Raw genomic sequence first — 72,089 nt, 5'->3', positions numbered from 1 at the left:
TCAGTCATATATCTGAACAAAATCAGAGATTTGTTTGCAATGAAGTGGGAGGAACAAATATAGGACAGCCCATCAGTAGTGTCTACAGCTGGAACTCCTTACTCTTCCACAATAGAAATCATGTTTATCAGCTATTTTGTGTGACTATTCTTGGGGTAGTCATACGTGAATAGAAGTTTCCTGACAAAGATACAGAGTACGTATGTATGTATGATGCCCAGGTACTCAACAGGCTTTTTCTTCTATCAAGGACCATATTTTCAAATAAGGCAACTATAATCTGAGATGGTGAGATGATTTATGGAATGCTTCAAGAACACCTAATTATTTTCACTTTATCAATAACCCCAGCATTAGCATGTATTTTATTTAACTATGCATCCATTTATATGAAAGCCAATGGTAGAGACTTTGAAAGATATTCAGTACACTTGCAATAGGTGAACTGTATAATATGTGAATTATACCTTAATAAAGTTGCATGCATGCATACACACACACACATACACTAAAAAGAAAAAAATAAAGGTAATTTGGCTTTTGCACTGGTGGTCTCTATCTTGAGATGATTTCTCTTGAAAGCGGCCATAATGTTGTGAGAAAGCCCAGGACCGATGGAGAGGCTCTGTATAGATATTCCAACAAAAGCCTCAGCTAGACCCTCGGCTGATAGCCAGCATCAACGGCCAGAAGATAGAGTGAGCCTTCAGATGATTCCACCCCAGTTTAGGCTTCAGACATTATGGAGCAGAAATAATTCATCCCTGTTGTACTCTATCTGAATTTCTTACCCTCAGAGACCAGGCACCATAATAAGTGATGATTGTTGCATCGAGCCACAGAGTTTTGGAGTAATTTGTTTCATCAATAGATAACTAATACTGACACTAGTGAAATCCACAACACAAATGAAGATAAAATAATGACTATGGCAAGTTGTAAAATGAAGATATCGGAAGAAGTGACGGTATATAATTAGGGGAAGAATTTATTTCTCACAATAAATCCATAAAAATTCAGGGACTCGGGAATGGTTTATGGCTATGATATGCTGAGTGAGTGGGCACTAACTAGAGTTAATAAATAAAATAACTTTTTTAGAGATTATGGAAAGGTAGCAATGAATATGGACTTTGATAAATCTCCCAGGCGGGTAGCCCCACTCTGCCGCATTAGCTCTGTGACCTGGGAAAAGCAACCTCTCTGAGACTGTTTGTTTTCCTATATGAAAAATCAATGTTTTGGAGGATTAAATGAGATGATATGTTGTTAAATACTTAGCATAGGGCCTGGCTCAATACCTACTGGTTATTGTGGTTACTATCATGAAATACTTGGGGTGATACCAATAACATGGCCCCAAATTACCCCTCCCTCGAAATGTGCCACTTAACCCACTGATATGAGATGAAGATAAGAAGTCTTATGAAATCTGTCTTGTGAACATATCTGTGAGGTTCAAGCATTTCTAATTAATTCTCCAAATCACTTGTAGAAACTAATCACAGAATCAAGGAATTTTAGTGGCGCTAAGCAGCTAACGATGGGGTTATTTCAGTGGCTGCTAAACAGCTAGCAGATGGGGTTTCCATTTATTTATTTCAAGTAAGTCATGAAATTTGATGGTAGTATTTCAGAGGATGTCTTCATTGCTAGAGAGGTAGGATGGCCATGTCATTCTTTGCATGGCTGTTTAACAGATGATGGATTTTTCCACATGCTGTTTTCTATTTTAAAAAATAAATGAAGCAAGGTTTGAAGCAAAAATGATCTAAAATACAGAGATGAAAAAAAAAAAAAAGAGTTGACTCTTTTTCTTCCATTAAAGTTATTGCATGTCCGTGGTCTGAGTAGCTCATCTGGAGTCAGCAGGTTAATAAGCAGCTTCAAGCAATCATGGCTTACTACTGATAGCCAGCGAGGACACTGTGAATCAGATTCATCTGACATGTACATCTTCAGTTGTATTTCACTAAATGACCTGAGATGTGCACAAAAAGGCAGGTTGACCTCTACTAAGAAATAAGCATGCATTTGGAGCTTTGCATTCTCGCTTTATCATTCCACTCCTTCAAGGACATCAGCAAAGAACTGCCATCAGAGGACACTTATGAAATAAAGAACACCTTAAATCTCGGAAACAGTGTAGTTTCATCTGTATCTTACCTGTCTTTGTGTCCCTAGCACTTTACATGATTCCTAGATCATAAGAGAGACTCGATAAATGTATGTTGAATTGAATTGAACTACTGGATCAGAAAGTAGATGCCAAAGCGTCAGAAGAATCCCCTACAGAGCCTTGAGCATAAAAAAAGTGATATTTTTCCCTTAAGCCCAATAAAGGCTATGCTACACTGGTGGCTATACTTTTCTCACTCTCTCCAGGCCTTTTCCCTGGTCAGGACTATACAGTAGAACATGCTAGATCAGCGCAAAATCTCTGGAGCACAATGGCAAGCCTCAGTTCTGCCACTTTTCTAGCAATGTTACCTTGGACAAGATCACTTATGCTCTCTCTGTCTTAGTACTTCATTTGCAAAGTGAAGTGCCTACCTGTCAGGATTACTGTGAGCATATGTAAGTAAAGAGAGTGAAGCTAGCACACAATAAGCAGTCCATAAATGTTAGTGGTAATGATAGACATCCAACCTGGTATCATCTGGGGCATGCAACTAGGGCCAGGTCCTAATTCCTACCCTTTGCTAAAGGGGTGAGGGAGCCACACAGACACTGCAGCAGAGAATGCTCCTGCACTCACTCACTCTGCGAAGGTTGCCTGGAGAGGGTCTTCTTTCCATCAAAGCTCTAGATGCTGTGATGGATGGAGAATCACCTTAGAAAGCCCAGCTGTGAACAAAAACACAGTCTTGGTCCTTTCTCTCTCTCTCTCTCTCTCTTTCTCTCTCCCCCTCTCTTTCTAAGATTTTAAGATTTTCTTTGACAGAGAGATAGAGAGAGCCAGAGTACGAGCAGGGAGAATGGGAGAGGGATAAGCAAACTCCCTGACTAGCAGGGAGCCTGACGTGGGGCTCCATCCCAGGATCCCAGGATCATGACCTGAGCTGAAAGCAGATGCTTAACCTGCTTAACTGACTATGCCACCCAGGTGCCCCCAGTCTTATTTTATTTCATTGGCAGTTATTTTCCTGCCAGTTTGGTTTCAATTAATGTCAAATATGTCCTAAAACTTGAACAAGTCCTTGATTTTTCTCAGCAAACTAGGCAGTTTCCTCAAATCATCACTAGCCACCTTGTTCTGCACATTTTAAAAATATATACTACAAAGGCTTGAAATGCTGCCACCTAGAGACAGTTATTTCCTAAAGCTAATCAAGGAAGTGATCTTGAAAGACCAGTGAAGTAGAACTTGACTGTGCATTCACAATGCCATTTTAAAATTCTATACTTTTATAGTTGTAGATACATGGCTAACTGAACATAATAAACATAACAAAATAAACTACAATAAAATAATTCTATAATGTAAACTGGTTACTTACCTAAGTTATATAAGATACATAGGATCAAGAAAAAGGGGAAAGTAATTCAAAATCGAAATAAACAGCATCTGCTATAACTAATATTTTTAAACCAGTTGTCTCTCACAGGCATGTACTACTTTTATTTTTTAATGACTGGAATAATCATTGAGAACAGAACAGGACTATCTAGGAGATCGAACCTCTTGCCTTCTGGCCTACCACCCATGCGTGGGGGTGGGAGTCCCACCTGCTGTGCTCTGATAAACCACACTCTTCAGGAGAACAGAGACCAGATGGTGTATACCTTGGCCATTTCCTAGAGCGTCATCTACAGGCTTTCTGTATCTCTCTACAGTTTCTCTGTGCACACAACTTTGGGTAAACCATTTTTAGGGTTTGGGGATTGAAATTACACAGTAGAGGACAGGACATAAGCAGCTAGTTAACTTTTTTGGTTATAATTAGAAATTGCATGAGGATCAGAAGAAAATGAAGGAACATATTTCCACCCCACAAGAAAAAAATGTTTTGTTAATACTATCCATTATGCATAGAGGGAAAAAAATCCAACCATAAATATACTGAAGTTTTCCATGACCAATGATCAATGTCTCCTTTCCAGCCTTCAAATCTCTCTTGCTGACATGACATTTTCATAAACTGTCACTGTCTTTGATTCTTGGTAGGCAAACTTCATTTTTTTCTCCTGTTTTCTTCATTAACCCCTCCCTACACTGGTCCACTTTGCATTCACCTACAAATTTTAGGAGTAGAATCATTCCATTATCACCTGCAACTGTCCAGCCTACAATGAAAATGGAATGAAGCAAAGTCATGGTGATATCAGATATATTTTTAGGTCATTTGATAGAAAGGTGTCACACTTAGGAAAAAATAATAAAGATTTTAACTTCTAAACAGTGTCCTAGCTACAGTCCAGCAGATACTTAGAAATCTAAAGTGAATAAAAGCTGGTGTTCCTTTCCTTGGACACTGGCCCAAGTGGCAATCCGATTTCCCAAATACACTTGGGAAGAGGCATGATCATGGCAACCCCCTCCCCTCTATTTAGTGACTGAACTCTCATATAGTATATAATGCATTCAGAGATGAGATATAAACTTGGGTCTCCATACTCACTACAGGATAGGATTTTTTGAAGTTTTTATCTTAATTCCAGTTAGCTAACATACAGTGTTATAGTAGTTTCACGCATACAATATAATGATTCGATAATTCCATATATCACCCAGTGCTCATCACAACTGCTTTCTTTAATCCCCATCACCTATTTAACCTAGCCCCTACCCACCTCCCCTCTGATAACCATCAGTTTACAGGATAGGATTTGATTGCCTGTGTCTAAATGCAATCACAATAAAATAATAGATTTCAATTAGGAGCAGGCATCATAATAATACTGTATCACATTTGCTCTGGAAGGCTAGACCAATGACAAGAAAAAATGTAAGTAGCAAGAAGTTCTAATTTTTTTCTCCCTCTCTTACCATGATTTTGCTCTGCTACAGTCAAACTCAGGACTATTCCACTGTTTTGAAGAGAATACAAAGCAGGTTCTATTTTCTCTGCCAACTCCATGCTAAATTGAATATTTGAAGCTGTTTTATAAAATCTGTTATAAGTAATGTTTTTGAATGCCTTTTGTTAATATACTACTTCAAATAAGTAGGCAAAATTTATGAGAAAAAGATTCATAAGCCGCATGAAATTGCAAAAAGAGAAAAAGTAAGGAAGTGCAGTATTCTTGAGATCAGAAACCCAGACATACACAAATACTTGCAAATGCAAGTGAAAATAGCCAGAATAGAGCCATGCCAAACTAAGACATCTCTAAACCATTGTGAGATGCAGATAAAAGTCAACATGTGAATAATCACATATTCATCACTCTTATTTATATGTGGCGTTCTTCTATTTCACACAAACTAAAAATTTATTCATGTGAAATCTCTGAACAGGAGGATGGAGGACAAAATAATCTTTTTCCATCTCTGAATGGCTGCCCTCTCCACACTTCTTAAAGATTATTGGAGAATAATTTCCTGAAATTTCTCCATGGTGGAAATGGCCTGGCCAAGGTTTTGTCCAGATTTTAATGAGCAGGATATTTTTGTGAGAAAATTTTCCCTGATTTCTTGTAATGGTTGGTCTAAAGCTAGGTTTTATGTAAGACCAGGAAAACAATTCAAAAGCTACATCTTAATAATTACTAAACTTTCTTCTACATATAAAATTACTTTGAAGCATATAATGTTTCATTCATTTAAAAGTCAGTAATTCTGACTATCTCTAATGTACTCAAATTGCATTAGGCTTATAGAATTCTGGATGAACTTAAATGAGCTCTGCATTCACCAAATCTTAATAACACATATGATTCAAACCCATATATAAAAGCCAAAAATGAAAATAAATCAGAGTTAAATCATTTCCTAACATCTTCACCCATAATATTACTATATAAATCATAACCAGCCTATTACTAAATTTTTCCCTGAAATGATCTAACAGGTAGTGTCACTGCATCATCAAATTGCAGAGTCCTCTTCCATACTGTTGCCAGGGCCCTCTTGGACATAGCTTTCTTGATATGCCAGGGAGACATAAGCAAGGCAGAGAATAATTCATAGGGAATTTTACGGACTGACGCCCACTAGCATCATGGGTACAGATTACAATATCATGAGAAAAACTCAAAAGAATCCATTTTTCTCTAAAGTTTTTTTCACATTAAAATATCTACTCTAATTCCTTCCCAACTCAGCCCATGACCCAATCCACAACACTTCACAATAAATAAAGCTGTTATCAAGAAAAGTAGAAGAAAAGAGCTTTTGATATTTCTTTCGAAGAGTACCATCTGATGTGCTTATCTGGTGATGTACCATATTGCCAATTAGCACTCTAAAGTTTCCATATTCATTCAGGTGCTCTAGATATTTTGGTACCTGAGTTACATAAATCTTCCACAGCAAATAAGTTAAGATAAAAGTGTGCCTCCGCTTTATCACAAAGAAGGTTGAAATAAGCCTGAAACCAAAATGAAATACAAAATGAAAACCTCTATGGAGGCATTATTAATTCATTTTTATTAATAAAAAAAATGCATTTCTATAGAAAGCTTCCATGCCCCGTGAACAAAAGAGAGATAATAAAGTCACAGCAGTGACAGACTTTTAAATTCTGAGACTTTCTCCTGGGGACCCATGGTAGTTCATCTAAATTGAGTTCTAGGCTATTAGAAGATATAACTGTATGATTACTAAAAGATCATAACTAAGGTCACATAAATTTCCTTAAGCTAAAATTCACAGATACTCAACAAGTATAATGTTGTCATTAGAATGGTTCCACAATTAACAATATTAACATTTTCTTATCTGCTTTATAAAGGTGGACTATAGTAAATGTACTTATTCTTTTCTCACATGTTACTCTGCTTTACTCAAATCTTCCTCTGACTGTACTCAAGTCAAAACAAGAGGAATCTTCATGCCTCTAACCCAGGGAACTCTTCAAAACTAAGTTTATTTTCTTTTTTTTTTTCTTTTTTTTTTTTTTTAAAGATTTTATTTATTTATTTGACAGAGAGAGATCACAAGTAGACAGAGAGGCAGGCAGAGAGAGAGAGAGGGAAGCAGGCTCCCTGCTGAGCAGAGAGACTGACGCGGGACTCGATCCCAGGACCCTGAGATCATGACCTGAGCCGAACGCAGCGGCTTAACCCACTGAGCCACCCAGGCGCCCCTAAGTTTATTTTCATACCGTCTCCACCATATTATATTTCTCCTTGGCTACAGCCAACAGCTTCCTGGTGATAGTCAAAATAACCTGACCGGTATCCACTGCCTCCATAAGCTCTTCCCAGCCTGCCTTTCCTGTCTTAGACCCTGGTGCACAGCCACTCAAAACCTCTGCTGTAGTTGGGCTAGTTGGCCCTTTGTTTTCAAGCACATGTAGACCCACTAGCACACAGCACTGTTCTTCAATTTTCTTTGTTTGGAATGAACTCTCATCCTTTTCTCCATCAGTCTGAACCCTACCTTGACTTCAGGGTCAGGGACAGTCTTAGGTTCTCTCTGAAGCTGTCCTAACCAGCCCATCTCACAGTTGTCTATACTTCTTAGGGAGTTATATTACATTTATTATCTTTACCAGTCAATTAATATTTGTCATATTTCTTACATTTTTAATTAACTACTTGAATATTTATATCATTCTCTCCATACATATATTTAAATTTAGTAAGAAATAAAGACACTTTTTTATTATTGTTTTTGCCTTTAATTGTCATCCCTCAGTGTACTACACATAGCAGGTGTTCGACAAATGCTTAATTTGCTCAAATAAACTCAAAAAGCAACACACGGATTCATGCTACATCTAAAACATTCCTTTCCAGAGAAACCTGCTAAGCATTGCTCTAAGTTGCCAAGAGGAATCTTATCCCCTGGGTGTCATTAAAAATAGATACAGACTACATTGTGTTGGATGATATAAAGGAAAGTAATAACTCTGGAAAGAAATAACCAAGGGTGTATCAGCCACCATTCTCCTGTTTTATTATTCTTGAGGTATTTCAATGCCTCCGGACTGTAAACATCCAAAAGAAAAAGATAATTTAGTATCTGTGTGGGAGCTTTAATCTCCAGCGGATGCAGGGAATGAAGTAAACCATTAGGGATAGCGAGCTCTGTTCGTGGCTCTAACGTTAGGCCTGATAAATCTGTGAAAGCTCTAACATATAAAATAGAGCAATATCACTTCATATCAGATAGTTTTCACAATACACACTTTCTACATTAGCCAGAATCTACTACCAATGCATCCCTCCATCTTATCCTTCAATTTCGTCTCTCCTGTTACCGACTCTGCCTTTGGATTGGCTTGCCAGACCACGTACGTTTAATGCAGTTATGGATATATTGCTGCTTGGTTCCTATTTATCCTGTTTTTTGATTCTCAGTTCCTCCTTTCCTGACATTCTTTTTTTTTTTTTTTAAGATTTTATTTATTTATTTGACAGAGAGAGAGATCACAAGTAGGCAGAGAGGCAGGCAGAGAGAGGGGGAACCAGGCTCCCCACTGAGCACAGAGTCTGATGCGGTGCTCAATCCCAGGGATCATGACCTGAGCCAAAGGCAGAGGCTTTAACCCACTGAGCCACCCAGGCACCCCCTTTTCCTGACTTTCTTGGGGGATAAAAGGACTTACCAAATAGTTGTCAATATTTCATTTTAATTCATATATCAACTTTTTAGCTATATCTGTTTGTATTATTTTGGGTGGTTATCCTAGAGATTAACACCACCCTCTACTTAGACTTAATGATGTATTAATTCATGTAAAATTAACAATCTTGTGAGAGTAAAATTCCACTTAACTACTTCCTATTGTTTTGCTTTTGTTTTTACGTATTTTACTTGTGTTATAAATGTCATGAACCTCAGTCAGTTATCTTATGCAGAAAATAGAAGTAGAAAAAAAGAGTAATGTTTTATATTTACCTACATATTTGTCATTTCTTGCTTTTTCCTTCTTCCCAGTAAGTTCAGTTTTCATCAGGTGTTCTTTCTCTCTGGCATGAAGAGCAGCCTCGAATATTTCTTGAAAGTATAGGCCTAATGAGAACTAATTCTCTGAGCTTTCATTTATCTGAAAATATTTCTATTTTGCCCTCATTTTTTTAAATATTTTATTTACTTATGACAGAGAGATCACAAGTAGGCAGAGAGGCAGGCACAGAGAGAAAGAAGGGGAAGCAGGCTCTCCGCCAAGCAGAGAGCCAGATGCGGGGCTCAATCCCAGGACCCTGAGACCATGACCTGAGCTGAAGGCAGAGGCTTTAACCCACTGAGCCACCCAGGTGCCCCTGCCCTCATATTTTAAGAGTATTTTCATTGGATATAGAACCCGAGCTCAACAATTATTTTTTTCTTTCAGCATTTTGGGGATGCCATTCTGTTGTCTTCAGTCTTCCTGTGTTTCCTTTTGTTGTTGTTGTTTTAAAGATTTTATTTATTTGTCACAGAGAGAGAGCACAAGCAGGCAAAGTGGCAGGCAGAAGCAGAGACAGAAGCAGGCTCTCCACTGAGCAAGAAGCCCAACTCAGGACTCGATCCTAGGACCCTGGGATCATGACCTGAGCCGAAGGCAGCAGCTTAACTGACTGAGCCACCCAGGTGTCCCTCTTCCTGTGTTTCTAATGAGAAGGCACCTAATGTTCATATCACCAGTCCTGTGTGCGCAACGTGACGGAAATCCATGTTTGCTTTCCAACACTTTGACGATGATGCACCTAAAGTGTGACTCCTCTTTGTGTATTTATCTTTTTTGGCAAATGCTGAGCTTCCTGGATCTGTCAGAAAATGTTTTCCACTTAACTTGAAGCCATTGTTTTCTTCAAATATTTTTCTTCCCCAGTCTGTGTTTCATTTTTTTTTCTGAAATTCAGACTAGTCATATGTTATATTACTCAATATAATCCCATAGGACACTGCAGTTACATTATTTCTTTCTTCAATGTTGGTTTTCTTTCTCTTCTTCAAATGAAATCATCTTTATTGACCTGTCTTCTAGTTACTGACTCTCTTCTGCTTCCTCCAATCTGCTGTTAAGCCCATTCTGTGAATTTTTATCATTTCAGAAACTGTACATTTCAATTCTGAAATGGCTAGTTTTTTTATAGATTTTCATTCCTTAATACTACAGGAGATCATCAAAAAGACATAACCGCTAATTGACTCGTGAGTTGGACCCAGGCAATCAGAAGCTCCTCATTCCCTTCCGTGTCATTGAAATGTACATTCCAGCCATTCTAGGAGCCATTGCAAGGACACAGACTTGCTAGAGGAATGTGTTGTTGAAACAATCTGGACTGAATATGATTGAACCTCACTGAGGCTTCTATATAAACTTTAGATTCTGGTCATTGGTTATGGAGACCAATTCATCTTGCAGATGCCCAATGTGTTTATTAAAATTACCATCTACCAACCTGTAGTGGTCTGCCTCTTTATTTGGTCTCTGCTTGCCTTATGTGTATGGGGGCCAGTTTTGAATTTCACTCTGGGAACTCTGTAGGTTGTGAACCAACATTTACTGAGATTTCTCCTCTCTTGATATTTCTCTGAGATTTCTCATTTCCCTTGATATCTATTGTTCCCCTTAGGTCATTTAACATATTTACAAAATCAAGTTTAAAGTCTTTGTATGCTAATTTTCACATCTGATTCATTTGCTTTTTGTCTTAATTATGGGCCATATTCTTTTGGGGGTATTTTTGCACATCTGAAAATGTGTGTTGTATATTAGATACTGTGTTTCATTGTAGAAATGCTGGAATCTATTATTTTTCTCCGGAAAATGTTGGTTTTTTTCTGGAAGGAAGTTAAATTACCGGATGATTATTTAGAATCTGTGGAGGGTTAGTGTTATGCTTTGCAAGGGTGGGTGGGTAAAAAATCCCTGCGGTTTACCAAATTCCCTAATTTAAAAGGACTCAAACTCCAACCTCTGTCTTCTCTGCTTTGAGAAGCATCTAAAATTTCTATCCATTTGCCATCCTTTCAGCTCTTACTTTCTAATGGATTTCTTGGCATCTCCCCCATGCATACATGGTTCAGAAGTCAGCCAAGGACTTGAAAAGAGTTCATCTTCATATGTTTAGTCTCCCTTTCCATAAACTCCTCCTTTGCAGGAGGTTCTTCTAAATTTTCAGTCACTCTGGCATTCTCAAACTCCATCCTCTCATTTGTCAAACCAGCAGAATTCTGGCTTTCAGTTTAGGTATAGATATTCTATATCATGCAGGTGGCATGTGACTTGTGTTTTTAAAAAATTATATAAATGTGGATTTCACACAGTGTGTATGACTGTCCTCTTTTAAGGATTAAATTCTAAGTTCTGCCTGCTTCTGGCCATTTTTCAATACCTTCTAATCATATATACACAAATACATGTGTGTGTATTATAATTCCTATCTTGGAAGACTCAGTCCAGTTTTCTGCAGTTACTGGGATTGGAATTCCATCCTTGGCATTCATTTTCAAGTCATAACTCTGAATTACAGCAACAGCCTCTAGTTCCCAAGGGCCTTTAACTCTTCTTTGACTCACAATTTTGCTCTGTTAAAATATATTCTCCCTGCAGCAGCCAGAGTTATTTTATTAGAAACCCAGTATTAATCATGCCACTCTCCTTAACATCTTTGTATGGCTTCTCATTACACCCAGAATCAATCCAGAATTCTAAGTATCGTCTTTAATAACTTACACAGCTGCCCTCTGTCCACCATTTCTACTCCAACTTACCTGCTCTATTTGTCCATCGGGTTCTGGTAACACCCCAAATGTTTAAACTTACTAAACAATAACCCTGCTCAAGAATTGCAGATATCCTGGGGTGCCTGGGTGGCTCAGTGGGTTAAAGCCTCTGCCTTCGGCTCAGGTCATGATTTCAGGGTCCTGGGATCGAGCCCCACGTTGGCTCTCTGCTCAGCAGGGAGCCTGCTTCCTCCTCTCTCTCTGCCTGCCTCTCTGCCTACTTGTGATCTCTGTCTGTCAAATAAATAAATAAAATCTTAAAAAAAAAAAAAGAATTTTAGATATGCTGTGTCCACGGCTAAACCAGTCTTTTCTACTCCCTATATCGGTCACCTGACTTACCTTCAGGTTGTCATCTAAATATCACTTCCACAAAGATGGTAGGGCTGATTCCACAGATTGTATTAGTCAAGTACTACATTATAAATGGTGAAACCCTAATACCCTTCTACTTCTGGGCTTGGAGAAAACTGGCAATCCAGTTTCAATAATCCATAAGTCGAAAGCAGGCGACTGGGGGATTTCTTTCTTGGGGTGACCATCCCTAGAGGAAAGCCGGAACAGATTCCTTTGACTAGTGTTCTGCAGTAAAACTGCCTGGCTGGATTATGCTATAGAGAAACCCACGAGTCAATATTCCAGTCTGTGTACATGCAGAGAAGGCTTCCTCTCACCTACTTGTGTCTCACTCTGAAATGTGAGCAAACAGTTAGGGACCACCAGACTGTTGAGGGAAGGGCCCAGGATGAAAGACAGAGGACAGCAACACATCCTGCAAAAAGAAACTTTCAGGAAACAGAAATTTTAGATTAAAAAGCAAAACAAACAAACAAACAAACAAAAAACCTTTTTAAAAGTCTATCATTAATGCCCTCATAGAACTAAGCTTTGCTCCTGTAAAAGGACAAAACAGGAAATTTTAACTGAGGCACCAAGATATGATGAGCACTAGATATTAAAATTAGTTAAGAGACAACATCCAGTAAAACTTAAACATTTCAAAGTGATATGGTGGAAATTTAGACAACTCTAAATCTCATGCAGAGAGTATAAATGGGTTAGCGGTAGAAATGGAGAAAGGATTTAGGAGAAAGGTTTTTGTGGGGAGAGCTGCTGGGATGCTGTGAGCCAAGGTGGGGTGCACAGGGTCTTCAGAAGGAGCACTCAGAGAACTCGATGTGTGCCCCAGAATTAGGAGGGCCATGTGGACTGGTGACTGCCTCCTGCCCAGGAACTCTGGAGGGCAAGAGCAAACTGGCAGGTCGCTTTGGTGGTAGCAAGGAGAGGTGCTCCTTCCTGCTTTGGGGTTAGCATGCACAAAGATGCATTCCTGCATTCTGTGGGCAGATGTGGCCACATATTAGAGAGAACAAGCTGGGAGGTATCTTGGATCCTTTCCAAAACTGTCACCTACTTGGAAAAACAGGCCTCAGCAAAGAAGTTAGAGATGGACTGCTAGACTCCTGGGGGCTGATTGCTCTATTCAAGAGGGTGACTACTCAAATCTGGTATATTAGTCTAAGCCAAGAGAGAACCACACCGAGGAGTTTGGTTTCCAAAGAATTCTATAAATATATTCCACATCTACCAAAATAAAGTCATCATAGGACAGAAACAATAGTATAATGATTGCCCAAATGCATAGAGAAAACAGCCAAGGTGTTGATGGAATTAATGTTGACATGGTTCTTACCTTTCTTCCCTTTCATAAAAGTTTCTCCAAAGGATGATTCAAGTTCTCCGTGTTACTTTATCAGAAAGGATGGGAGACTAAACATTTACCTAGCACTAACGATATTCTAGGCACTTTCTGGGAACTTCATCTTAACTCATTTGATTTTTCCAACAACCCTATTATATAGGTAACATTATTACTGTCCTTTTACATATGGATCTGAAGCCTAGAAAAGGTTAAGGATTACTAAAATCATGTAGCCACTAAGTGGTATAGCCAGGGCATCAGTGCCTCAGTCTGGTTCCAGAGTCTGTGCTCTTAATCAGTATATTTTATGGTTAGCTCACTCGTTCCAGATGGAAAGATTATTTCCTGGCACACATCCTTGATTATAACACATACTAATAATATTCTGACATGTTTTCTCTTTCATTTAAAACCACGTTGTAAGGGAATAGGTGTCTATTGTTTACAGCTGTCTTGCTATTCATGATCTTTCTTCAGAAATAGAAGCAAAAAGAATCTACACTACTCCAAGTCTGTTGCTGTCATGGGATTAGTCTCTGGGGTCCAACTACTTCACACTGAAACAAGGCAATAAGTAGCTTGTTACTTTGATCAAAAATTTCTTAGTTGAGACAATATTTATGTTATTGCATCATAACTTAGAGTTAAGTTTGAAAGAGTCTATGTTTTAGACATGCAATTTACATTAAAAATAAGCCTGGCTTAAGAAGCTAATAAAAGAAAATCAATTTTCTCCCTGGAGATCACTATTTTTTGAATATAGTTTGTTTTCAGTCTAAGTAGTTGCCAATATTCTCAACTATATTCTCACAATTTAGGTAATTCAACACAAAGCTAACAGACCTCAGGAAAAAAGTGAAACATTTTCCATCCCAGTTGTTTCTAAAAGGCAAGACTGTTAACATCATAACTGAGATTTTTCAGGTCTCTCAGGATATGGCACACATCTGGGTAATGGGAAAGGTCTAGATTTCCTGATCACCGTAACTAATTTTCATTTATTCACTTATTCAACAAATATTTATTGTGCTGTTACTGTGTGGTGGGCATAGACACTAGCAATCCAAAACTGAATAAGATAAATATGGTCTCTGCCCTCATGGGGTCTGCAATTGAGTGGATTTCTCAGGATTATCTACATCTACCTATCCCATGTACCATTTGTAAATGGGGAAAAAAGTAGACAATCAGGTGACCTCTGGATGAGGACTTAAGGGGATTTCCTCTAAAAAAAAAAAAAAAGGCATTAGGGGCTTATGGTGCAAAGTTTAAACACTGAGATATTTATTTTACTTTCTCTTTGGACTCTTATTTTTTTTATAGCACTATTTTTTGTAAGCTGTCTCCTTTACATTCATAAATAAAAAAGCTTACTTCCTTTAACCACATTTTCAGTGAGCATGTTTCTGTTCATTTTCAGTTACTCCACATAGGGTGCCTCCTTTTCCCAAGGCAGAAACAGAAGCAGGGAGTAGATGGGCTGAAGCAGTGTGTTGTCAAGGGAGTAGCATGTAACAACTGGATGGTTTGGAAACTACCTTGAGCTTCCTAGGCTAAGTCAAAATAGACTCATGTCTATGAGATACTTGGTGAGAAGTTTCTTGGCCCTGATCTCATTTTAGTCAGGCCTAAAATAGACCTCATCCTAATTCTCATTGCCTTCCCCAACAGTACAATGTTAAAATAACAAAAGGAAAATATTGGCAACTTATGAAATCTTTAGTAGCAAAATGGAATGTAGCAACTAAGTTAAACAGGGTTCTATATTACCTAATGCTCTTCATAAACTCCCCCTGAGGGGTACTCAGCGGTTAGCAGCTTCCAGAGGAGACGCACTTGCCAAGGAACTGGGTGAGATGCCAAGGGCACTGGCATCAGACCAACTCTTGACTTCCTTCGACGATGGGCACTTCCCAGGCCTCGCTCTCTCACCAGACCAATGTTGGGGATGCCCTTTCTTCTCAGGCTCTGAATTTCACAATTCTTAAAATTATGTCTTACCTTGTTTACTTTTCCACCTTATTTTACCTTTTATTGTTTCAGATCCTCTTCATTTCTCCTCGTTTTTCTCTTGTTTCAGGATGTCCTGGACCAATGTATTTTTTTTTTCCATGTGGAACCTGCTGGGAGTAAAATCAACAAGGATCTCTCATCTATACTTAATTTTCCTCACAGCAGGTGCTGTGATACAGCAGCAATTCTAGACAGAAATGTGGTAAGGCTTTTGTTGCTGCTGCCTTGCTAGTTACCAGAAAAATCAATAAATGATTAGAGCACCTAACAGAGTGAATAATTCCAGGAGCATTAAAATGATGATGGAGGAAATCACTTAAAATTCATACATGTACTGGTTCTTTGGCTGTCAAGAGTCCAAATTAACATGCATAGTAACCAACCAGTTTCTTAATATACTGTTTAAAAGAGTTTTAAGGTTGATTTTTTTGTTCCATGCTTTGCAAAGAGGAAAACAATTTAGAATTTGTGGCCATCAATATAATTGGATAAAAATAAAGAAATTCAGTAAGAGTTCATTTGTCCAGTATTTGTTCAGGTAAATAAATTTTTTGGATAGCTAATGTTTACTCTTTGTAACATTAAAAACTTTAAAATTTATAATCACTTCAACTTCAAAAAAAGCTTTCAAAATTCCTATGCACAATTCCTTCCTTCTTGAAATCTGAATATTAAATAGAATTTCCTATTTTTCTTGATGCAAGAATCGCAGTTACTCATTTGCCCCTGCTCTAAATATGCCTTTGGTTGTAACTGGTTTTTACAGCTTCCATCTTCCCACGCCTGGCAGAAAATGCCACAACCTCACAAAACGAATACAGCTCAAATTTTCAAGTCCACATTTAGGCACTCAACACTGATCATCAGTCCTTCTCTTGTTAATCTTCCTGGCCTCCCTACAAAATCTTAAACTGTTACTCATGACCTCGAGCTTTCAATTCCACTACTCATTCTCACCTCCTTCGGTCTTCCTATTACATTGAGGAAACTGAACCCCTCATCAGTCACAATCTTGTTCCTGTTTAATTCATATTTCAACCTCAGCTTCCCTTCCTCAAGGGATGAATGGGCCCTCTTCCTTCAAACTCTGTTCTCTATTCTTCTGGTGTGTTCGGGATTTCTGTCAACTATTTGCCCTGATTCTTTCCATCTAAATTTGGTTTTGATATTGTCTTAGAAGCATACTTAAGTCTGTTCCATCTTAATGAAGAATGAAACAAAGCAAAACAAAAACTCCCACGAATACTGTACCAAATTTCAAATTCTATTGTTGTTCATACCAATTCTCACTCATAATGGCTTGTTTCTTAGATGTTTTATAATTCTGAATTTTGAGCTCTGGTAGTCTAAAGCTATGGAAATAATGATAGGATTGGAGTTAAATGTGGACTTTTCTGGAGAGCAATTGTATTTGTTTCTGCCAGATACCCATGACCACATTATTCTAATTCCTAGGATTGGGATTATATAAATCTGAATAACAATTCCACAAGAGGTCAGTGTTGTGTTTAGGAATTCTTAAGAAATTCTTTCTTTTTGCTCTAGCCAGAACCAGACCCAAGGATGAACAAGCGACCTTGTCATGTATCTTTGCTGATGGGAATATTTTCTTTTCTAGCTTAACTTTTTACTGAGAAAATATTCCTTTGAGGGAACCGACTATTGGAATCATTTTGCGTAGATACAAGGTTATTGAGTCATGAGAATACAAGCCTCTTTGCATCAGAAAATTCCTTCATGCAGCCACAAATCATGTTGGCTTACCACATCAGATTCCTGCTTTTTCTTTATTTATGGACAATGAGGAATTCCCTTATAAATTTTAAAAAGTTTTTGCATTATGTCCAGCACATTTTGTAGTAGGAGATCGAGCCCTCCATAGTGCTAGGAGCAAAAATTCTCAGGTTTCTCGAACAGTAAGATTGAAGTCCTGTCTATCAAGATAATGTCAGACTGAATCATTGTGATTATAGGGAGCTCCAAAATACAAAGTTTTCTAGATCTACAAAACAAAACGTTTATAATTTATCTCGTTAGAAAAAAGAATCAGTCCAAATTTCCTCACTTTATATTAACCAAACAGATAAAAACAAAAATTGACCTTGCAACCAACTATGGGAATTATATTTAACACGATTTCTATTTCAAAGAGATGAGGGAAATTTAACCTTAAAAATTTAGGCAAACTGCCTAAGGTCACACAACTATTAAGAAATAAATCTAGGGGTGTCTGGGTGGCTCAGTCAGTTAGGCATCTGACTCTTGGTTTTGGAACAGTTTGTGATCTCTTGGGTTGTGAGAAGGAGCCCCAGGCCAGGCTCCACACTCAGCAGGGAATCTGCTTGAGATTATCTCCCTCTGCTCCTCCCCCACTCATATGCGTGTTCTCTCTCCCTTTCTCTCTAAAATAAATAATTAAATATTTTTTTAAAAAAAGAAAGAAATCTAGGATGCAAACACAGAGCTCTCTTTTTTAAAAGCCCACAATAAACAACAGATTATATCCTCCAAAACTTCTAACAGTGTAGTTATTGAGCAGCCACTATAAAATAACTATATTCGAATAAAAATAAAAGATAAAAGTCATTTATGCATCACAAGCCTCATAAACAACATTCTGTAGCCTGCCTGTGTATGTGTAGGTCTGAGTGGTCACAAGCAACAGGGCAAATCACAGGAACCTCCATCCATGTAATACTGAGACAGAGGCTAGACACCCAGTTGAAGTTGCAAAGGAAAGAATTGAAAGATAAGAGAGAAGCCAGAAAACTCTTTAATGTGCTAGAATTGTACACTATGGTAACTAACCATCAGAGTAAGAGTGAAATAAAAGATATTTGCATTCATTCATTCACACATTTTTTTTTCCCAAGGATTATTATTGGGCACTTACATTTATCTAGACCTAGTGACATGGTATTAATGAAAATAAAGTTTTTGCTCTCATAGTTCTGAGTTCAGAAGTCTGAAATGAAGAGCATGGGATAAGAATAAGGATGTCAGCAGGTCTGGTTCCTTCTGGGGTCTCCAGGGGGAATTCTACGCCTTGCCCTTCAGGCTTTCAGAGGCTGCTGGCATGTCTTCACTCCACTCTGCCCTCTCTCACTGCTCTTGCAATCCTTTTATAAGGACGCCTGCGATTACATCAGGCCCACCCAGATAATCAAGGATAATCTTCCCATCTCAATAGCATTAACTTAATTACAACTGCCAAGTTCCTTTGTCATGTAAGGTAATACCGGTTCTGAGGACTAAGACGTGCACATTCTTAAGGGGGACATTATCCATCCTACTATAATACACATGCATTTCTATTGGATTTTACCTTGGAGTACAACTATTAATGTATAAAATATTCATTATGTTCAGCATTAGTAGATAAGCCAATCAGTCTACTAATGAGTTTACTAATCAGTCTACTAATCAGTCTAAATTGTTGTATCTACTTATACTTCCACCAGCTGTGTTTCCAATACTTGGTACCATCGGTCTTAGTTTTAGCTATTCTAGTGGATGTATATTGTTTTATCATTACCTTAGTTTTCATTTCATGTCATTAGCAATCTCCTAATAACTAATGAGGTAGAGCAGATTAGCCCATTTCAAATGTTTAATTGTAATTTAAATACTCTCTTTTGTAAAGTACTTATTAAATCTTTTGCTCGTTTTCCTGTTGGGTTGTAGTATTTTTCTTACTGATTTGTAGAAGTCCTTTATATTTCTTGCATACAAATTCTGTGTCAGATGTATGTGTTGAAACTATTTTCTACCACCCTGTGTCTTCGATATCTATTGTTATCCTTGATGGAAGTTTTTGATTTTAATGTACTTCAATTTGTCATGGTTTTCCTTTTAGTTAGTATTTTGGGGGAATGTATAAGGAATTTTTTCCTACTCCAAAGATGAAAAAAATGTTTCTTTATGGTTTCTCTTACAAACCAACATTTTCAAAATATTTCCCTAGCTGCTTTGTGGGCAGTAGTCTTAAACTGTATCAATTATATCAATTAGGAGATTGTTAATATAGACTCTTAGTCTCAGAATTTGCCTGGATTTGCTTTTTAGATTTTGCTGAATTTCTTGTTACCATTTTCACATGATAGACATTAAAATGCAGGAAGTAGCAATACAAAAATGGTGTTCTTCCCAGATTTATCAGCTCCTTCAAATGAGAGCTTTCCCCAAAGTTTCACCCAGAGACAACTGTAACACCTCCTCAACCACTTCACTTGCAAGAAAGGTAAGGAATTGTCATTTTTTAGCTCACTACTATGTCACTTCAGGATAATAGGGTACAATTTTTAACAGAAGAGGAGAGAATGGATCATTGGGAGGTACTTAGCAATATTTACTGAGAGGATAAGAGTAGAAGCAGGATGATCAGGTAGCAACTGTTCCCATCACCCACTTGAAGAGGACTAGAATGATGGTGGGGGGTGTTGTAAAAGTGGTCAGATCCTGCAGCCATTTTGAAGATCAAATTGGATTTACTGATGGACAAATAAAGACTATGATAGTTTCACTACTGATGGCTATTTTCAGAGAGTATTTCTAATGGATCTATCTCATAATGAAGGGATTTGAACCAAGAAAGAAGGAGTAGAAGGAAGATGAAACTCGGGGTGGGGGGGAATGTTATGTCTTTGACTAATTTGGAGAATAAGATAATGGAATAAACTTTAAAAATTATATAGGTGGAAAAAATTAAAGTTTTCTAAGATCCTTCTATTATTCAAAAGGAGAGCAGATAAAGGCTATTAGAGAAGAGGAGGGAGAAAATTACATGGCCAGGGATAAAGAAGAGAGGAAAGTGCCCTTCAGAAAGACAAACTATTAGGTACAAATATTCAGAGCTCTACAGGAATCCTGCAGATTTTGAGAGGGACAACAATGTGGCATGTGGCTGGATCCCAGCCTTCATTAAGGGTGCGGAGGAAAATTTGGATATTGCTGGAGCAGTAAATTGGGGACAGAACGCATAGGGTTATTTCAAGAAATTTTTAGGAGTCTGTACTTCATTGTTTTGACCAATGCAGAGCCATTAAGTATTTTTAAAAGCATGTATGGCACGAACCATGCTTTTAAAATAATTATATTTTAATATTAATATGTTATAGAAATGTAAACTGAAATTGACAAAACCGGTAAGTGACTACTGTAATAATCTAATATATAATGTGACAATATCTCACCTCAAGGCACTATGCTATATGAATGTGTGAGTACAAAAATGAATGGAATTGACCTTAAAGCCAGGAAACTCATAAGACAGGTTGCTGGTGTTTGAAAAGAGAATTGAAACAGGTGAAGCATGTCAGAGTTTAGAGGCAAAGAATCTTTGGCGTTCGAGAAGTGCTAGAAGATGTCCCTGGTGGTTGGTTTTTCATACCTTTTAACCACTCCCTAGCACGTGCGTGCACACACAAACACACACACGCACATATATACAATGTCCCTTTCCATTGTCTGGCTGTGTGCTATTGAACAAATGCCATGAGGAAGAAAAACCACTTTGGGTTTAGAACATGATTTCATGCTGTATGCTTAGAGAATTTCATATTTGTTGTTTAAGAAAGCAACATATCAAATTTCTGAAACCTAGCTAAACAAATAATTAGTAATACTTTAAGGACTTCATGGGGTGCTTGGGTGGCTCAGTGGGTTAAAGCCTCTGCCTTCGGCTCAGGTCATGATCTCAGGATCCTGGGATTGAGCCCCTCGCGGGGACCTCTGCTCAGCAGGGAGCCTGCTTCTTCCCTCTCTCTCAGCCTGCCTCTCTGCCTGCTTGTGATCTCTCTCTCTCTCTCTCTGTCAAATAAATAAATAAATAAAATATTTTAAAAAATACTTTAAGGACTTCTAAACACATTTCTTTTTTGATGTTGTTGTTTTTAAGATTGTATTTATTTGAGAGAGAGAGTGATCACGAGGAGGCAGAGGGGCAGGTGGAAAGGGAGAAGCAGGCATGATTCCATGAACCTGGCGTCATGACCTGAGCTGTAGGTAGACGCTTAACTGACTGAGATACCCCGGTGCCCCAATATATTGCTTTCTCTACCAAATTACTCAAAAGAAAGCCATCGTAGACAGAAGTGAAATGTGTGAAGCCTCCACATCATAGAAGTGAAATGTGTGGCTTTTCATAGTGTAGCTATAGGGTTGAATTTCAATTCTGTCTCTAGTGTTGGAATCGAGGTCTCAAGTAACTAGGTACTGAGTCTTCTTTCTTTCATATCGCTATCGATTCTAGTGCATATCATTTGCTTGAAAGATGAATGTTTCATATTGCAAAGAACACAGATGTGCCTTTCTTTCTCAGCCATAATGATGAACAACTCCAGTAAGCAACTATTTTGTGAATTGGTTTTTATGGGATGCCAACTCATACTGCAAAACTAATTCATCCTTCTGCTAACAACAAACATTCACCCAAATTTCCCCCACCCACCTGACAGAATAAGTATGATAACACATACAAGATTTTAGATAAACAATGTATTTATCAAGTTCTGAAGCAGTATTCAATCATAGCAATTTTATAGATTTTCATGAGGAAAATCCATTAGACTTTGCTATATTACAGTATATCACAATCTAGAACATTGTACTGTTACAGAATTTCAAAGAAGCAATCTTGTTATGAATGTGGTTTGACCTCAGGAAAAGCAACTGGAAATTTCTAAATTTATTATAAAACATGCATATCTTGAGGAGTTGGGTATTTCATTACTGACCCTTTGTTTACTGTCTGATTTTTTAAAAATTTATAACGAATACTTCATGAAGTAAAATAAGAGGTTTTGCTCTTTGTTGGTAAAAGGTTGGCATAATTTTTTTAAAATCTCAATCTTTCTATTATATTTGGACTTCAGTCTGAACCTCTGGGGTCTCTACCAAATAAAAAAAATCAGATAAATTTGTGAGGCATTAGTATTTGCAAAATGAATAGTCTTAATTATGTCGACTACTTCACCCTTCCAAGGTAATTAGTGTATAAACAACCCTACCTTTGTACTTCATGTCTAAAAGGAAGAAATTTCCCTTGTGATATACAATCTTAGCCCATCTTTATTGGTTTTCTATGACTGCTATAAGAAATGACCACAAACTTGGTGGCTTCAAATACCAGAAATACATTCTCTCCTTTCCTCATCCTGCTTCCGGTGGCTACAGGCTTTCTTCAGCTCGAGGCTACATCACATTCCCTTCTCCCTTTCTGTGTGCCTCACCCTTAAAAGGACACACATGATTATGGTAAGGGCCTACTCAAGTAATCCAAAATAAACTTGTCCTCTTAAGAGACCTAACTCTATCACATATTTTGTCATATAAAGTAATATTCATAGGTGCTCTTGGTGGCTCAATTGGTTAAGACTGACTCTTGTTTTTGGCTCAGGTCATGATCTCAGAGTCATGGTCTGATCCCTAAGCTCAGTGGGGAGGCTGCTTGAGATTCTTTCCCTCTGCCCCTCCCCACACAGGTGGGCACACACTCTCTCTCACTCTTTCTTTTAAATGAATAAATAAATCTTTTAAAAAAATAAAATAAAGTGGGGCGCCTGGGTGGCTCAGTGGGTTAAGCCTCTGCCTTCGGCTCAGGTCATGATCCCAGGGTCCTGGGATCAAGCCCCGCATCGGGCTCTCTGCTCATCAGGGAGCCTGCTTCCCCCCTCTCTCTCTGCCTGCCTCTCTGCCTACTTGTGATCTCTCTCTGTCAAATAAATAAATAAAAATCTTAAAAAATAAAAATAAAAATAAAAAATAAAATAAAATAAAGTAATATTCATCAATTCCAGGAAATGGACCTGGATATCTTTTGGTGCTATTTTTCAAAAGACCACACACCAACTATCTGTGATTTTATCTCATACTTTTCTGCATGTCTGGAATTTTCTCCCCTTGATTCCCACCCTTCTGCTGCCTCCTCCCTTTCTCTCATCTTTGATTATTTCCCCTTTAATAGTTGCTTCCCCTCATCATATATCCATGTTGTGTTAGTTTACTAGGGCTGCTATAACAAAATACCACAGATTGGGTGGCTTAAAAAACAGAAATTTATTTTTCCACAATTCCAGAAGCCAGAAATCTGAGATCAAGCTGGGGGCAGGCTTGGTTTCTGAGGCCTCTCTCCTTGGCTTGTAGATGGTTGTCTTCTCTCTCTCCTCACATGATTTTCCCTCCGTACATTTCTGTGTCCAAATTTCCTTCTTTAGGAGGACTCCAGTCATATTGGATTAAGGCCCACCCTAATGACCTCATTGTACCCTGATTACATCCTTAAAGACCCTATCTCCAAAAACAGTCACATTCTGAGGTGCTGGTTTTAGGACTTCCACATATAAATTTGGAGAAAACAATTCACTCCATGACACAGATCATTCTTTCCGATTCTGGAAAAAAACAAGAACAGAAAACCCTCCATCTCAAAGTATCAATTGTATCAAATATTTACTTCCCATCAAATAATCCGTATTTCTCCACATTTCTTGGCCCTCTTGCTATAAGGTGTAACCTTGGGACTAATTTTGGGGAAGCTGTACCACAGCTCTAATGGACCAATAGAGGCTTATACTATGAAATGTGGACATAAAAAATAAAAGTAATTTCATTTTAGGGTCACCGTCTTCTAAGACCTACAACAAATGAATGATAATGCTAGTTTCACAGAAAGCATTGTCTGTGATACTCTCAGCTCCATTTTGTTCTCATGTCCTCGGCTTTCATTGATGGAGGCTATAATAAATAGCTTCACAAAATCCACTGTGATGTTTACTGTAGGAAAACTATTTACTATAGCACATCTCCAAAAACCTTTGCTTCCCCTGAGGTTCTCTCTTCAATTTTGGCCAATGATAATCCTGTAATTGACATATTTGTTTTTGTTTTGCTTAAAAGCTGTATTTCGGGTGCAAGTCATACAACTAAAATGTAAGCTCACATGAAGGTAACAACCAATGAAGGTCATTCATACATCCCCTATGCCCAGTATAGGTGTTTAGTAAGTATGTATTAAATAAATGAATGAGTCAACTTTATAGAGCTATATGGCCTTACCTGCAGTATTTTTTCCCAGATCTTGACTTTCTATGTTTACTTGTATGTGGGGTGGGTGAGTAATACTTTCTCTAAATTATTAATGTAAGTATTGTAAAAGTTATGAAAATCTCTTTAATAAACATTTTGTTGAATGGATTATCTCAGTTGATTATGATTGTTTCCACAGATCTGATACTTTTAAATGATGAAATGCCAAGAATAGCCCTAGCAAGAGACTTCACATATTCATTCTACCTCAGGTCAGAAGTCATCACAGAAGGGGTTGAAGCATCAGTTCTGAAAGGGTCAGTCGGGGACAACTGGTGTCCCTACAATCTTTCAGGGGGTCTCTGAGGTGAAAACTATTTTCAAAATGATATTAGGTCATTATTTGTCTTTTTCACACTTATTTTTTCCTGAGTATATAGTGGAGTTTTCCAGAGACTACATGATATGGGGTATCATAACAAATTAAGAAGCTTCTATTAAGCTTCAAAATGAAGGACACCATCTGAATATATCCGAACACTAAACATTTATAGTCATGTAACCAAAGTTTAAAGTTGTCCTGATTTCCAGAAGTGCTGACTCTGACCTTAAACAAAATGTCTGCTTTCTTCATATCAGCATGACTTTATAGCTTCCTAGCCAGTCAAGGAAGCAGATAGGCAAACAAATCAGTATATAGAGTGCTACTACCCTAAAAGGAATGTGAGTTTCTTGTAACAGTCACAACAGAAAACAATACACTCCCTCATTCGTGCTTTAGAAACTGAGCTGTAACCACTGAAAGCCATACTTACACCACTTTTAGTTTTGAAGTCTCCCTGCTTATGAATAGTTTGTTTCTTCTCAATAAAATACTCATATCAAATAAAGTTCTCTGAATTTTCTTTTAATAAGCCAAATGTTAAAAAGATTTGAAAAAACATAAAACAATGCCACTCCTCTCACTAAATTTTTTGTTCTACAGATCAATTTTAAAAAAATAATATTTATGTTGTCATTTTACTATAGTCATTTTCAATAACTAGTTTAGTTCTGCTTTAATTTTTTTTAAATATTGTATTTATTTATTTGACAGAGAGACACAGCGAGAGAGGGAACACAAGCAGGGGGAGTGAGAGAGGGAGAAGCAGGCTTCCCACCAAGCCGGGAGTCTGATGCGGGGCTCGATCCCAGAATCCTGGGATCATGACCTGAGCCGAAGGCAGACACTTAACGACTGAGCCACCCAGGTGCCCCGAGTTCTGCTTTAATTTTAACACAGGAAATATTAATAGTTATAACCCATATACAAAAGCTTTTTGAGAGATCCTCAGACTGTTTAAGACAACAAAAGTTTCCTGAGACTGAACAGTGAGAACTAGAGAAAGAATGAACTCTGTCTTTTAAGAAGCTCCTTCCTCTCTGCTGTGGTAAAACAAAACTAAAAGCAAATGTGTCCCCTTTCACTACTTTGCATCCTTAGTCCTAGGAAACACCTATGATATCACAATAAGCACCACTGTGAGATACAAAAAGCTGCTCAGTAGAATAAGAGAAACCTGAGTGACAGCCACACAATTTATAGATTTACAGATAGAACTCCAAAGTATGTTTTCTCTTTTTGTTTCCATCCAACATTTACTCTAAGTCCAAACCAGAATTATCTTTTCGCCTGTCTCCTGAGAAATTGGGATCTGTATCTGATTCTCCTGGTGCAACTCCCCATTCAGAGAGGTATCGACAAAATCCATGGGTGATCTTTATATTTCTGATGCCACTGCCCAGAGTTCTTTTTACATTAGGATATTTCTCAGAGGTACGGCCTTGCTCTAGAATGGGGAATATATTTCATAGCAAGTGCCAAGTCTGATATATTGTTAGCAGTTGGCTGGAATATTGTTTGAGAAAGATTCTCGGGCATTTCCAGGCTTAGCAAGACAAATGCCATAATTGATTAGTGGTCTACTGTGGGTACTAAAAGGAAGAGTGTGAGTTTATGTGCTGTGTATTTGCTGACCAAATGAAATCAATTGGAATTGCTATGTTCAAACAGATGTAAGCAAGATATTAAGTGTTTAATCCATGTAAAAATTACATGGGAATGTAGTTACTATGATGAATAACAGTTATCAGCAGCGATAATATCCCTCATAGACAAACTCAACCTGCTTAAAATATGAACACAGATTTTAAGATTCAAAGAAACAAATTAACTTGAGAGAAAATAAGAATTACCTTAAAGATTTGTAGTAATCATAGACTGTGCATCTATATATCTGAAGACATTTTTACCTCGCACATGAACTAGGATAAATGCCAATGACCCTTGATTTTTGGCACTTTTAGGAGCTTGACCAGAACTTACTTTCAGAGACAATCTCCTCAGAATGGAATTTAAAAAGGTGACTATTAGGGATGCCACCTGTGGCTCTTAACAACTTCCAGATGTTGTCACTGCTGCTGCTATAATGTGGGATCTGTTACAAGTTCTCAATTTCTTTGTAACATACCTTCTTGGTGTAATTAATGATTAATACAAGGAGGAAGAGGAGGAGGAGAAAATCAAGAGAGAAGGAACAAGAGATAAAGAAGAAAGACACCCGACAGAGAAAGACAAATCCTCTGTGATCCCACTTAAATGTGGAATCTAAAATAAAACAAACCCATAGATATAGAGATCAGATAGTCAGATCAGATAGATAGAGATTAGATAGTCGGTTGCCAGGGTGAGGTGTGGGAGGTGGGAGAAGTAGGTGAAAGTGGTCAAACGTACGAAGAAGGACAAGGAGAAGGAGAAGGAGAAGGAGAAGAAGAAGAAGAAGAAGAAGAAGAAAGACACTCTAGTCATTCCTGGAGATTTGAGCCAGTGTGACCTTTTCCTTGTTCGGCAGGAAACCCGGATACTATACATTTGTTTAGAATGTGTCCCTATGACTATTAACTCTATGTACCATTCTAGACAACACTGCCTTAGCGGTGACCCAAACTGCCCATATATTCCTTTACATCCCATTTGGTTGATAAAATAGAAGAATTTCAGTTCCTTTGAGAGCAACGCCCAAGCACTGACAAGAACACTAACTTGTTCCTTTGCGCGTTTGCCTTTGTCATTTTGCCTGGCAGTTACATTATGCAAAAATGCACACAGGAAAGCAAGTGATGCCTGGAGCTAATAAGTCTGACTCTAAATACAACATTGTGAAGAAATTTGTTGGGGGGGGGTACAAATCCACAAAAGACTGATATAGAATTTGTTTCCTTGGAAACAAATGAATACTTCATGTTTTGGGAATAAATATACATATTTGCAGAAGAATTTTCACAAAATATGGCTCTAAAATGAAATGACAATAGAGTCACAACAGTAGTGAGGAGTAAGGGGGGCATAAATACATAGATAATTTTATACTTTATATAAAGTATTCACATGCATTTGACTCCATAGTTCAGGCTATAAAGATTATGTTCCAATGATAAAATGATGTGGACCAGAAGGAACACCTGTTATTGCTTTACTGATAAAGATGAAAGGTCACAATGAGCAGAAATTTGCTCTCTCACTCCCCCCAAACAGAACCTATAAATATAAAAAAACAAAATTTAAACCTCATTTTGGAATGAGGAGAAAAAGAAAAATATAGAAAGGCAAAAGATATTCTAAAATAAGTTAGCAAATAGATGGCTTTTTGTAGGATTTTGATAAAGAAAACAGTGATTATGATAAAACAGCATGAGTTCTTTAAGTCTTGAAAAATTTGCTCCCTCTAAGACTGATAATTCTGAATTCTGGAATTCCATAAAAGTTTTATTTTTTAGTCCATAAAAGCTGTCATTCCATGACTTTCCCCATAGACAAAAGTAGAAATATGATATTTAAGACAATCACACTAAAAGATACATGTTAACTCTACTTTATAAAATAAATGAATCAGACTTTTAGATGTCCCTAAAGTCCCCTCTAGCTCTAAAATTTTTTGAATCTAGGATCCTAACATACCAGTGACATCAGTTTATCACAATATATATCCTTATTTCTCACTTAATCAATTTTATTATTAACTTAAATAAAAGCTTAATTATATTTTTAAAAATATAGAAATAACAAGTGATGTCAGAAAGAACAAAGTTGAATGATATTTAATTTTTGAAATAATCTCAATTGGTTAGAACAGTTTGTTCTTCTTGGTATTCTCAAGGCATACCACAAAGCCTGGCAGATAATCATCCTCAAATACTATTTGTTGAAATAATGGACAAAGGAATGAATGTATCTATCCATCAATCAATGCTAACAAGGTGAAATTAAGTTTTTTAGGTACAGAGTTGACTAGACCGAGTTTGATAGCAATTTAGATGAAGATCAGTCAGATATAGTGCATTACCAACTCCATTTAAGCCAATTAACAGAAATATAACATCTAGGGAAATTAATCTCACTGTTATCTGCTCTAGTCAGACTACGTGCAAAATACTACATTCCTCTGGGCATCACTTTCTAAAGGTGATATTGGCAAACTACAGTTCCATCAGAGAGGGTGGCCAGGATATCTAGAGGTCTGGAACTTGAGTCAGGAGACATAATCAAAGGATCTGAGATGCTTAACTTGAAGAACAGAAACAGGAGGGACATGTTAAATATCTGGAGGGTTGTCATGGGAAAGATATATTAGTCACTCTGTGGACCCAAGGAAAGAATGTGGAAGTTACAAAGAAAGAGATCTTGCTTTAGTATAAGGAAGGAATTTCAAACTGCTAGATCTGTCCCAAAATGGATTAACATACTTTGCAAAAAAGGGAATACTTCATCACTTTAAATGGTCAAGCAAAAAGTACATGATCTGCCAGGGCCTTGCAGAGAAATTATTACTGTGGGTGGATATTAGCATGAGTGATCTGAAGAGCCTTTCCTGCCCTATAATGCTGCTATTCTCTGATTCCTGAGTGATTGCTGCCTACTTCTTCAACATTGTCCTAATCTCTCTCTTCACTGACTTATCTTCCATTCATGCAACATCTGATCAGGTCTCTTTGCTCTTGGTCCAGTTATTTTGCTCATGAGGTATCCTACATTTGCTCATGAGGTATCCTACATTTGCTCATGAGGTATCCTACAATCTGACTTCCATTGCTATCATAGCAGGAAAAAAATCCCCTCTTAAAAATCATAACCTCTTTGCTCTACTAGCTAATGGGCTTGCATCTATTTTCATTATTTTTGACTCTGTAGAGGTATTAACTCTTCCATCCCCTATACCTTCTTGTTTCCTTTATTGCTAGTTCTTCAGTTTCATCTTTTTTCTGACCTTTTTGCTTTTCTTCCACCCATAAATCATAGTGGTTTCCCAAGGCATTAATGCTTTTTATGTATAAGATTTTAGTGCCCTTTTTGATGGTAGCATTAAGGTAATTGTTAAGTCCCTGACTACAATAAGATAATATCAGTGACATAATTAACACAATGTCTTTGTAATTTCTCTGCAATGACTTGTTTGACAATATACATTTTGCAGTTGTTTCGGTTTATTTTTCTAGTTGGGGTAGAGAAAGCACTTCAAATTTTATTATATACTAGTAAATGGGGGAAAATGCTTCAAATTTTATTAAAAGAAAAGTTTATCTTGGAGGAACTTTATAGTATCACATCTTATATTATCAAAGAAACCATCAATCCACATTATGTTAGAATGTTTTATTAGTCTTCGAATTTAAAATGAGTCTGAGGACAGTGTCACAATCATGGACCTACTGTAGCTGAAAAGACCATGAGTCCCTCCCACATAATACATGTCAAAATTTTACTTACGTTTGTAGACACAAGCTGTTAGAAAGGTTTTTTTGTTTGTTTGTTTGTTTGTTTGTTTGTTTTTAGAGAACTGAAGCTCTGTTTTCTTTTATTTTTTTTTAAGATTTTTATTTATTTGACAGACAGAGATCACAAGTAGGCAGAGAGGCAGCCAGAGAGAGAAGAAGGGGAAGCAGGCTCCTTGCTGAGCAGAGAGCCCGATGCGGGGCTCGATTCCAGGACCCTGAAATCATGACCTGAGCCGAAGGCAGAGGCTTAACCCACTGAGCCACCCAGATGCCCCTGAAGCTCTGTTTTCTAAATCTACATGAAGTTTGTTCTTGAAAGGAATCTCTCATTTCTTGTTCAGCAGCCACTTGTACCTTTTACCATTACCCTATTCATACATTAGATCACTTAAAGCTCCTCTACTCTGTACCACAATGTTAGCCAACTTGGAAATGGTCCCCACTCAAATTCTTATTCCCCCTTCAAAATAACTGGTACTGCTGCGGTTAAGGTATATATGGCTGCCAAGTTCAGATCGTTGTTTTGAGTCTTAGGATCTCAGAGTAAACAAACATGTGCATTTATCAAAGTTCGAAGTCAGAGTTGTCCCACAGAACTTCCAGTGAAGTTCTGGTGAAGTTCAGTGACAGTATAGAAAATGGTTTTCTATACTGTTCCGTAAGATAACTATGAGCCACATATGACTATTACACATTTGAAAGGTAGCTATTGTGACTGAGTAACTAGCTTTTAAATTTTATTTAATATTTTAAACACTATTTTTGAGGGCAATTTTAGGTTCATAGAAAAATTAAAAGGAAGGTATAGAGATTTCCCATATAATCTCCATACCCACACATGTATAGCCTTTCCATTATCAAAATCCCCCACCAGAGAGGAACATTTCTTACAACTTATGAACTTACATTAAGATATCATAATCACTCAAAGTTCATTGTTTACATCACGACTCATTCTTGGTGTCCTACATCCTACTGGTGTGAACACACATATAGTAACACATGTCCATCATTATAATACCATACAGAGTATTTTCCCTGCCCTAAAAATCCTCAGTGCTCTGCCTGTTCATTCCTCCACCCTCCCCAACCCCTGGCAAGCACTGGTCTTTCTACTGTCTCCATAATTTTGCTTTTTCCATAACGTCATACAGTTGGAATCATACAGTATGTAGCCTTTTCAGATTGGCTTCTTTCACTTAGTTGCCTGCATTTAAGTTTCCTCCACGTCTTTTCAGGACTTGATAGTTCATTTCATTTTAGTGCCAAATAATATTACTTTGTCTGGATGTATCACAGTTCATTTATCCATTCACCTACTGAAGGAAATCTTAGCTGCTTCCAAGTTTTGGCAATTATGAATAAAGATGCCTTCAATATCTGTGTGTAGGTTTTTGCATAGACATAAGTTTTCAACTCATTTGGGTAAATACTAGAGGTGTCCAATTGCTGGATTATACAGTAAGAGTATTTTTGGTTTTGTAAGAAAGCACCAAACTGTCTTTCAAAGTGGCTGTACCTTTTTGCATTCCCACCTGCCACAAATGAGAGTTCCTACTGCTTCACATCCTCATCAGCATTTGCATTGTCAGTATTCTGGATTTTGGTCAATCTGATAGCTGTGTGATGGTATCTTATTTGTTTGCATTTCTTTGATGACACGATGCAGAACATGTATATGTTGTTTTGCTATCTGTATACCTTTTTTTGGTGAGGTGTCTCTTAAGGTCTTTGGCCCATTTTTAAATTGGGTTCCTTGCTTTCTTACTGTTGAGTTTTAGGACTTCATACATTTTGATAACAGTCTTTTATCAGATATATCTTTTGCAACTATTTCCTCCCAGTTTATCTTATCTTCTATTCTCTTTACTTTGACTTTTGAAGAGCAGTTTTTAATTTTAATCAAGTCCAGCTTATCCATTCTTGCTTTCATGTGTTGTACCTCTGGTATTGTATCTAAACAGTCATTGATATACCCAAAATCATCTAAATTTTCTCTAGTTATCTTCTAGGGGCTTTATCATTGCATTTTACATTTAGATCTGTGATCCAAATTTAGTTTTTATGAAGACTGTAACTTGTGCATCTAGATTCCTTTGTGTGTCTGTGGATGTCCAATTATTCTAGCAACATTTGTTGAAAAAAGTATCTTTTCTCCATTGTATTGCCTTTTTTCCTTTGTCAAAGATCAGTTGACTATATTTATGTGGGTCTAGTTCTGGTCCCTCTATTTTGTTTCATTGATGTATTTTCCTGTTCTTTCACCAATACCACATTATCTTGATTAGGTTATCTTCATAGTAAGTCTTAAAGTCGGGTACTGCCAGTCCTCCAACTTTTTGCTCTCCTTCAACATTGTTTTGGCTATTCTGATTATTATTTATATAAACTTTACAATAAGTCTGTTGATATCCACCGATTAATTTGGGGGGGATTTTGATTGGGATTGCATTGAATCATAGATCAGAGGAAAATTGACATTTTGACAATATGAGATTCCCCCCCCCCTTGGTTTTCCTATCCATGAACATGGAATACCTTCCCATTTATTTAGTTCTTCTTTGATTTCACTCATCAAAGTTTGTAGTTTTTCTCATATAAATCTTGTAGCTATTTCGCTAAATTTATGCCTAGGTATTTCATTTTGGTGGTGCTAATGTAGTCTACATTGTGTTTTCAATTTCAAATTCTACTTGTTCATTGTTGGTATCATTTTATTTAATTTTAATTAAAATTTAAATAGCTTCATCTTGCTAGTGGCTAGCATTTTAGTCTAGTCTCTAGAAAATATAATCATAAATTATTCCTTTTTTAGAAATTATTGCCTAAGAATAAATGTAAATGAGGTTGCCTGAGTGAGTCAGTTGGTTAATTGTCTGCCTTCAGCTTAGATCATGAACCTGGAGTCCTGGGACTGAGCCCCATATCAGGCTCCCTGATCATCAGAGAGTCTACTTCTCCCTCTTCCTCTGCCCCTCCCCCCACTCCAGCTCTCTCTTGCTCACTCTCTCTCTCAGATAAATAAAATCTTTTTTTTTTCAGATAAATAAAATCTTTAAAAAAAGAGAATAAATGTTATTATTAAACCAAAATAAAATGCTGCACCAAAACATTTACACTGGTTTATTTATTAAATATATATGAAATATATCAGGCACTATGTACCAGTTGTCATACTAATGCTATGGAACATTGAGGAGTTCAAACTATTTAGAAATGTAGTAAGTAAAAATGAAATGCAGTTTTGCTTGCTATTATAGATACCTGAATAAAGAATTGTGGAGACACTGCATACAAAATAACTGTACAAATTTTAAAAGGTTTCATTAAAGAATTTTATTTTAAAAAGGAATTTTATTTAATTTCATTAAAGAGATTTATTTTATTTAATCTGGAACATCATGGAAAAATAAGTTACAAAATAAATGGGAGTATGGTGCAGTGAGGAATAGAACAGGCATTCCAGAATGATATGGAGTCCTGAAAGTGTTTGGTGTGTCTAGGCCAGTACTTCACATGTGGTGTGATGCTGCCAAAAAATAGAATCCAGGCTCATGGAGACTTATATGGTAAGGAAGAAGTTTGAATGCCAAGTGGTCACATGATACACTATACCTCCCTACTGCATTATAGTGTATACTGAGTATGTTTTTTAAAAATTTGCTTTATTAGTTTTACAGATTGTTTATGGCAAAATCATGTCTGCCTTACCAACCAAAGTATTCCATGGTATCTGATAGAGAATCAGTAAGTCTTTGTTATATGAATGAATGTTTCTGGTTGTTCTGAAGCTTGATACTCTTTGGAACCACACCACTCACTCTCTTCCAAGTTACCTTCTTGACTTCTGCTGTTCCACCTTTTTGTTGGCAATCACATGGCCAGATGGTGTGGCTATTTGGCGGCAGTACTTAGTAACAGGTTTCGTGACTATGTTCTCTGCATTTTAAATAAAGCTGGGAACTCTACTGGACAAGTACCTTTGTGGCATTGGATATGAGTCACCCCGAATAAGATACTGAGATTGGAAAAAAACTGTAACAATCCCCCTTCACCAACTCTATAGGGCATGCAGTTAAAAGGAATGACAAATTTTTTCTTTTAAAGTGAAGACTTTGGTATAAAAGTAAAAGGGGACAAGAAATTTACTCCAGATTAAATAACTTTTACTGGTATCTATGCAGGGGAAAGCAAAATAAACGTGTCCTTTGCCTTCTCATTTCATCCATAACTGTATATACGTATCATCGTATGTTTCTATTTCTTCATTGCTTGATGGAGCCAACCTTCCCCAGAGGAGAAATAGGAAAAAGTAACATTCTAAATCCAGAATGAGATTAAAGCAATTCCCAGCCTTTATGGTACCCGAATTAGTCACCTTTGTGCAAAAAAAAAAAAAAAAAAGTTTGCGTACCTACCTTCAGTACTGTCTCCCAAAAGCTAAAACCTGTAGCTACACAACACGGAGAACGCCCCGCCCATGCGAGGTGGGCGGGGCCGCGGCTCTTCCGGCACGCCCCTGCCTGCGCGGACCGCGCGCGCTCGGTATCTGCGTCGGGGGAGGAGCCTCTTGTCCCTCCGCGCGGCCTATTCCGCTTCGGCTCCCGCTGCCTTTAGGCTGACGTGTCGGCAGTTCTTCGGCGGCTCGGCGAGTGGGCCTGTGATGGCGGACGCCTGGGAAGAGATTAGGCGGTTGGCGGCTGACTTCCAGCGGGCGCAGTTCGCCGAGGCCACACAGAGGTGCCGACCCTCCCTCTCCGTTGCGGAGTCCACAATAGCCCCTGGCAGCCACGCGAGATCTGAGGCCGGGGATCCCTGGCTCTGGACCCCGCAGCCTCCCACCCTGTGTCACCATTTCTGCCTTCTCCTATCTCGCATAGCCTGGATTGCAGTTCCAAGTATACTCGGCGGTGAAGCCCGAAAGCTTCTACGCCCCGAACCCCGCAGCCATGCCCAAGCCAGGAGCTGGCGCGCCCCGCCCTCTCGATGGCCGAGGCTGGTGACTTGAAGCTGTTTTAAGAGTGTCCCTCTGAGCCTTATTTACCCGTCAAGTCCCTATGGCATCATGGCCTATTGTACATTACCTGACCTAGAATAAGCCGGAGAGGAGAGGCTAAGGCCAAAATACAGTACTTAGCGAATGTTATGTTGACTCTTTTGAAACATTTTGCCTTTTTGTGCGTCAGAAGAGTTGTGCTAGGCCAGACCCATGGTCCCATCTGTCATTTTTAAGGACTCCTTGGACACTGGCATTTCTTGCAAACCCACTAACCTTGGGGAGATGTGTTCTGGGCACCCTAACTCTGCTTTTTTTTTTATGTTACAGAACACATACACAGTGTTAACAGAATGCTATCTATCTGTGGCCTGTCTCTCACCTTTGATGTTTTTGTGCCTTCTGGGGCTTGAAGACCTTAAATCCTTTAATACGGTATTTTGTAGCACTGAGAGCAAACTAGGGCAGATACTTAAGTGCTTGGATAACAGTTGCCATCATGGTTTTCCTAGGCCATATCCTGCCTACGGACCAATAGTAGTAGAGAAACAATCACACAGTTAATTTAAAAGAAAATTCTGTTTTTTTTTTTTTTTTTTTAATTGACCTTAAACTGTAAATTGAAGTTAAAAGAGCAGGATTTTTTCCTATCTAAATTATATGTCCTCACTTTTCTATTCAGATTTGAAGAGTAGAAGCAGGTCCAGAGGAGGGAGCAAACTTGAAATTCTGTGATAGAATGGTTTGTACCAATTAGGTACATGATTTAAGTTTATGTAAACCTGCTTGCTCCCAAGAATTGTTGTTGTTGTTGTTGTTTTTAACTTACTGAATCAGTATGGTTATTACTAATAAGAGATACAGATTTTGTAATATAGACCCTAGTGACTATTCATCCAAACTTTTTTTTTAAAAAGCCCGTTTTCGGGGCGCCTGGGTGGCTCAGTGGGTTAAAAAGCCCGTTTTCATGCATTGTTAAGCACAAATGTATCGAGTGTATTTTAAAACTTCTTGTGTCTCTCAGGTTGTCAGAGCGGAACTGCATTGAGATTGTGAATAAATTGATTGCTCAGAAACAGCTAGAAGTAGTTCACACACTTGATGGGAAGGAATATATTACACCAGCTCAAATTAGTAAAGAAATGAGAGACGAGCTACATGTCCGAGGTGGTAAGTAATTCCTTATTTTTCTCCTCTGGTTATTTGGAAGGGAAAAAACAACTTAAAACATAGATAATAAATTATTTGGAGGGTATAGGACCACCCAATTATATTATTATTATAATAATATTATTTTTAGGAGTTATATTTCCTATAGGTGAATTAATCAACTGTTTCTATTCACAGTTCATGAGTTTATTGCGTGACTCAAGGGAGGTTACTTAGCTATCTATTATCAGGTGGTAATTATGAAAGGAGAACAGAGATTTTAAAGGATTATAGATTGTTGAAACATGGGGCTATACTACCACACTCTTTAAAAACTTACCTTTATGTATTTGTAAATTAGCAAGCAGTATGGTGCTATACCTATTGTAGGAAACGCTATTACAAGCATATGAAGTTTTTGTCTTTTTAAAATCTGAACAAACTACTGAGCTAATTTGAATACTATTTGATTAAAATAGAAGCAACTATGAAAACAACTCTTCAGTAGATGTTATCAGATATACCCTTGGTGCTGATTCATCTTCCAGCATAATACTAATAAAATATTAGCTATAATTTGGAATACTTAACAGATTTTCTTTTGCCAATAGGTGGAAATGTACTCATTCCAAAAATTTTTTAAAAGTTCCTCTGAATTTAGTTGTATCCCTTTGGTCACAGGAGATAAATTGTGATAGGAGGTAAATCTTAAGTCTGTAGGTCTGGCCAACTTGTGTATCAGTTGATGTTTGTTACTGGCCTGATGTGACAGATAAAACTTCAAAAATAAATTATTGCCTGTGCCTTCAGCCATAAATAATTATTCAGCTAATGGTTTGTATTTGAAAACATTAATTATTGTGGCTTTATGTCCTTTGTAGAAGGAGGACTTCGACTGCCCATAATGTAAATCTGTCGACATTTACAGTTTTTGGCTTGCGTGTACTTACATGTAAATATGACATTAATAGATGTCTTTTCTTTAAAGGTCGAGTGAACATTGTTGATCTGCAACAGGTAAATTTTAAATTTATAAAATTTTTTCCTCTCTCAAGTTTTTGATAGTGTGACTTAAATATTCATTAATACTGGTATTGTATTTGTATAATGTTTGTGAAGAAATAGTTTTAGAGTCCTCAGTAATAAATTTAATCAATTTAATAAGCTCTAATATATTAAATGATTTAATAAATTCTTCTTTCTGGGACGTCTGGGTGGCTAAGTGGGTTAAAGCCTCTGCTTTCGGCTCAGGTCATAATCCTAGGGTCCTGGGATTGAGCCCCACATCGGGCTCTCTGCTCTGCCAAGAGCCTGCTTCCTCCTCTCTCTCCTTGCCTGCCTCTCTTGTCTACTTGTGATCTCTGTCGGTCAAATAAATAAATAAAGTCTTTAGAAAAATAAATAAATAAAAAATAAATTCTTCTTTCTCAGTTACTTGCTTATTCTTTACCAGATAAACTCATAGTTGTCATTTTATGTAGTCACAGAGTTAATGCAATTTGGAGAGGAAAATAATTTTCATGTTCACATGCTTTTAGTATATGAAAGGAGTAGAAAAATATTTTTAAAAGTAGAAGATATTTCTAGAAAATATAAGTGTGCATGTCATTAGCAAGGTACACTATATACAAGAGGCTGGAAAATCTTGTGTAAGTGGTGCCTGTTGTATGAAAATATAGCTTCTTAATGCAGACTTTACTAGCAAGTGAAAATGTATTGTTCAGAAATGAAAGTAAGCAATAAGCTTCTAATTTTTTATTTGACTGAGACTTTTTCACAATATTTCAAATTAATTTGAAATTCATCTAAGAGAAAGTTTTTAAGAAGATAGTTCTAATAGTAACTGTATTTATAGTTCTAATATGTAATATTATAGTTCTAATATGTAATAAACTCAAGAAACAATATGAACTTATCACTAACAGAATTTTATTTATTTTCCAGGTAATTAATGTGGATCTGACTCATATTGAAAGTAGAATTGGTGACATTGTAAAATCAGAAAAACATGTTCAGTTAGTGTTGGGACAACTGATAGATGAGTAAGTACAGTATTTAAGAGCACTTTTTTGTATTTATTTTTTTTCATGTTTACAGTTAGAACAGTTTAGTGTTTAAATTTAAAAATAATTTAGTGTTTAAATTTAGAACAGTTGTGACCAGTTTGGCATTTTGTTTAGAACTCTCATAGTGCTGATTTTCATTATTAGGATCATTGTACTTAATAAATGCTTGATTGTATGGAGTACTTGGAAATAATAAAAAGTTGGATTTTTTTTCCTGTTATCTTAAAGCAGCACAACACATAACTTTTATGATCTTTCCTATACGATCTTAACTCTGAAAGCAAAACATTCTTCCAAAAATATTAATGAAAAATGACTGAAGGAATTTACATTGTATTTACATTGTTAAAAAAAAAATCCCAGCACTTATCATTTGATTGACCTTACATATTTACATGGATAAGAAAAAAATAATCTTGAGAATATGAGTCACGAATCAAGTTTACCTAAACATACCCTATTCACTATTTTGTTGGCATATTTTATTGCACAGAAATTAAACATAAAAGAGGAAAATCATTACTTTTTGTTTTGTTTTGTTTTGTTTTTTTAACTATTAGGAACTATTTGGATCGGTTAGCAGAAGAGGTAAATGATAAATTACAAGAAAGTGGTCAGGTCACCATATCAGAGCTGTGTAAAACCTATGATCTTCCTGGAAACTTTCTGACACAGGTATTTTTTCTTAATAATATAATATCTTTTCAGATAAATAAAGAATTTTAATTGGAAGAAAAAAACTGGATTTTCGTATCCTTACTTGATTTTTTGCAAGTATTTGACTATTGCTGTTGTAGCAGTTTATTTGGGGGATATTTCTGAACATTTATGGCTCTGATGAGATCATTTAGAAATGATTATTTCTTTGTTCTTAAAGTGTTTGGTATTTTAGAATTACAGACATTTATTTTTTATTTATTTATTTATTTTTTTAAGATTTTATTTATTTATTTGACAGACAGAGATCTCAAGTAGGCAGAGAGAGAGGCAGGTAGAGAGAGAGGAGGAAGCAGGCTCCCCGCCGAGCAGAGAGCCCGACACGGGGCTCGATCCCAGGACCCTGGGACCATGACCTGAGCCGAAGGCAGAAACTTTAACCCACTGAGCCACCCAGGCGCCCCCAGACATTTATTTTGTACAATGGAAAGTGCATGGGCTTTGGAGTTAAACAGGCTTTGATTTGAATTCGTTTATGCCACTGTTTAGTTATTTAGTGTTTATTATTTCAACTCTTTGGTGCTTCAATTTACATATCTTTGAAATGAGAATAATTAGCTTTTTCATAGACTTAGTAAGGTTATACACATGGTGTATCTAGTGAGATGTCTGGAACAATGGAGGTACTCAATAAATGATGATTTTGTTTTGTATTTACTGGAATAAATAAGAGAAAAGCCAAATCTCTTCTTAGGTATATATCACTTCAAGAAAATTCAGCTTACAAAATTATACAAACCATAATTGCATGAGACTAATTTATAATACAAACAGATTTACTCACCCATTTTTTGAAAGAATGATTTCCTATTATGGCATCTAAAATACCATTTGAATACAGACCTATTTTATATAGCATTTCAAGAGCCTAAGTTTTATTTTAAGTGAGCAAATATATTTTAATAACAGAAGGTCAAAAATTTATTTTTAAAACACGTTTTAGGAGTATCAGAACAGACCCAAATGATTTCTTAGGAAACTGCACTGTTGACACATTCTGGAAATGTGTATGTGTTCTTAATATTTTCAGTTCTAGTTTTTCTGACTATCACAGGCAGTATTCTAAAAGCTCATTAAGAAATTGTTGAAATGCATTTTTCTATATCAGAAAAGTATCAGCTACTCCCCTGAGTAGTGCTAACTCATCTTGGGATGTGAAATATGTCCAGACTTATTTCAGATGTACCTGACCCCAGCCCTAGTCCTAGAAATATTCTCGGGATTACCAGGGAATCATGTTATCTGCTAGTATAGATCTCTGGGCACAGATAAACTTGTTAATATTTGCATCAGAGAAGAGAACTTTTTATGTCTTAATGTTTGCGTAGGTTTCAGAATCTTGGAATTAAATTTATTTTACTCTGTGTTCAAAGCTCCAGATAGGGTCTTCTTGAAGACCCATGTATATATGTTGGCTGCCTTTATGTTTCAGGCTGCCTATATCTAGAAAATTGTTTAAGCAGTCACTTTTATTTTACATTAGAAATAGCCCTTCTTGGGACACCTGGGTGGCTCAGTGGATTAAGCCGCTGCCGTCAGCTCAGGTCATGATCCCAGGGTCCTGGGATCGAGTTCTGCAATGGGCTCCTTGCTTGGCAGGGAGCCTGCTTCTCCCTCTCTGCCTCTGCCTGCTTGTGCGCTCGCATGCTCGCTCTCTGTTCTCTGATAAATACATTTTTAAAAAATCTTTAAAAAAGGGGCGCCTGGGTGGCTCAGTGGGTTAAGCCTTTGCCTTCAGCTCAGGTCATGATCTCAGGGTCCTGGGATGGAGCCCCACATCGGGCTCTCTGCTCAGCAGGGAGCCTGCTTCCCCCTCTCTCTCTGCCTGCCTCTCTGCCTATTTGTGCTCTCTATCAAATGAATAAATAAAAATCTTTAAAAAATAAAATAAAAAAATAAAAAATATCTTAAAAAAAAAATAGCCCTTCTTAGCAAGTAGCAAAGCCTTTTAAGATACTAGCTATTTGATTCACTGAATTCTCGATTTTGCTCTGACATAAAGTTTCCTAGATCCTAAATCTTCATTTTAGCTTATAGAGCCTCTGAATTTGTGTTTGTTGAAATTTTCAATCGTATGGGTAATACAACATCAACTAGCCGCATGACTTTATTAAGACTATACAATTATATATGTATAATTTTGTTCTTTCAAATTAATAAAAATTTGCATCTTTACCCCCAGGCACTAACTCAGCGACTAGGTAGAATTATTAATGGACACATTGATCTTGATAACAGAGGAGTAATATTTACTGAAGCTTTCGTAGCTCGACATAAAGCACGCATCCGTGGACTTTTCAGTGCCATTACCCGGTAAGCCTATTTCATTTTTTTTAAGCCTGTTTTAAAATAGGTATATTTTTACGTATCTTTGACCACGGTTTGCTTTTTTTTTTTCCCCTATGAGCTTTTTCTCTTTTCTTTCTTTTTTTTTGTTTTTTAATTAAAAATCTCATTCAGGACCCTAATTTTTTAGACATACAGAAGGATTGGTTCCTTCTGTGAAACGGGAGTGGGGATTCCAGAGCCCTAGAATGTAGCCAGACTCTATCCAACCCACATCTCCTTCCACTCCCCATGTTAATCAACCTCATAACCCCAGATGTGGGTCTACAGAACAACTAGAGGGGTATATGAAGTCATCCTGGGATCATGGAAGGAGCATGCCGTTTAAAGTCAGAAGTCCTCAGGCCCTAGCTCTATCATACAGTAACCATGTGAGCTGCAGCAGATAAGTCAGTTACCTAACTCCTTTGAACCTCAGAGGGGACTAGATGATTTCAGACGAAATGCCATCCTACAGTTCTAATGAATAACAATGTTCATTTCAAAATCACTTGAACTTTTCTAAAATAAGAATTTCTGAAAATGGGGGTGCCTGGGCAGCTTAGTTGGTTAAGCGTCTGCCTTCAGCTCAGATCATGATCCCCAAATCCCAGGATCAAGCCCCACTTTGGGCTCCCTGCTCAGCAGGGGTCTGCTTCTCCCTCTGCCCTTTACCCCACTCATGCCCTCTCTCTCGCTCTTGCTCTCTCTCAAATAAATAAAATCTTCAAAAAAAAATAAAAAAGAATTTCTGAAATATGTGGACCCTGAGTGACTCTCCAATATGGAGGACAGTCTCAATTATGTCCTCTCTCTTGTGTCATTAACTATCTCAGTGGCTTTTGGTCCAAATTTCTCCCATTTTAAAACAATCAAATCGGGCGCCTGGGTGGCTCAGTGGGTTAAGCCGCTGCCTTCGGCTCAGGTCATGATCTCAGGGTCCTGGGATCGAGTTCCGCATCGGGCTCTCTGCTCAGCAGGGAGCCTGCTTCCCTCTCTCTCTGCCTGCCTCTCTGTCTACCTATGATCTCTCTCTGTCAAATAAATAAATAAAATCTTTAAAAAAAATAAAAATAAAAATAAAACAATCAAATCTCTCTCAACCCCATATTCCACTCTGTCTGCCACCTTGTTTGTCCCTTTCCTTAAAGTAAACCATGTCAAGAGTTGATGCCTTCTTACCTCGCCCATCTGGCTTTTACCAGGTTACAAAGTAATGACGTCAATATCATGAACTTTAATGGATACATTCTGACATTGTTTTCCTTGACTTAGCAGCATTTAACTTCAGTTAAGTCTTCTTAAAATGTTCCTCTCCTGTTTGTTTTTGTTTTTGTTTTTAACATAACATTTTACTGCTTTCTTCTTACCTCCTTTGGTTGTACCTTATAAGTCACCTTTTCTGGGTATTTCTCCTTTCCTAGCCTTTAAAGTTTTGTTTCAGGCCATCTTTTATTCTTAGTGTGGCACTGTCTTCCTAGGTGACTTTACCTTCCTTTTAAATTTCAGACTCATATTACCCACACAGATCTCTACTGAAATGTTTTATAAGTCCCTCTAATTCAGGATATTTAAACATATTTAAAATAACTCATTATCCCTGAGCCCCACCCTACCTCACCTGAATTTATTCTTCCACTTTTGTTTCCATTTTAGTAGTAAATGTTATTAATCCAGTTGGTTTTGCCACAGTCCTGGGAGTCATCCTTTACACCATTCTTTGTTTCACTTCCCCCTTTTCCAGAACACAAAGGCTTTTGAATTCTGTGTTCTAAAGATTTATGTAATCTTTACTTATGTGACATGACCATTCCTCCCACTTCAGTCCATATTTTAGCTGGACTATTGTAGTAGCTTTCTAACCAGTCTCACTTCCTCTACTCTTACTACCTTCTGGGACATTGTTCTTTTGTCCTTCAGCAAATCAAAAGCATTTATTGAGCACCCAATATATGCAAGGCACTGATACAAAAGACTAGGTTAGAGAAGAAAGTTTGCAAGTTAGTGCAACCATTTTCTTTTTTCCTTTTTTTTTTTTTTTTAATCATCTCACAATTACAGGAAAATTGCAAGAGAACCTTTTTTTTTTCTGTCCATTTGAGAGGAAGTTCCTTCCTAACATAGTATCCCATCACCACAGATATATTAGTCTGTGTCCTACAGACAAGGGCATTGTCCTATATAACCACATAACTATAATACAAACATCAGAATATTGACATTGATATATTCCTGCCGTCTAGTCCTCAGAGCTCATTCACATTTTACCAGTTTTCCAATAATGTCCTCTACTGTAAAAGGACCCAGTTCAGAATCATATATTGCATTTAATTGTCATGTCTCCTTAGGCACCTTCAGTCTGGAACACTTAAACGTGGTCTTTTTTTTACTTTCATAACCTTGACACTTTTGTTAATACCATAGGCCAGTTATTTTATAAAATGCTCAATTTTGCTTGTCTGCTATTTTTTTCATGCTGATGTTCAGGTTATGCATCTTTTTTTTTTAATTAATTTATTTTTTATTCTTTATAAACATATAATATATTTTTATCCCCAGGAGTACAGGTCTGTGAATCGCCAGGTTTACACACTTCCCAGCACTCACCATAGCACATAACCTCCCCAATGTCCATAACCCCACCCCCCTCTCCCAACCTCCCTCCCCCCATCAACCCTCAGTTTGTTTTGTGAGATTAAGAGTCACTTATGGTTTGTCTCCCTCCCAATCCCATCTTGTTTCATTTACTCTTCTCCTACCCCCTTAACCCCCCATGTTGCATCTCCTCTCCCTCATATCAGGGAGATCATATGATAGTTGTCTTTCTCCGATTGACTTATTTCGCTAAGCATGATACCCTCTAGTTCCATCCACGTCGTCGCAAATGGCAAGATTTCATTTCTTTTGATGGCTGCATAGTATTCCATTGTGTATATATACCACCTCTTCTTTATCCATTCGTCTGTTGATGGACATCTAGGTTCTTTCCATAGTTTGGCTATTGTAGACATTGCTGCTATAAACATTCGGGTGCACGTGCCCCTTCGGACCACTACGTTTGTATCTTTAGGGTAAATACCCAGTAGTGCAATTGCTGGGTCATAGGGTAGTTCTATTTTCAACATTTTGAGGAACCTCCATGCTGTATTCCAGAGTGGTTGCACCAGCTTGCATTCCCACCAACAGTGTAGGAGGGTTCCCCTTTCTCCGCATCCTCGCCAGCATCTGTCATTTCCTGACTTGTTAATTTTAGCCATTCTGACTGGTGTGAGGTGATATCTCATTGTGGTTTTGATTTGTATTTCCCTGATGCCGAGTGATATGGAGCACTTTTTCATGTGTCTGTTCGCCATCTGGATGTCTTCTTTGCAGAAATGTCTGTTCATGTCCTCTGCCCATTTCTTGATTGGATTATTTGTTCTTTGGGTGTTGGGTTTGCTAAGTTCTTTATAGATTTTGGACACTAGCCCTTTGTCTGATATGTCGTTTGCAAATATCTTCTCCCATTCTGTCAGTTGTCTTTTGGTTTTGTTAACTGTTTCCTTTGCTGTGCAAAAGCTTTTGATCTTGATGAAATCCCAATAGTTCATTTTTGCCCTTGCTTCCCTTGCCTTTGGCGATGTTCCTAGGAAGATGTTGCTGCGGCTAAGGTCGAAGAGGTTGCTGCCTGTGTTCTCCTCAAGGATTTTGATGGATTCCTTTCTCACATTGAGATCCTTCATCCATTTTGAGTCTATTTTCGTGTGTGGTGTAAGGAAATGATCCAATTTCATTTTTCTGCATGTGGCTGTCCACTTTTCCCAACACCATTTATTGAAGAGGCTGTCTTTTTTTCATTGGACATTCTTTCCTGCTTTGTCAAAGATTAGTTGACCATAGAGTTGAGGGTCTATTTCTGGGCTCTCTATTCTGTTCCACTGATCTATGTGTCTGTTTTTGTGCCAGTACCATGCTGTCTTGATGATGACAGCTTTGTAATAGAGCTTGAAGTCCGGAATTGTGATGCCACCGACTTTGGCTTTCTTTTTCAATACTCCTTTGGCTATTCGAGGTCTTTTCTGGTTCCATATAAGTTTTAGGATTATTTTCTCCATTTCTTTGAAAAAGATGGATGGTATTTTGATAGGAATTGCATTAAATGTGTAGATTGCTTTAGGTAGCATAGACATTTTCACAATATTTATTCTTCCAATCCAGGAGCATGGAACATTTTTCCATTTCTTTGTGTCTTCCTCAATTTCTTTCATGAGTACTTTATAGTTTTCTGAGTACAGATTCTTAGCCTCTTTAGTTAGGTTTATTCCTAGGTATCTTATAGTTTTGGGTGCAATTGTAAATGGGATTGACTCCTTAATTCAGGTTATGCATCTTTGACAGGAATGTAACCAAAGTAATTCTGTGTTCTTGTTATTGAATCCTAGCAGGGAGTAGACAGTTTAGATTTTTCTAGTTACTGATGGTATGCAGTATAACTTCTTAGTAAGGAGATATCTATTACACTTGCCATAAAGCTACTTGTTTTTCCTTTATAATTAAGTATTTTGGGGAGGGCAGTTTGAGATTTTATAAGTTATGCTATTTTTTTTTTAATCAAACTTTCAGTTTATTCATTTGTTTAAATCAGTATGGACTCATGGCTCCCTATTTTATCCATTGGATTAAAATCTATTACCATTATTTAGATACTTTTAAATTGGCTCTGATTTAGCTATTGGCCCACCCTTCATGCTGACTTCTGTGTCCTTTTAATATTACCCCATCATTCTTGGAACACATCTCTTCTTTCTGGTTAAAACAAGAAGCTGTAAGCTCAGCTCATAATTTTATTGCCCCAAACCTAGAATCAGCCATTTCCTTAAGGAACTCTGCCTGGTTCTTCTTAGTTGAGTATACTATTTAGAAACCAAGATCTGGACGCTTAAATTGGTTATTGCTATTTGGTTGTCACCTCTCCCAAGCCCCCTCAGCAGAAAAGTTAGGGGATACACAGACACATTAGTATACACCCCTCTATTTACCTATATTTTTGTATTTTTTATCGAAAACCATGAGTTCACACTGATACTTCCAGTTCCCTTCCAAGCACCCAGTTTTGTCCTAGTTTTCTCCTTTTCCATATTTGCAGCTCCCTTCTCTGGCCCTGAGAAACCTACTTCCCATTATCCTTAATATACACTTGGCCCTTGAACAACACAGAGGTTAGGGTCACCAACCCCCACACTGCAGTTGAAAATCTGGGAATAACTTTTGACTCCCCCAAAACTTAACTACTAACAGCCTCCTGTTTACCAGAAGTCTTACCAGTGACAAATAGTTGAATAATGCATCTTTTGTATATTATATGAATTATATACCTTATTCTTATAATAAAGTAAGCTAGAGAAAAGGAAATAATAAGAATATAAGAAAGATGGGGCACCTGGGTGGCTCAGTCAGTTAAACATCTGCTTGGGTCATGATCCTGGGGTCTTGGGGTCTAGTCCCATGTCATCGGGCTCCCTCCTCAGCAGGGAATCTGCTTCTCCCTTTCTCTCTGCCCATCCCCCCCCACTCGTGCTCACTCACTCTGTCTCTCAAATAAATAAATAAAATCTTACAAAAAAAAAAAAACAAGAATGTCATAAGAAAAAGAAAATACATTTTCAGTGCTGTACTATATGTGTATTTTAAAAATCTACATATAGGGGCGCCTGAATAGCACTGTTGGTTTTAAGCATCTGGCTCTTGGTTTCTGCTCAGGTCATGATCTCAGGGTCATGAGATCGAGCCTGGCACCAGGCTCCATGCTCAGTCAGGTTGGACTTTCTTTCCCTCTGCCCCTCTCATGTACTCTCTTACTTTCTGTCTTTCTCTCAAATGAATAAATAAATCTTAAAAAAAAAAAAAAAATCTACATATAAAGTAGACCCATGCAGTTCAAATCCACATTGTTCAAGGGTCAGCTAAATTTGCTTATTTGAGTGATTCCCCTTTATGTAACTGATACCCCATTGCTGCTACAGCTGTCATTCCGTGTGGACACCCTCCTTTGTCCACATAGGCTCCGACAGCCTGTGCCCTCCTGACACAAGAAACTGGTATCAGTAGTTGTTTCTGGAGTACTGGGTAGCTGAGTGATGAGAATATAGGGGGATTCAGTTTTGTACCTTTTTTGTACTGTGTGTGTTTATTACTTGCTCAAAATATAATTTCCTATTGACAGATTTTTTTTCTTTGACTAATTATTGTGGTGAGCGTAGTTACCATCAGGTTTGGCAAATAATATTTTTTCTGACTCACAGTAGCCTTGAAGAGGTATTATTAAAGCATGAGGGCGAAACAAATTCTGAGCCTCAAAAGATTTTTCTAGGCTGTGTGGCTTCCAGATAGTTTCATTTAATGTACCATATCATCATATTTGTCTCTTAAATATAAGGAGCCCCCAACCCCCTCCACTTTTCTGGTCTAACTTTAGAGAAATCACCTTCATCTCTGGTTTTAAAAGGGTTTATATCGTTGTTATAGGTAGCCAGAAAGAAGAACAGGAAATACTTAGAACAGGGACATATATAGGTATACTAAACTACACTGTATTCCAAATTGAAATAAAAATTCAACAGCCAAGTTTTATTGTACAAAAAAAGCTAGAAATTTTGTGCAGTTCAATTACATGTTTACTGAAAATCCACAATAAGTTATACACGCAGAAATTTTAAGATAAAGTCCTTCAAGGAGCCCTCCACATTTTTGTAGGGATGTGTTCAGTTAGAAGGGAACAGAAAACAAAACACAAAACATGAGAAGGTTGTAATAATTATAATATAAGCAGAGAGCAAACTTCAAGCACCTAAATAGACCTGATTGGTTTGGGGGCTCTAGATAATTTAGCTGAAACAGTAGGATAAATTAACTTAGTAAAAAATAAATAATCTGCATGAAAATTTGGTAAAAATAATAATTTAGCCAAAATGCCCAAGCATAGGGGTTTTAAATATCAATTCATATTCAGACAAATGTTTCTGCCCTCCCAAGTTTGTTAGAAAATTCATAACATCTTCAGTAATCAATTGAGTACTTGGAATAACTTAAAAGTCTCTTAGTTATATGCATAAAAATAAAAACATAGACTATAAACCTAAACCAGAAAACAAGCATAACTGGCTTAAAATGAATAGGGGGAAAAAAATAGTCATAAAAAGAAAGTCTGTGTTGTTTTCTTTATAATTTCCCTTATTTAAAAAAAAAAAAAAAGTAATTAGGGCACCTGCATGGCTCAGTGATTTAAAGCCTCTGCCTTCAGCTCAGGTCATGATCTCAGGGTCCTGGGATCGAGCCCCACATCGGGCTCTCTGTTCAACAGGGAGTCTGTTTCCTCCTCTCTCTCTGCCTGCCTCTCTGCCTACTTGTGATCTCTGTCAAATAAATAAATAAAATCTTTTAAAAAAAAAAAAAGATAATTATTATAAAAGAAAAGCATTCGCAGGGATCTACCCCCAAAAATGAAGAGATATGTCCACACGAAGGCACGAAAAAACAATGTTTGTAGCAGCATTATTCATAATAGCCCCAAACTGGAAACAATCCAAATGTCCATCGTCTGATGGATGAATAAACAAAATGTGGTATCTTCATACAGGGAATGCTATTCAGCAATAAAAAGGAGTGAATACTGATTTAGGCTTCATCATGCATGAACCTCAAAATGATGCTAAGTGAAAAAAGCCAGACATAAGAGACCATATATTGATTCCATTTCTATGAAATTTCTAGAAGGGCAAGTATGTAGAGGCAGAAAGCAGATCAGTGGTTCTCTAGGACTAGGGGTAGAGCAAGAATTAACTATAAACATCTGTGCAGGAATTATTTGGGTGATGGAAATATTCTAGACTTGAGAGCTATAGTGATGATTCCTCAACTTCATACATTTATTAAGATGCTTGAATTGTATGTAAATTATGCCTCATTAAAGCTGGAGTTTTTTTGTTTTGTTTTGTTTTTTTAAAGCAGTCATTACAGAAAATAGTGATAAACAAAAAGGAGCATTTTAAGTGGCTCCCTTCCAGTCATCCACATAATCTGGGAGAATTTCATTCCAGATTCCTTTCACTACATATATAATTACACTTTTCTTCAAAAACAGAATCAGATAACATTCACCTGGCTATTCCTAGGTGGAGAAAGAGCCTCCCAGAGAGAAAGACTGGAATAAAGAAAAACATAAAATAAAAGCTGATCAGATATCACTAAATCTGAGGTGGGAATTTGGTGAGAAAGTGAATTGATCCTGGATTGTGAATACAAATCAATTACCCTGGAATTTCAGTAGTGTAATTCTGATTAATGTTGTAAAATCTGGTGTTATTTTTGCCTTCATTTTTCTTTTTAATTAATTGGTGTTTTTCATAAAAACTAGTTATCCTAGTTATTTTTATAATTCATAAATATGTGTAACTCTAGAATGACTAAGGTCTTTTTCTTTCTTTCCATAAAGGCCTACAGCATTAAATTCTCTCATTTCAAAATATGGATTTCAAGAGCAGCTGCTTTACTGTGAGTTTGCTTTAAATTATATGTCACTTAATTAACTGCTAAATAGACTATTATAGTGAAACATAACTAATTTTTCACGTTTTGACTTATTTTAACCTTAAAACTTACATAACTAAAATATTTCATTGAAAAGCTTCTCTATACCAATTTTCATGTATATATATGTTATATCCACCAAACATTTAGTGTTGGCTACCCCAAAGGAATAGAATGAAAAACAAACTCTGTGTGTGTGTGTGTGTGTGTGTGTGTGTGTGTGTGTGTGTGTGTGTAAAATACTGCTATGCATATATATTTATAGAGAGATATTTAAAATTGTAGGATTAAGAATAATTTTCACTTTGTTTCTTACAGATTCTTGCTACATTTTCTAACATGAAAGTAAATAGTGTTTGTCTAAAAAATTTTTACAGAGGTGCTAGGCTGGCTTAGTCAGTGGAGCATGCGACTCTTGATTTCAGGGTCATGAGTTCAAGCCCCACATTGGGCATAGAGCTTACTTAATTAATAAATAAGTAAATAAAATATTTTAAGAAATAAAAACATTTTACAAAGAAGATACCAGTAAAAATATATTCTTAGCATTTAAACAACATTGTAATATCTCCAGAATAGTCTTGATTCATTACCTATATTATGTGTGTGTTTGTGAAGCTGTTACCAGGTTTTGAGGGTTTTTTTAAAAGTCTTGGTGGAAATAAAAAACAATGACTTAATCTTTTGGCTCAGATATCTGTGCAAATAGAAGAATTAAAATGAAGGATAGAAAAGAAATTCATGTTTAAAACCAGAAGTTAGTTTTAATTCTCTATATTTTTCAGAATGTGGAGTTAAATTTTTTGTTTAATAAATTTAAAAGTAAAAATGTGACATATGGGGCGTCTGGGTGGCTCAGTGGGTTAAAGCCTCTGCCTTCAGCTAAGGTCATGATCCCAGGGTCATGGGATCAAGCCCTGAATCAGGCTCTCTGCTCAGCAGGGAGTCTGTTTCCCTTCTTCTCTCTGCCTGCCTCTCTGCCTGCTTGTGATCTCTGTCTGTCAAATAAATAAATAAAATCTTTAGAAAAAAAAAATGTGACATATATTGGAATCTACGAATTGGCGATTGGTGGGATTTCATGTAGTTTTTCAAGTAATAATTGATAACTTGATAACTTTTAATTTAGCACGGATTTGTGCTGTACAGTCACGAAATTTATTTGTTGCAATCTGTTGAAAAATCTAGACTTTTCTAATGTATCCTAATTTACTCAGCACCAAAATCGTGTAACTCATATAAGCTAATTTTTATTTCTGGTAAAGGCTGATTTTCATGAACATTTCTTTGCCAGTCATGTATTGACTGTGCTTTCTAATTTGCTTAGAAATAACTCCTTCCTATCTGCTTTTGTCTTTCTCTCAGGGTATTTTGGTAATGAAATGAAATGAAACAATGAAATGTTTGAATGTTTATGTTTAGTTAAATGTTATGGTTTAGTTAAATGAATGTTTAGTTGAATGTTATGGTTTAAATAAAAAAGCGTGTATTTTATGTTAATGGCAGTACTATCCAGGTCTCAGACTGGCATTAGCCTTTTGACGATGATGAGAGTGATTAATGATGATGTGTGGTGGTGGTGATATTTAGTTAAAATTTACTGCGTGCTTATCATACGCCAGCTACTATTCCAAGCACTTTACTTGAATATGACAATTCTTGGAGACACTTGCTATTATCTCTATTTCATGGCTGAGAAAATGGAAGCATAAGTAAAATGACTTGCCCAGTTTTTGTCAGGGAGTAGGTGACAGAGTTGAGATTTGTACTTTTAAAGGGTGTCCAAATCTAGATCCATCCTCTTAACCTAAGCATTATACTTCTCTTACATATGTTGCAATTTAAACCATAGAAATGTAATGACATAAAAAGAAAAAAGTAGAAATATAATAACATAAAAATTTTCATGGCTTGGGGTGTCTGGGTGGCTCAGTAGTTGAGCATCTGCCTCTGGCTTGGTCATGATCCCACGGTCCTGGGATTGAGCCTCACATTGGGCTCCCTGCTTGGTGGGAAGCCTGCTTCTCCCTCTCCCTCTGCTTGTGTTCCCTCTCTCACTGAGTCTCCCTCTGTCAAATTAATTAATTAATTAATTAAATCTTTAAAAAAAATTAAAAAAATTTTTTTTCATGGCTTTATTTCACACAGTTGATTCTAATGTGATCCAGGTGTCTTAAATGTTCTAAATATGAGAAAACTGAATTTGGAAACACTTAGTGATTGCATATTATCTATTCTCAAAGTGTTCAGTCATCCACTTTCAAACATATAAATAATGGCATTTTTTCCCCCCAAATTGCTCTTAACTAAAAAATTCAATGTTAGGGGCCCCTGGGTGGCTCAGTGGGTTAAGCCTCTGCCTTCCGCTCAGCTCATGATCTCAGGGTCCTGGGATCGAGCCCCGCATCGCATCGGGCTCTCTGCTCAGCAGGGAGCCTGCTTCCCCTCCCTCTCTCTCTGCCTGCCTCTTTGCCTACTTGTGATCTCTGTCTGTCAAATAAATAAATAAAATCTTTGAAAAAAAATTCAATGTTAATATTAACCAGTTTGAGTTACAAGTTCAGTACTTTTAGCTAATTGCCAGAATTTCCCAAATTTGTGACCTGATTATTCTCATAAATGGCAAGAAAGTTTTGTCTAAAATATAAAGTCTTCATTTATGCAATTAAACTTTAAAATTGCTTTTTTAAAGGAGAATAACTAAATTGTGAAATAGTGTTTTACTCTCTGACATTTATACCTGCTCTGATTTATTTGTATTTGGTTTTGTTTTAAGCTGTGCTTGAGGAACTCGTTAATAGTGGACGTTTACGAGGCACTGTGGTTGGTGGGAGACAGGATAAGGCGGTGTTTGTCCCTGACATTTACTCCAGAACACAAAGTACTTGGGTGGATTCCTTTCTCAGACAGAATGGCTATCTAGGTAACTATTTCTTCTTGTATTTGAAACTAAAATTTCTTTCTTATATTGCACACGTTCTTAGCAAGTACTTTATTAGTCCTGGGAGTACACACATGCTCTGCTATTGACAAAAGATTATAATGGTTCTCTGTGAATGTAAAAGTAGCCGAATTGCAGATTTTTGTTGGTTTTGGAACTAAGTTTAATTTCATAGTTACTGAACAGTTGTAATATGGGAAGGCCAAAACTGGTATTGATTGTTACCAGTGTTCCAGTGATGTGATACTATTACAATTTCAAGTATATTTTAAGTCACAGAAAATAATCTTATTTATTATATCTTATATTTTATGAAGTTGCCCAATTATTCAGATACATAATCTTAGAAATACTTTATTGGCTATCAGCTTTACAGTGTGCATTTTTATTAGTCACTCACTTCTTCACAAACGCTGAAGCTATTCTCCTTTTTCTGAGGTTCTGTCATTTGGGTAAAGTAGATTGACTGAACTTAATCATTAAAACAATTAGCATATGTATATTACATATAATATTCATATACATTATGTATGTACATGTAGCTCACTTAGTTTGATCAGTTTCATTACCCAAGTCAAATCATGTAAGAAATCAGTTGCTTTCTCAGTAATAAACGTGTAAGATACTAATGGTTCAAACAATTTAAATCTATACTAGAATACTGGGTTTCACTTAATGTTTTCTTCACTTTCTGTTATGTACCTTTCAGTTTCTTCAACCATGGACTTGGATTAGAACTTTGTTATAATCAGTTTTCTTAAATAGATTATTTGGGGGCAGAGAGTACAATAGATACCTCCAGTAACTTTAATGGCTGTAAATTTAAGTCTTTTTGTTTTTTGTTTTTTTTTACTTTTGTTTATATGCTAAGTCTAGTTTAAATTAAACTAGGGAATTACTTTGTCTTAAGTTGTCTGATACCTTTAGTTAACTGTAATAAGCAAAATAAATTCTACTTTTTGTTTCTGTAAATTATTACATTCTCCTTCACCCCCATTTCTACTTTTTTGATCTGTAGTTCTCATGTTTCCCTTTGACCCCTCAATTGGAGAGGGTGTGACATAGCTGGGATTGAGGAATTATTTGAACTAATTTTTCTACAGCTATGTTTAGTAATAAAAATTTGGAAGTGCATTCACAAAGAATAGATATTAGTAGAACTCATTTTTTCTAGGATTTCTAAAAGACAGGAATGATTGACAATTTTGTTCTAATGGATTCTATTCCATTTCTATTTGTGATGTATTTCTAGAATTTGATGCTTTGTCCAGACTTGGAATCCCAGATGCTGTGAGCTACATAAAGAAAAGATACAAGACAACACAACTCTTGTTTTTGAAAGCAGCTTGTGTTGGTCAAGGACTTGTGGATCAGGTGGAAGCATCAGTAGAGGAAGCCATCAGCTCTGGAACATGGGTTGATATTGCAGTATGTTTTATCTTCTTCTTGTTAATTTTTCTTTAAACCAATGATAACTGATACTCACTAGTATGTGGTCATTTTAATAGTTAGGATACATAAAGATAGTCTTGGCTTTGTAGCCAAATTCTAGCAGACATTGTTATGGCAAAAACAATCTTAATTATGCTTAAAGACTTTTAGCTTTTGAGGTAGAATGACCTTTTAGATATGGATAGTCAACATCTAGAATTCCATAAATCTCAAAACAAGTAAGCAAACAATATAATACTCATAACAGTCTTGCCATTGATACTGATGTGATTTCTCAAAATCTTATCCAAGTATTTACAATCTTATCCAAGTTTATTGGCATTAGCCACTGTATAGTATTTGTGTATCCTTTATCCATTCATTAATCTCTGCTCATGTACTAACATGACCTGCTTTAGCCCTGTTAGTGTTTTACTTCAATGTTCAGTATTGACCTGCCTTTATTATGCCAAAGAGAAAAGTACAGGTGAAGAGAAAGAAACAAGAGGCCATCCCATTATTACTAGGCAGGGCCCAAATTGTCTTTATAAAGTAAAAAATTACTTGTTGGATACGCAAGTTTCCAGAGGTTCCAGATTTCGGTGTTCCATTCATTCATTTAACAAATTTTAAGTACCGTCTGTGTGCAAGGAACCATTTTACCTGCTAGGAATGTGGTGCCCACACAAGTTTCCTAGGTGGAGATAGTTAATGAAAACAGTAATTTCAGATAGTCCAAGGAGCTAAGAAATCTGTTTTGTAGGTAAAGTTGTCAGGACTTGATGATGGATTGTTTATGGGTTTATGAGAGGAACTGAGTATGACATATAGGTTTGGGGCCTGATAACTGCATGGAGAACAGTACCATTAATTGAGATGGGGGAACAATGGAGAAAGGTGGATGGGAACTAGGTGTTGGTGGGTAGGCGGCTGCAATCAGTGTCGTTCTGGACATGTGGAATTTGAGATGCCTGTTAGGCACAAGAGCAGAGATGTTAGGGAGACAGAGGGCATATGACTCCAGAGCTCAGAATGATAATGAACGCAGAAATACAGTTTGGGAGGTTGTCAGCATAGAGATGGTTCTGAAGGCTATTAGACTTAATGAGATCACCTAGGGAGGGCATATATGTAACAAATGGTTTATCTGTATGTTATTATAATTATACTTGTTTTCACTTTGTTTCTGCTTCTAGCCTCTGTTACCCAGTTCTTTATCAGTCGAAGATGCCGCCATGTTGCTTCAGCAGGTGATGAGAGCATTCAGCAAGCAGGCTTCAGCTGTAGTTTTTAGTGACACTGTTGTAGTCAGTGAAAAATTCATAAATAACTGCACAGAACTCTTCAGTGAACTGATGCACCAGAAAGCTGAAAAGGTAAGCCAGATTTCCTTTCTCCTACTAATCTTAATAGGATTTTCACCTTAGAATCATCTGACATTTTTTGAAAAATGGAGTAAGCAGCATACACCCGAAAGTGAACACTGTGTTTCATGCATCATTTCCTTTTAATGCATCGTTCCTTTTTATTTCTTCTGGATTTGTTTTTCCTCTTCTTCACTCCCATCAGGACATACAAGTTAGAACTTAGGGAGCTGATTATATAATTTTATATTTTTATAAAATTTATAAATTTATAGTTATGATTATTACATTTATAATTTTATAATGTATAATAATTTTATAAATTGAAATCCTATAAATGAAATTATACATTTCACAGTTAAGTTTCCTAAGGGTATTGGTCCAACATTGAAATCCACAAAAATTATATCTGTGGATTATATGTACAAGTATACAGTATAGCTATCAATCACTATACTATTTATTTACTAAATCAGGTAGAGCCTTATTAATTTTACCTATTTAGGATGCACAAATGGGATAACTTACTGAGGAAAGAAATTGTTGATACTATCAAAAATGGATTAGTTCCTGAGAGCAAGTGCTGTCATAATTTCTAGAAGCAGGGTCCGGTCAGGTCTGCTTTAATGACTGTTCAATTCATGTTTCTAGTTAGCAGCCCCATCTACTTATAAAGCCTGCTCACGATAGGCAGAACAAGCCTATTTATCTTACACTGTTAATAAGTCCATGAGAGCTTATTAAGTATGTAAATAATTTGTATTCATCTCTATTCCTATTAAACTCTTTAATAGTTTAAAAAAGAGAGATAATTTTCTGTCTTGCCTACAAAGCAGCAGAGTAAAAGTACATAAGATTGTTACCAATACACCTGAGTTCCATTCTCACCTTGTTTACTGTTCGACTTTGGACAAATAGACCTCCAGTTTCCACATCTTCAAAGGAAGGATGATGATGCCTCTTTTCTCCTTTCTAAAGATAAATTTAAATTAAAATAAAGAAGAGATGTATACCAAAAGTGTAGCACATAATATCTCCCAAGTCACTAAATGGCTACATTATTTTTATTTGCACTAAGATAAAAACATGGTCATCAGTTTTCATTCTTTGTGCTCCTCCTTCCAACTACAAAAATAACTTTGAGGGGAAAAAAAAAAAAGGTGATTCTGCTGTTTGAACTGTCAACATTCTAAACCTTTTTCTTTAGGAAACCAAAAGGGAAACACCATTTTTAACATGAAAATGTACTTTTGTCATTGCAGATTTAGAACCCTGTCCCATGCTGAAAAAACAGTTTCTGAACATGGAAATAGGTCATTAGTCTTAACATAAATTTTTAAAAAGCAGAGATCAGGAATGAGTCTGGAGGAAAAAACAAATTATATGATTAAGTGTACAACTCATCCTACATGCTCGTTCTGTTAGGTTGGAGGATAGAGATTTTGTAATCTCAGGTACCCAAGTGGCACTGGACTTGGGAGCCTCAAAGAGAAAAAGAGCAAGGTCACCCAGTAAGCAGTGGTAAAGAAGCCAAATCAGCTGAAGAGGATTGCGTTTGCTGTATGATCAGTTTTTCAGGGACCAGATAGGATTTTTTATTTTTTGATCACAGGTTCAAAAAGTCAAGAACAGCAAGGGAAGAGACTGATCTTTGGCAAGGAGAAATAGTCTCAGAGTGGCAACTGTTGGACCAGGCTCTATAGTTCTTCTTAGCAATGAGATCAAACAAGAATAATTAGGATGAATAATAATAATTGAGTATGTAACTAACTATTTTATGTTTTCTGTAATGCCATATATTTTTGCTTACCAAGAAAAGCATGTTTTATTTCAGGAAATGAAAAATAATCCTGTTCATTTAATCACTGAAGAAGACCTGAAACAGGTCTCCATTTTAGAAAGTATTAATACAAGTAAAAAGGATAAAAAAGATGAACGAAGGAGAAAAGCAACAGGTAATAAGTTATTATTAACCAAGAAGATTCAAAGATGAATTTCGTTTATTTATTGCAGTGAACTCTACATTTATTACACCCTTTTATTTGGTTGATTTATTTTTAATTGCTAATATTAGCCAAATCTTTTGCTAATGAATTGTTTTGATTATGATAATGGAAATATTAGTGATTACTTATTCTTTTTAATTTTTTGTGAGAACTAAGTTAATTTCATGACCCGGCCCATGTCCTATTGTTTGCCCCCTCACTGTCTATGTTCCAGACCAGTAGCCTTTTTATCCCCCCCAAATTTGGCAAGTTTGTGGTTATCTGAAAGCCTTTGCAGTAGCTACTCCCTCTACCTGAATGTTCTCTCTCAAACTTCAGGTAACAGATTTCTTGTCATTCAGAGCTCAACTTTAAATGTCAGTTCCTCATAGAGGCCTCCCTCACCACCTGGAATTGTAGACACAATCATTCTCCATATATTATCTTCCAGTCTTTTTGTATTGCTTTTATCACTGTCTTGTGTTTTATTGTTGGGAAACCTTGTACATCTTGTTTATTGTTTCCTAGTTCCTAGTTCTTAGAGCACCTGTTGGTGTATTTTAGGTGTTCTGTAAATATTTATTAAATTACTGAATTTCCCAAGGACATCTCATTTCTTTTCTTTCTTTTCTTTTTTTTTTTTTTTCTTTTTGGTAATTAAGAGTCACTGGAAATTATTTGAGGTAGCATTGGTATACTAGTAACTTGCATTTGGAAATTAATTTGTTTTCCATACTTTCTATAGTAGGAACAGTTTTATTAGTGCTCTATCAGGGTTAAAGAAACTAGATATTCAACATGTTTCATTAATACAGCTGTACTGGATATGTGTTATAAAAACTTCATTTTTTTTAAGATTTTATTTATTTGTTTGACAGAGAGAGAGATCACAAGTAGGCAAAGAGGCAGGCAGAGAGAGAAGAGGAAGCAGGCTCCCTGCTGAGCAGAGAGCCTGATGCAGGGCTCGATCCCAGGACCCCGAGATTATGATCTGAGCTGAAGGCAGAGGCTTAACCCACTGAGCCACCCAGGCACCCCCAAAACTTCATTTTTATTTGTTGTGGAAATTCATTCCTATATCTCTGAGATTGCTTCTTTCCTCTTCAAACACATTTTTCTACAAAATCTTTCGATTTTGATACTTTGAAATTTCTCTCTATTTTTCTGGGAAGACTACTCCAATAAATCATAGTACTGTTCACAGCCACACATATTCTATCATATGATTTGAAGATATCTTATAAATTCACCTTAATCAGTTGGTTGCACTTATGTCAGAATAGCTAGTCTGTTTTATTTCCTTCTAAAAGTTCAGAGTCATCTGGTCATCATCTCAATTATAGTACTATCATATTGTAATAGTTTAGGTATAGTGCATGGAATAATGTCAAATATAAACATCTTCCCCATAAGAAATTTATTGCCATAGGTCTGCTTTTGAAAATTGTGTTTTTCTATCATAAAAGCAAGGGAAAATAAATTAATAGAACTTAAAATTATAGGACATGATAAAATTTAAAGGAATTGCACTTAGAATTTAGAAAAAGATCTGTAGTTATATGTCATTTTACTTTATCGAAAAATGAGTCTTTTGTGAAGAAGTGTATTATTATTTTTCATGTTTCAATCCCATTTCTAGATAAGTATTCTATTTTGTTGAATAGATACTTTAAATGTAAATATGTAATAGCAGAGAAATACCTCAATAACATTACTTTTATATACAGTGTTTTAGTTTGTCTCATAATGTGTATTTTTTTAGTCTTTAGCCAATAGGTGATTGATAACTATATTTCTCTATTCATCTAATTTAATATTTGTGGTAAGCGTTTATTGAGCACCTTTTAATGTGTCAAGCATTGCTTTAACCCCAAGGATACCAACATTAGTGAGACATGCTCCCTGTTCTCAAAAATTCATTATCTCATTGGGTGGTGGGAGACTAGGGATGTTTCCTGTAAACAAGAATAATAATCTTTCAACCAGAAAGACAAAACTGAGGGTAATTAAACTTGTGAAGTACTGTAATGAAATATTAATGAAGCTGTAGTAACAAAGATGGCAAATGAGGGCACATTTCTTTTGGGGAAGGGAGAAGAACCAGTAAAGGAATGGGTTTGGCCAAGGAAAAGTCAGACAAAACTATAGAAAAAAGTAGAAGAGACTGGAAGAGATTGCCTTTAGAGCTGGTAAGCTATCTAAGTGAGTTGCTCAAATTCAAGAGATTTCACATTTTATTAATTTTTTATTGAACAAATTATAAAACTTCCATTATAATTTAAAAAAAAAACCTCCCACCTTAAATAGCAGCTAAAAGTTTAATTATTTGGCTTTTATTGTTCTGCTGTAAAGTTAAATATGACAACGTAGTGTCATCGTTTTCTACTAACTAATACCGTTTTCCACCAGAGGGCAGTGGAAGTGTGAGAGGAGGTGGTGGCAGCAATGCCAGAGAGTACAAAATCAAAAAAGTCAAGAAGAAAGGAAGGAAAGAAGAGGATAGTGATGATGAGTCATCTCACACTGGTATGTAGCTTTATTTTACTCCTCTTTTGTAGGTGTGTGATTTTGTAAATAATTTTCTTAAGATGTATATTATTAGATGTATATACTAATGCAAGAAGACCTTGCTTTGCCCAGTGAGTGGACACGAATTTCAGATACCACAGCTTAGTTGCTGACCCCAGCCCCCCAACAGCACAGTTCATATTTTAGTTACCAGGGTGTATTAACAGTGAGTAATTACATAAAGTACAGATATAGCTGCTGGCTCCTCAGTCCATTGATCAGCACATAAATAATACATGTGCATCATGAGCTATGACAGTCACATCACTTATTTCAAAGTCTGATCACTGTGCGTCTCTTCTTCACTTTATGCACAGACAACAAACCATGTAGTTATGTTGCCTCCTTGTCTCCCAGTGATGAATCCATATGACATTTTGCAAAATGGATAATCAAAAGGGAATTGGCCAACAAAGATGAAAATGCAGCCAAAGAATGAAAAGTAATAACACTGGAAATAAAATATGAATCATGAATAAATGGTGTTCAAGAAGAACTAGCTGACTGTGGGAATGTTGGGATTGCCACTGTTCAGGAGACTAGGTATGCAGCCACAGGAGCTCAGCAAAGGCACACTTACTGATGTAAATGGAGGAAGTGGTTGTGACAGAAAGAATGAAAATGTCTTAGAGGATGTGAAGTTGGCAGAAAACTTCATATTAAAGGAATTCTCAGAGATGTTTTACAACATTGAAAGGGGAAAGGATAAAATGCTGTGAGCTGATCCAGAGTTAAGAAAGGAGTATGACATCTTCTCAAGGCATAGAAAAGATGCTTGCTCTGTATTGTAAGTTACAGCCTTAGAAGAAGGCAAGCTCTGTTCAGACTATTTTTGATAAGTTTTTCACGAAGAAATAAAATACTTTGTTGCCCAGTGTTTCTGATAAGCAAAATACAGTATACTAAATTATAAGTATTGGTTTTCTTTTTCATTTCCCTCTACATTTATAACCACCAGTAAGAACTCTTAATGTTTTCAGACATTTTTTAAAAATCACGGAACAATCATAAGTTTTCCCATTGTTTGATGAGAAGACCTTGCACAGTTTTAGCTTACACAGTCATTTTTATGCTTTCCCACTGCCCTACAAAACAAATTACAATATTTTATTTAAAAAATGGATTTCTGCATATTCAAAGTAGGAAATATTGATTTTATGCTAATTGGTTGATTGCTTCTAACAGGAGAATTAAGTATATCCATCTTCCTTTTTGGAGACTTGTTAGCATTTGGCACAGTTAAGTTAGCAAGGGATATGTTAGTTTTTCTAAGTAAAATTATGATTCTTTTATGTTTGTGTTTTAAATAAATTTACTTAACAAAACCGAAAAAAGAAAAAAACTTGAAGTGATGATAATTTGAAATTTCTTATTTTACCTCTTCCACAGAGCTCATTATGTATGGGCTAGCGCTGGAAGGTATAGGTATCAGGTGACATGGCTTCAGCAATTAATGTGCTACTGCTCATGATAGCATCGTTGCTTAAGAGCTATCTTTAAAATATTCTAAGATAGGTAAAAATAGCTACTGTTCTCAACATGTATAAAACAATATTAATTAAAACTTTCTTCATACTATTCCTGTTCTTATTTTAAATAGTATTAAGACTGTCCTCTGTGGGTTTTAATTTTTCATTGATAAATGAATTTTTCTATTCCTCAGATGTACAAGGGGTGGGAGAAAAGGGGCATTTCATAAAATACTTCTCTAATATCTGTAGCCGTAAGTAATTGTTAAATGAGGCATGTGATACTCCTTTTATGCACAAATTATGGAGAGGGGATATAAAGGTAGTAAAACCATTCTACCTAAAAAGATATGATTTCAGTGCCTTTGAAAGGGGGTTGTGTTATAATCTCTGAAATGGAGCATATAATTAGGTTCTCAGCTAAAATACAGCATCAATTCAGTGTGAAAGATTACTAGATGGGAATATAATTTAATAACTTGTAAAATGCATGCAGGAAACAAACAGAGAAAGCAGACACTATGTGATGCGAAAGATCAGGAATGGAGGATAGCAGATCTCAAAAAGAAAAGATAATGGATCTGTTCTATCTAACATGTCCATCTGTTCTAAAGCTGTGATGGCAACTTACTTAGATCTTGACACATAGCGAAGAGTGATTTTTGAGCTAGTTTTTATTTTATTTATTTTACTATTTTCTATTTTTATGTCTAAGTTTTTACAATAACCAAATTTAGCTGGAAATAATCACTTTTATATTTTTACAATATTAATAATAGAAATATTGTTAGCTTTCTTTGCAACCCATGCTTATCTAAGTTGGTGAGAAGGCATGACAATTCCACACTTAACAATTATTTCCATTATAGTAGCTGCATACAAATTTTCCCTGGCATAGAATTATTTTTTTTTAAGATTGTATATATTTATTTGACAGACAGAGATCACAAGTAGGCAGAGAGGTAAGCAGAGAGAGAGGAAGGGAAGCAGGCTCCCTGCTGAGCAGAGAGCCTGATGCGGGGCTGGATCCCAGAACCCTGGGATCATGACCTGAGCTGAAGGCAGAGGCTTAACCCACTGAGCCACCCAGGCGTGGTGTACAAAAATACAAAGAATTATTTTTGTAAGAAGAAAAATAAATGAGTGTAAAACTATGATATTTCTTCATCTTTGCCTTTCCCAAAGGACAATTTTTAGCTTAATTCTATTGGAGTTGAGTTCATATGATTATAAAGACTTTTCCTGAAGATCTTCTACAAATTGTAAGGATGATTTGATTTTTAGTAACTATTCATTTTTATAAAGAAGGAAATTCTGCTCGGTATACATTGTTCAACAAAGAGAAATTATCTTTTTCTTAAAAGATTTTTTTTCCATCCAGTTGATTGTTTTGATTTGCCACGATTTGCATCATCCAAGTTAGATCGGGGAAAATCATCTTTATTATTTTTTGATTGACATTAAAACAGTCATTAAATAAAGTTAGGGAAAAAATTTTTTAAAGTTAGAAAATTATTACTCATAAGAAATGCCACTCTTTTTAAAATTGTTTTCATTGGGTACTGCTGTCACTGGCAATGTCGGAGTCTTTATGGTAGGCAGTGAATGAACTACCATCTTAGTAAATATGTTAATGAGCCTTGTTTGCTTCTAGGTTGCTTTATGTTTTGTTCTTTTTCCTATTGCGCATTTCTACGACAGGAAAGAAGAAGCCAGAGATCACTTTTATGTTCCAGGATGAAATTGAAGATGTTTTGAGAAAACACATACAAGATGCCCCTGAGGAATTTATTTCTGAACTTGCTGAGTACTTAATAAAGTAAGTATAAAAACATATTTTTTTCTGTTTTATGATAGAAATTCAATGAGTTATTAAATAAAATTTTGACCCAACATCATGGAAAATATAGATTTTAGGTCTTTACTTTTCAAAGCTTAGAATTTCATCCAGCCACCAAATTCCAGATTTTGTTTGCCTATAGGGGCTGTTCAGTTTAACAAACATGTAAGTGCTTTGGATGAGGCAGTGTGGAAAATAAAAGGCAAGAGTGTGGAGGCATCCTCGGTCATTGATGTTTCAGTCCTGGTTGGGAGAAAAACACCACCAGTCATTGGCTGCTCTCTGACATAGCATGAAAAGTAACAACTAAAAGAAAAGACCTTTATCTACCTAGACTTGACAGAGAGTACACAGTACACTTTTAGGGTGAAATAAAGTAACAAACTGTGTTCAGAGAACAAATTTAGACAGCACTAGCTTAAAATTGAGCCAAGCTAGATTTATTTTTATACAGAAGTAAAAGAAATTGTGTCTAACTTGACCATTACTAGCTAACATGATTTTCCCCTCAAGTTAGTTCCAGTGTATAAGCATTGATAAATGCAATCCAGGAGCCCAGTGCATCTAACTTTGAATTTAGAAATACAGCTTTTGTAGTTTTTTTTTCTTTTCACTGAATATTTTTGATGCATGAATACAGTACATAATCATATTTTTCGTATGTAAAAAGATAGTTACTACTAACCATTTGCCATTACTTAAAATAATCTATTCTGAAGTTGTTGAGCATAAAAAGTTTTTTAAAAAAAGTTTTGAATATATTATCTCTTAGAATTTTAGAAATTGAGAATTTATTATTCCTGTGTATGGGGAGCAGATTTATGTCCTATTCTCCAAATTAACTTTTAAAAACTACTTTGGACTGAATTTGAATTAAAGCTTTTGTTACTGCTATTCTTGCTGTCTTTAGTGCAGTAATTTTGAGTACTTTAAAACTGAGAAAAATAATGCATTTAAGTTATTTAAGTCTTAGGATTAGAGGACAAATTCTTGTGAATTATACTCCAAATTAATCTTATTTGTTTAGAAAATCTAGAGGTATTTTCTTAAGACTTATTTCCATAGAAGCAAAATTTCTTATATGCATAAACCCAGTACGTTTTAATAAACTAAATATATTTATCTTGTGCACAGACCTCTTAATAAAACTTATCTTGAAGTGGTACGTTCAGTGTTCATGTCTTCAACTTCTTCTGCCTCTGGAACTGGTAGAAAGCGTACCATCAAGGACTTGCAAGAAGAGGTTTCAAACCTGTACAATAATATTCGGCTATTTGAAAAAGGGGTGAAGTTCTTTACAGGTATACTTAATATTGTTGTTTCATTGATTTTCATAATTGTTCCTGGACATTCATTTTAATAAAGCACCTTCATTTTCCAGATGATACACAAGCTGCTCTTACAAAGCACTTGCTGAAGACAGTATGTACTGATATCACTAACCTCATTTTCAACTTCTTGGCTTCGGATTTAATGATGGCAGTAGACGATCCTGCAGCCATTACAAGTGAAGTATGATAGTGATTTTCTTGTATTCTTGATGCATTATGTTTTGAAATAAAAGCATATTTTATTTTCTCACATAAGAAGTAGTCTAAAGGAAAGTAAAATAAAGGAAAGGGTTTTTAAGGAAAAAAAATCAGATTTTTATTTTAAATTGGTGATATAACCAGTCTGTTGAAAATAATGCTAATTACTTTGGAATCAACACTTATTTTTTTCCTACTTTTTGTTATGTCACATCCATTTTTCTGGCTGAGTTGCCGATCCCTTGACTGTTTTCTGGCCAGATTCCATAATTTCGCAGTCATTTCTGAGTAGTGACACCATCTCATTTCAATATTTAGATGAACTGCAGTTTTTTGTTAAAATGCTAATCTCAATCTAAAGTCAAAGTTCAAAAAAAAAAAAAAGTCAAAGTTCATTTCTTCCTCTCTCAAAATATAAGGTAGTGCTATGGCTCCCAGTTGCTTAGAGAAGGTGGGGTGTGATCTGTCCCTACGACTCCTCCTCCTCCTCTTCTCTATCCCTATAGATCCACTTAAAGTTGGAGATTTAAGAAAAATGAAGGAGGCAAAAGTGTTTCATAGGAGTGACTGCGTATCATTGGTTATCATCTAGGTCCAATTCTGTGGCCTTATGTATCTCTTGCCCCACAGGTGGTGTAGGTTGTTTTGAGGCTGTTTTTTAGCATGTGACTCCCTCTTTAGCAAGGACCTTCCCCTAAATCTCCAAACAGAGACACATTTATTTCTCCCTCCTACCCCAGCACAGTACTGTATGCCTTCCCACCTTCAGCCTGAGCAGTGACTCTCCAACTGCCTGGACAATTCCATAAATCCTGCCTCTGTGCCAACCTCTGCTGTGGGAAACACATGGGGTCCTGTCCCATGCCCTTTGGGGGCTACAGAAGAACTGGTGTGGCATGTGACAGGGAGTCAGTAGGTCTCCCTCATCTTCCAAGATTCACTGTAACTTTCAGTCAACCCATTCCACTAGGCCTCCACCAGAAATTTCACACTTCATAGGGCCATCAGACTCTGGTCAAGAATGCCATCATATTTCACAAGATACATTTATGTGGAGAGGGATGCTGAAAAGATTCCGCCCACCATAGAGTGTAACAGCCAGCCAGTCCTGGAGCAAGTTCTCTAGTTTATAGGCATTCTGGAACTTGGGAGTGGGAACCCCCTCATCCGGCATTAGGGAAGAATATTCTTCTCACCCCAATGGAAAATGGAGGGAGTAGCCTCTTAACCCCAAATTCTCTTTTCCCCAAAAGATGAGTGCTTTTCTCTCTCTCCCTCCCCTCCCCATCTTTCTCTTCCGCTTCTAGGCCAAAAGGGAGGAGTAGGGCTATACCTAGCTTGATTGGCTGACTGGCTTTTGGCTAGCTCTCCAATTTTAGAATGTTTTTGTCCCTAGTTTGAAAGCTGAAGTTCACAAACAAGGATAAATTCCATTCCGCATTCTATTATAGTAATTCTATTATAGTAATAAATGAATATGCTTTGTTTTCTTTTGTTTGATCTTCTATCTACTGCATGTCAAAGTCACAATCCCAAGAGAACTTTTTTCCCTTTATAGGTAAGGAAAAAAATTTTAAGTAAATTATCAGAAGAAACCAAAGTAGCTCTCACAAAACTCCATAGCTCTCTGAATGAAAAGGTAAGTAAAGTTTGATTCTGTTTAGATAATGGGACTAGAATTTGTGATCTTTGAGTAGATTTTTATCAGAATAAATATAAACTCAATCTCTTCTAGAAGTAAAGGGGGAGAACAGGCTGGGAACATTTTATCCTAAATCATAATTTCAAGTTCAATAACAAAATGACCTTTTAAAAAATTGTATTTAGGATGTAAAATTACAAAACCATTAAGTGACTATATTTCTTTAGGCAACCTGTTAATAAAAGTAAATCGCTGTATTAAATACCTATTTCAGAGCATAGAAGACTTTCTTTCTTGTCTGGATTCTGCGGCAGAAGCTTGCGATATTATGGTGAAAAGGGGAGACAAAAAAAGGGAAAGGTAACATTGAATTAATCTGTATTATTAATAAATTCTTAGATGTGTGATATTTCATATCCGAAGTTGGAATTTGACTCTCTGAATCTTGCACAAAGAATGCTTGTATCCAAATGGCTGCATACCATCGAGCATATCCAATACATAGGTGGCCCTCTCTGACCAGTATCAATAAGGTAGCAAGGCTTCCTAATCCCAAGCCTGGGAACTTTATACCAGCTTTGAGACCTTCTTTACAGGAAATCTTACCTATATCAGTGCACTTCTGTTTGATCCCCAGCAACTCAAAATAAAAAGTACACTTTAAGGATCCCAGCTATATCGTTTTCTCTGTCATGTTCTAGTGTATTAGTTTATCCACAGCATTTTGGGTTACGTGTCTATATTTCATATTTTAAGTGTCCCTGAAGATGTTTATGGAGCTAGATAATTAAACTAGAGAAGACTAAAAATGAATACAGAAGGGAAGAACTAAAATTGGTGAGAGCTTGTTAAAACATGAGAATGTGTTTTTGTGATTTTATTTTTGTTTAGGCAGATACTGTTCCAGCATCGACAAGCACTGGCTGAACAGCTAAAAGTCACAGAAGACCCTGCTCTTATTCTGCACCTCACAGCAGTCCTTCTGTTTCAGTTCTCGACCCACAGCATGCTCCATGCACCTGGAAGATGTGTCCCACAGATCATTGCTTTTCTTAATAGTAAAATTCCAGAGGTATTACATTTTCCACACACTTGAAACTTTTAAAGCTTTTAGATTCTGAATATTTTGAATGGATAGGTATAAATCATCATGAACAATAAGACACAAAACATATGAATATGACTTCCTGTTCTAAGAATGTGAACAGTGAATCAGAAGATTGATTTTTAAAAACTCAGCATAGCTCAAGAATCTTTTGGGGATTCTATAAGATCTATGGTAAAAAGAAGTCTTCCATTTCAGCTTATTCAAATTTAACCTGTTCTTCAAGGACCCGTTCCAAAAGTCTTAACCTGCACAAATTCTTCTGAGAAATTTCTCAGCTAAAAGGAATCTGGCTTCTTTTAACTTCCATATCACTTTGACTTAATCTCTAGTTAATAGAATTTAGCTGAGTCAGTTTGCATTAAAATGATGCGTATTCATGTTTGATCACCCCTAACCTGTCAACTCCTTGCCAGTAAGAACCTTACTAGTTTGAGCTTTCTACTTACATGGCCAGTGATTTGTAAAGATGAAGACCTTCATGGTGTATTGGCTGAACAAATCCGGTTTGTTCCATAGAAAATTAAATATGTTTGTTAATCTTTCTTCTCTTTTCTCTTTTCGCAGGATCAGCATACTCTTTTGGTAAAGTATCAAGGTTTAGTTGTAAAGCATTTAGTTAGTCAAAATAAGAAGACTGGACAGGGAGATGATCCCTTGAGTGATGAATTAGACAAAGAACAAGAAGATATCACCAACACTACTCGCAAAGAGCTTCAGGAACTTTCTTCATCCATTAAAGACCTTGTTCTCAAGTCCAGGAAATCATCTGTGACAGAAGAGTAATGATCTTGATTTACTTTTGTCATATAGTAAACATTTTTCCCGAAGTTTAAAGTGAGCGGTTACCAAAAAATATTCACTTCACAACCCTTGATTCCCCCTATAACCGCCCCCCCACACACAATTCAGTTTAAAGAGGAGTGTCGTATTCAGTGTAAATCTTAGAAAAACGTGAAATTTTTGTAAATTGGGTTCAACCATGGAGGACTTCTTTTTCACATTGTAATTCTAAAAATTACCATTTCAGGTTTATTTTATTTTCAGATGCCGAATGAAGAATAAATTTTCTGAAATCTTCCATCTAGAAAAGGACTCATGCATTGTGTTGTTAGATTTCAAATGACATTCTTACATTTATATATATATTAGGCAGCACCTTAAAATGTGGTCTTTTTTTTTTTTTTTTAAGGAAAAGAAAACCCTTTGGTGTCAGAATAAAAATCATGGATTTTTAATAAAGAGTGCTTCAAACCTAAAATACAGAAATTTACAAAAACTTTTTTTTATTACTAGGCCCTTGCTCTTACTTCTGGCAGATAGAGGGCCTCCCATATCCCCCACAAGAGTGACCTTGGTTGGAGATATCTTTAAAGGTGCAGAATATCAGAGGGGCCCATGCACTGCTGTGGTCTATTCTAACACAAGATGCTAACAAGTGAGAGAAAAAAGTTGCTTCTTAAGAGGTATAAGTCACATCTCAACATTGGAATAACAAAATGTAATACAAGTATTTTTCTTTAACCCAGTTTGCATTTCTAAATGTCTTTTTTTTTTTTTTTTTTTATAACAGTAGTCACTCTGGCATCTAATTCTTTGTTATGGGAGAATCCAGAAGTGCACTGAAGTCATTAGAATTTTATTTTTTTCCAAAAATGAAAATCCTTATAAGAAAATAGGTATTCTTATTTTCTAAAGATTATTAATAGTTAAAAGTAACAAATAGTTTCTTGGAGTAATAATTTCAAGCAAGTGAGATTTAAGCAACAATTTATTTTATATCAAAAAGAAATTTATTTTGAATAGAATAGTAAGTTAAATCTCAAGTATCAAGAAAGTACTATTTTATGTAATTCCTTGTATGGTATGTGTTTTGAAATGTCTGAATACAAATATTCATCTACTTCTAATTCCAAAGTATTAATACTTAGTGAAAGAAATTGATATAATTGCTAACTAAGCATTATTATTAAAGTTGATAGGAATGTAACATAAATTTAAAAATGTTTTTCCATTGGTAATTTTCTATTAATGTATTTTCATATGGGCAAAGGAAGAAAAATGACAAATCCTCTGTGACCACAAATTTCAGTTAGTTTTGTTTATTCAGTTTTCAAAATATTGAACACCCAGTCCAATGTTTTATTCAGTCTTAAAGAACCTTCTCAATTATATCTCAGCAGATACCAAAGTAATCCACATTTGTGTCAAACTAGATCATAGACAGTGAAGCAAATAAAATCATTCTGACTTTATTAATTTGTAGGAATAAAAATAGGAGAGACAACCAAGCAAATAAAAAGAAAACCATTCTGTCCTGTTCACATTCATTTTTTTTCATTCATCAAAATGGTTCATATTTTTCCACAGTAAATAAGAGTTTTTATTGTTTTCAAAAAAATCTAGCTGATTTTGTATGTAAAATTCTAATTTCAATAAAATAAAAATTCTTAAATGGTTATCTACTATGATCTTGGTAGGCAGATTTAAGGATGTTATTAAAAATAAAGTTTTCTGTTTCTATTAAATTTTGTGGTACTTTGAAGCTTTCATTATCTTAATTACTAGAATGCATTGTGTGTGTGTTATATGTAATGTATTTACATTTTAAAATTCTGATACTGAACATTTTTCAAAGTTTTTATTAAATTTTTCTTATGTAAAAATAGTTCCATAGTCCTCAATATCTCATTCCTTGAATGTTTACCATTCATGAACCATTTCACCTTAGTAAATCATTTTCAGTTAGCTGAATTTCAGCAAATGTGCAGCTGTACTCTCATATCTGCTACTTCCTACTGTTGCAGATACAATAGAGATACTTGAAAAACGTGTTCATGTTTCTGCCTCCAGACCACGTGTTTCTGAAGAGTCAAGGGAAACCCACTTCTGGTCATCAGAAGAATTCAATGAACAGTGGCATATCTTACCAAAATCAGTGAATTTTCAGAAAAGACATTAATACTGGATTAGATTAATAAGTGTAGAAGTTGCTTAAACTGAATATAGAACCATCTTGAACTCTTTAGAGAATATATTTTAGTCAGACCATAAAGCACCAAGGATGAGGTCAAAGTGCAACCGTGGTAGTACAGCGTATAGATTGAGAAGGAGCAGTTCATTCCTTCCCCAGAAATGCTACTCAACCCAGGGCCAAATGGGACTTTATTTCTATCAAGGACTAGCATGTGAGTTGGGTAGAGGGTGGGGTCAATGGAAGGTTTGCTTTCTTTGACTAATACCAATGAAGCCTTTACCCCAGTGTATATGGGAGATGAAAGAAGCATGTAGATAAACTCTGGGATGTATATTTTCCACAGAAATCTGGGACCACTATGAAAGTGGCCATTAAAATGGCCTAAGGATTCACACAAGTTGTTCTACCTTGAAGACCACACTAAATAAATAGATAGAACCCAAGAGAGACTCCAAACCATCGAAAAAAGAAACCTTGAGTTTCAGGCTTTCAGAAATACAGTGTTTATTTCATTTACATCACCAAACAAGAGGGAATAATTACTTTGGACATGTATTAAATTTTTATAAGTTCCCAGTGTTGTGTTTTATTTGTTTTACCAGCCTTGCCTCTATTTGTACCTCTATTTCCCTTCAGTGATTAGCAATAAGACTTAACCTTGATGTGTGTTTAAAGAGCAGGAAGGAAGGGATTATGTTGTGTGATAGAAGAAAGGGGAGACATGGGGAATTTAAATCATTGGCACAGCAATATCCTGGATGCAGGTATGACTGCCAAGTACTAGAAGTACCAATGTACATCTTAAAAATACACCTTGTTTTGGGACGCCTGGGTGGCTCAGTTGGTTAAGCAGCTGCCTTCGGCTCAGGTCATGATCCCAGCGTCCTGGGATCGAGTCCCACATCGGGCTCCTTGCTCATCAGGGAGCCTGCTTCTCCCTCTGCCTCTGCCTGCCATTCTGTCTGCCTGTGCTCATGCTCTCTCTCCCTCTCTCTCTCTGACAAATAAATAAACAAAATCTTTAAAAAAAAAAAAAAAAAAGA

The 72,089-nt window shown here is 36.3% G+C and overlaps 1 protein-coding gene across 1 annotated transcript; it reads left to right on the top strand.

Annotated features, from left to right (window-relative positions):
- Positions 1-35,018: 35,018 nt before the first annotated feature.
- LOC111158326 (UFM1 specific ligase 1) lies at positions 35,019-69,224 on the top strand. Its single transcript, XM_022520302.1, has 19 exons — positions 35,019-35,117; positions 36,398-36,543; positions 37,511-37,539; positions 38,467-38,564; positions 39,149-39,263; positions 41,488-41,618; positions 50,101-50,159; positions 52,972-53,118; positions 54,389-54,564; positions 55,764-55,943; positions 57,766-57,886; positions 60,326-60,442; positions 63,655-63,772; positions 64,928-65,094; positions 65,175-65,305; positions 66,881-66,961; positions 67,239-67,324; positions 67,856-68,036; positions 68,637-69,224. Exons 1-19 carry the CDS (start codon positions 35,041-35,043, stop codon positions 68,853-68,855), a joined length of 2,379 nt encoding a protein of 792 aa, XP_022376010.1. The 5' UTR covers positions 35,019-35,040; the 3' UTR covers positions 68,856-69,224.
- Positions 69,225-72,089: the final 2,865 nt, after the last annotated feature.

The sequence above is a fragment of the Enhydra lutris genome, unplaced genomic scaffold, assembly GCF_002288905.1.
Source record: "Enhydra lutris kenyoni isolate GAN:26980312 unplaced genomic scaffold, ASM228890v2 scaffoldscaffold58, whole genome shotgun sequence".
In the NCBI taxonomy this organism is placed as follows: domain Eukaryota; kingdom Metazoa; phylum Chordata; class Mammalia; order Carnivora; family Mustelidae; genus Enhydra; species Enhydra lutris.
The sequence above is the reverse complement of the archived record's forward strand: the minus strand, read 5'-3'. Positions and strand labels throughout refer to the sequence as shown.

Excerpts from the sequence above, each read along its gene's own strand:
- LOC111158326 (XM_022520302.1), top strand. The coding sequence starts at position 35,041 with ATGGCGGACGCCTGGGAAGAGATTAGGCGGTTGGCGGCTGACTTCCAG. Across the intron at positions 50,160-52,971 it reads TCAAGAGCAGCTGCTTTACT|CTGTGCTTGAGGAACTCGTT; the intron begins GTGAGTTTGCTT and ends TTTTGTTTTAAG. Across the intron at positions 57,887-60,325 it reads ACGAAGGAGAAAAGCAACAG|AGGGCAGTGGAAGTGTGAGA; the intron begins GTAATAAGTTAT and ends GTTTTCCACCAG.